Source organism: Lipophrys pholis (genome assembly GCF_963383615.2).
Source record: "Lipophrys pholis genome assembly, chromosome: 17".
In the NCBI taxonomy this organism is placed as follows: Eukaryota; Metazoa; Chordata; class Actinopteri; order Blenniiformes; family Blenniidae; genus Lipophrys; species Lipophrys pholis.
In genome coordinates this window covers 14,817,158-14,889,246 of record NC_137643.1, presented here as the reverse complement: position 1 = coordinate 14,889,246, position 72,089 = coordinate 14,817,158, and the positions used below count along the sequence as shown (strand labels likewise).

General features: G+C 42.9%; 1 protein-coding gene across 1 annotated transcript; it reads right to left on the bottom strand.

Moving 5' to 3' along the window:
* Window positions 1-46,786: 46,786 nt before the first annotated feature.
* Window positions 46,787-64,722, bottom strand: LOC308122960 (elongin-A-like; the record flags this gene model as incomplete). Its single annotated transcript, XM_080485143.1, has 10 exons — window positions 46,787-46,956; window positions 47,400-47,580; window positions 48,075-48,172; window positions 60,175-60,303; window positions 60,438-60,522; window positions 61,110-61,393; window positions 62,029-62,240; window positions 62,565-62,677; window positions 63,715-63,771; window positions 64,651-64,722. The coding sequence occupies 10 exons, from the start codon at window positions 64,720-64,722 to the stop codon at window positions 46,787-46,789; spliced, it is 1,401 nt and encodes a 466-aa protein (XP_080341269.1).
* Between the last annotated feature and the right edge of the window lie 7,367 nt (window positions 64,723-72,089).

Here is a 72,089-nt window from a genome sequence, read left to right as displayed (position 1 = left end):
GAAGCCCTTCCCACAGGCACATCAGCACTCGCGCCAAATGAGCAAAGTAAACACAGGTACACACGTACTGCGCTTCACTTTCACTCGCTGCCGGTTTGGCAATTATGGATATTCAATCGTGCAGTAAAGCTGTGCTGTCCATGCAGAAAGCGAAGCCGCAGAGGGAAAAAAAACAAAAAACGGTACTACTTCACCACAGTTGCCAAGAGAAGTACAAGAGGCTGAGAGGTTTATTCTAAAAATAACATTCAAAGTCTAAGGAGGGGAAGGATCTATAAAGGCCCACGTTACGAGGAGACAGGAGGCTGAAGGATATTGCCTAAAACGAGCAAAGTCATAGTGCTTCGGCTCAGTTCTCGCGCCCAGCCAAAAGATGACGGCAAAACGTTTTGTTCAGCAGGTCAGTCTCACTTTTCTATTTTTTTTTCCCTCTCATGGATATCAAACAGCGAGCAGAGATTGAAGAGGCGTGAAGACAAATGTTATTGAACAGTAGGAGGGGGCCAAAGAAAAAAAGAAACACAAAAGCAGAACCCAAACAGTGAGCTGTGAGAAAGAAAGGGAGGGCTTTATGTGGGGTGTTATGAGAGCGATGCATGCAGAGAGAGAGATGGGAGGAGAAGTGGAAGGAGAGCAACGGCAGAGCCGGGGAGGATTCATGAGTGGACGTCCGTCAAAGCGTTGTGCTTCTGCTGTGCACAGCAGCCAGACAAACTACAAGAAAAGGAGATGGGGAAGAACAGGCTGCCCATTAAAAAAAAAAAGGGGAAAAAAAAGAAGGAGGAGGCGGGAAAAAAAAAATGCTTCCTCCTTTTTCTCGCTGGGCCCACAGAGAGGCAATGATCAGACTCTGAGTTTTACATCAGCGGCTGATGGGCATCAGGGTCCCCCAACTCTCATCTGCCTTCTCGTCTGCTACAACACTCTTCATATCCCTCTCTCCACCTTTCCTCTGTTCTCGCTGTTCTGTCCCCCCCCGCAGGCTGCTCCTGTAATTGGCTGTCCTGCAGTGCTGAATCTTGTACTGTGTGCGGATGTGCCTCGACATGTGCGAGGCTTCTCAGACGCTCTGTGTCTACATACATGTATTATCCCACTTTTTACAGCGAGGTAGCATTCAAAATCGCCACAATTTTATGTTTCTGTGAGTTTGAAATTATTACATGGAGAGGGGGCTCTCTTCAGTCTCCCCCCCTCGCTCACTGACACTTTATACTCCATCCTCATGAGGAAGACATGATTCTTGCGAGACTAAATCCTTTAATGGCCAATCAAACTGACAAGTGACGTATAACATAAACCAATCAGGCCACAAATTAACTGCTGAAAAATATATTTAACTCTGAAATGGAAAGTGTCAATCATTCTCCCCTCAACTAAGTCGTCACACAGCTGCCCATATCTAAAGCATTTGGAAGACAGTCGGCTTCCTTTGTCAGTTGTGATTATTTCTGTGACCATACGCTTATTATCTGGGCAGAAGAGCAGCTGCAGATTACAGACGGTGGGCCGAATACAGCCTTAATAATGTAGGGAGCCTCACATCGTCCAAATTGCATCATTTGATGCCTCCAGCACACATCATTTAGACTGAAGTAGTCAAGCTAGGGTAGCCATGATGCTTGGATCTGTGAAACAAATTTAATAAAATTCAAGCTTTTACAGAACATCCACTCGTAGTGTAACCAATCACTGATGATACGTGCAAATATGCCTACGTATTGTTTGGCAAAAGGGATTTGTACGTTTAACAGCATGGTTTCAAGATGATATGAAAAGCTATTTGACTGATCCTGTTCCTTTTTGGGGGTAATCATGTCCTATATTTTCTGTGTAAAGACACAGGCAAAACAATGAGTACGACATCCTAATTCCCAGACACTGCAAGGAGCAGGAGTGGGTGAATCCATGATCCAAGCAACATCCTTCCATAAATGTTAAGAATATAGTTTTGTGTTGTGGTTTTCAACGTGTGTGGGACAAGTCTTCCGGACTTGACTAGTTTTACAAATTCCCACTTGCTACAACTGAGAGTTGAACGAAAGTCCCACCCAATGGGATTGAAAAAGAAAATACAGATTAAACCGATTATTTAAATAAAACATATTTCTAGAAAGTGTAATAAAGACAAAAATTTGTATGTGTATGTATGAAATAAAGACATGGGGAAAATGTCTGCTTTTGATTTGCAACAACAGTTATCTTTCCCTTTTAGAAACTCAATGAGCCAATCCACAAACCATAATTCAATCTGTAGAATTAACTATAGGATGCACAGCATGGGTCATACACAGGTATCAAAAGACTTTTATGGTTTTATGTATTTATTCCATGTAACTGTGTGCCCTTTAAAAAAAATAACTGCTTAGTGATTTGATTAACTGCTGTGTTAATTCAAACACAACCTATCTGGGTAGTGTTTTTTTTAACATTACAAGAATTAAACACTACATTGTCCAATTGTGCCACCACAACACATTAAACTCCTAATGACCGCATTTATAAATCAAATGCAAACAAGTGCTACTCATTTTGTTTGTTGAACTATTAAATTCATCCAAGGCAGACATGCTACATGAAAGAAACAGCCACATATTAAAAAAAAATGTAAAAAAACATTGTTAGAAAGTAGCCCGGCTGCCACATTTATCATCCTTAAAGTAAAATACCAACACACCGGGAAGCATTACTAAAGTAGCATAGTAGTGTTCAGACTCCCACCTAAAGCCGTTAAGTTAAGGCCAACGTTGTGAACCGAAAAGTTGCAAAGTCCTGGATATTCTCTGGTTGGGAGGAACGATATTTCTTATCGTATTACACCTTATCTGTCAGTTGCAAAACAACATAATGTGAGTGCATTTTTGGCTTCCAACTAAATCCAGCCACAATTCCCAGCCATTCATCATCACAGCCCGGTGAACTCCGAGTCAAAACATCAGCTGTGATCAGGGTTTGTTTACAGTTTACGAAACTCTGGGGATATATATCTTGTATATACCATATATCTTACGTTCGGGGGAAGTGTGGTGTTCAGTCTGGGCGTCATTTCTGCAGATTTGTTTGTTTGTTTTGTAAAGCTCCCATTAGCTTAATGGTCTTTTTCTAATTGGCGACCAATCCCATCTCGACATTTGTACTTTAGTGTTGTTGGGGGGGGGGGTGGATTTCGGTTTGTGTGTGTGTGTGTGTGTGTGTGTGTGTGTGTGTGTGTGTGTGTGTGTGTGTGTGTGTGTGTGTGTGTGTGTGTGTGTGTGTGCGCGCGCATGTTGCGCCCCCCCCTAACAATAATGAATAATATCAGCTGAATTTGGCCCTGATGAACCACTTCACTGTGCGATCCCTGAAAGAAAAGTAAGAAATAAGAAATTGGTTATTTGCTGATAATTCATTACTACAATTTGCCCATTCCGAAAGAGGCATAAAAATCCAAATCCGTCCCCAGGAGGTTGGATTGAACCGTTAAATGCCAGTTTCCAAATAAAGCTGAAAAACGCAGAGATCAGACAACCCAGGCAAACTAATATGAGGAGCTAATTACGTTGCCCCTCATCTATTTCCCTTGTAACTGTGTCTCGATTTTACTTCTGAAACCTTCTCGAGCATGAAGACATTAATATCAACACTCTGCGTGCTCTTTGCTTAAGTACTCCCTTTTTCTGCCACTTTAGCAAAGATTAAAAGGAGAGGTGAGCAAAACTCTCCCCACTCTCCTCACTCCCAGCACTCAATCTCACTTTGTGCCCATTCCCCCTTCGACTCCGCACCTTCCCAAACTCCTTTTTAATGCCCACGTCTTTGAGGACTGTCCTCAGCGTGGGCCCATAAGAAGAAGGAGGGCCCGTGTTTGCGTCCCCGCGTGCGTACGCAAAACCGATCCAAGAGCGAGGAGACAGAGTCCCATTGAGAGTGATGTCACATACTCCCATCCAGTGTCTGCACACAACAAATCACCCTCGCCCCATCTATAATACATATCCCCATGCTCCCCCAGGGGGCTTTATCAGCTAAATACCCTTCAGTTGGAGATCCTCGCCATAAGCCCGTGTGTAAATTTGCCGCGCAGCTCTGAGCGCATGTTGCACTGAGAGAACTGATAAACGCCACCATTAAAGCAGCTTTTTGGGGCCTTTTCTTTGTAATGAAGATGGAAGAGGTGCACTCCTGACAGTGTCAGTAGATAAACAAACCAGTGCGCGATTTGGGCTCAAAGCATCAGGAAGGTTAGAGTCGACGAAGGCAAAACAACAGACGCTACTTACCATTTTACCACATGTTGAAAACACTACAAAGGTAACTTTGCACCGCTACACTTGGATGGCTGCAAACCAACAGCTTGGCTGCGGAAGTCCTCCTGCTGGATGTGTATTCAGGAAGTGTCCCGTTCTCTCATGCGTGCGCCTCCACAAATCTAATCTTGTGCCTGCAGTTTCAGGTGAAAGCCTCCTTGCAGAGGAGAAGATATATATTTCATTAATTCACAGTAGTGACCTCCTGGGCTGCTTGCTGGTGTTCATCAGGCCTGCTGCTGAATCCTAATATCACTCTCCACAGCTACTTTAACTGTCAGTGCGAGGAGCGCGGGAGCGCGAGGCTGTATGGGGATATAGGGGTTGCAGGGTCATTTTAGTAATGCCTACTACTCTTACTTGTGTCAGTCTGAGTGTGCCTGTGTGTGTGCATTGGGAGCTCGAGCAAAGTGGTTTCAGTGTCTGGATGGTCCTTCAGTGCGGGGAGCCTCGGCTGAAGAAGACAATGGGATGAGCCAGTAAAAGGCACGGGGTTATTAAGAGCTGAGGTGAAAAGGCGGGGTCAAGATCAGGGCACAAAGGAACTGAAGAGGGAATCGTGGATCGGTTCATGCTACTGTGGACCGCAGTGAAAAAAGTCCTCTGTATTAAAGTGAGCAGCGTGAGGGGAAGTGTGTGTGTGTGTGTGTGTGTGTGTGTGTGTGTGTGTGTGTGTGTGTGTGTGTGTGTGTGTGGGGGGGGGGGGGGGGGGGGGGGGTTGGCTAGGTCATTCGAAGCATTGAATAAAAAGTGATAAAACTGCAACTTTTGTTTTAAAATTGAGAGTTTTCCCTGCTGGGCACTTGTCGCATAACTGTGAAGAAGTTTTTTGCAGCAAATACAGAAAAGGCCACGATCTCACACAATAAAAACGCTCTGGTCTGGATACCACTTCATGTCCTGGGTACACACTGAGCCTTTCAGGTGCTCATATGTTAAAAAGCACTTTTGATAAACCCAATGCAACGTTCCCCTCATGCTTGTGCCTAAAATAGTTCACGAGTCTACCTGCTGTGTGTTCTCCTGCCAATAATTTTGCATGCAGAATAAGCCAGTTACAGCAGTGCGCTTGCACAGGCTGGGGGAACTGAGAGCAACATGTTTACATGCCGTGTCGACTCACATTGGGCAAATGTTCCACGCACTATGTTTCAGTTTCTCCCACGACTAATGAAAACCTAACCGTAAAAGCAACATGTTCCTTTGAATGCATAAGCAGTTACACAACACTGCATTTTCACAGTTGAAGAAGCGATACGGCTACAACGGGTTATTGTTTGTGGGTTGACAGAGTGGAACAGAATACTACAGACTATAATAGAATAGGACAGATTAGAAAAGAAAAGGTATTGAACGTCACTGCTTCAAAGAATCAAGACGTTGATTAGCTGTTCACAGTTGGCTGTGTTCACAATGAACACAGCTTAACAAATCTGCAAGAGTTCATTCAAACAAGACAATGAAAACCGTAAAGTGTCCCGACGTTTGCGACGCCTCATTAATGTGACGTCTCATTACATTACCTGTGTGCAATCGACGCAACTTTTAGTGCTGTAGCTCATGTGACAAATGTACAAAACAAACAAATCTAAACCCAATCAAAGAAAATCAACCACGTAAGTACTGCTGTTTCTGTGATGACGGTCGTGCTCTAATGATTCTGCAACTCTTAACGCGACCACCAAGAGTACACTCAGCTTGGCACCAACTCAAGAGGAGCCACAGTCTGCAATTTTCCCAGTTTGTGGGCGGCACTTCTAACAGTGGACCGGGGAACTCCTGAATTGGCCTCCGCCTCCGTGGATGTCCTCTTTCTAATTTCAGACCAATGCGATTGTTTTTTGAAAAAAGCTATCTGTGCCCAGCAAATCTGAAAATGAAGCTTGATATCTTAAAGGCCAAAGACGAGCAGGCTGTCATCGTTTACAAAAACGAAATCATTAAAAACCAGAAAATTGCGTCGGTAAACATTTTTGTTAACCGAAATAAAAACAAAAGCTAAGCTTTATAAAATAAATATCTGAATGAAACTGTCCGAGTCCTTAAAAAACGAACTAAAAGTAAATCCAATTGTAAAGAATATGTCTTTAGTTATCATCTTTGTGAACTGACAGCACATTACGACACGTCATTAGACTGGTCCGTCTACAGTTGCCATCCGTCCATACGGCTGCAGACAGGCCAGTCTGCACACCTCCATCATGGCAGCGAGAGTCAGGAGAAAGCGCCAGAGTCCTAATTGGGATTATCTTGAGTCTGACTGTGTGTCAGATACACAGAAATAAACTAAACTAGCAAACAAGTATAACAATGCGATTCAAAATAAACTGAAATTGGAGACATTATAGAGAATAAAAGCTAATGAAAATTTCAGAATTATTACAACAATGACAAAGAGAAGGAATTACTTTCTTGTCACATGTAAAAGTGGTACACGGTGACATTTTGCCTTCTGATGTCGACACATCTGGCAGGGGTTCAGCACGCAGGAGTATTCGGGCTTTATTCATTGTCGTGGTGAATAAAGAGGAGGAATGTGGCAGCTTTCACTTCCCCCACAGAAATTTCCAAGCAGTACAAAGATTCTAACAATGGCCTTCTAATTACAATCTCTATAGACCTGCAGTATATTGTACAGCTGTCCAGGATTGTCTCGGCTGACAGAACCACTTCCCCCTGTCCAATTGTGAAAGGGTTCCTACTGAGTTTGAAGTTTTTCCCCAATTGTGTGCAGGCCTCTTGCGGGGCAGCCCGTCATTGGGGCGTGAATGTACAGTATACATTACCGTTCATGACCCGGCAGCAGTTCAGAGAATTCATTATTTTCTTTTATGAAAAAGCTAAAGAAAGATCTTTACGTATGAATGCAGTGACATTTATGCATGAGGCAGCAATAATGGCATTCTCAACTGAACATATAGATGGAAAGGATGAGATGTTACACACAGTTCATGCAGAAAAGTATGAAAGTTTGCTACTTGTAAGGCGTTTTTCATTCTCGCTATTCCTCTTGACACAGGGTTATGTTATGGTCGGGGGGTTTTTTCTAACCACTTTTCGATGAAAACTGCTTTGACACCCCACTGGTTGAACTACCTCTATATTTTTAACCTGGATTCTTTCAAACCTTGAACAATATCTCGAAAATCTGAACTGAGAAGGCTTCTTTTTTTTTCTTTTTTTTTTTTTGCTTAGTTTTGAGAAATACTCTATAAACCTCAATATTTACCTCAGATTTAATTACATTTTTTATCTTGGTGTGTTGCTCAACCTTTCACAAGCAGTGTGGAGGAAAATAAAACACCACACTGCAAATAAATGCGGAGCTGCACTACGACTCAGAAGGCAAGACTTCACCTTGAATCTCTCCACAAACTCTGGCCCCATTTGAGGTCAGAAAATGGCTTTGGCAGGCTTTTTACGACCCGCGGGCAGGTGCTATCACTGGGATGGATGTGCTAAAGGAGGGATGCAGAGATAGAGAGAGATAGGAGAACAAGTGTGAGCTGGTTTTCCGCCATCGGGCGAGATGAAATCAGCGTGGCGCTTGACAGCGGTGGGATGGGGTGTTGAGGAGCGGGAGTGGGGGAGGTCAGGGGGTCGAGGAGAACGGAGGAGGAGGAGGCAGGTGGGTCGAGCCGGCAGACTGCCCTGCTGACCACTGATAAGGATGGGCACCTGTGGGTGGTGCCACGGAGTAATTGTTTACTTTGAGGAACACTCTTCCACACACAAGATCAAGGAGAGCGAAGAAGACTTGGAATCAACGGAGAAGAGGAGTTCATGTTCTAAAGGTCAATCAATGAATTTAAAATTGTGAAGGCCTTCTTGTTTACGAAACGTGATATTAATGTGAAAATAGACAGTAATTAAAAAGATATCAGTGTCATCTGTGGCCTTTTCCTAAATTGCTGAAAGAAGGACCTTCTCAGTTCTTTAAGTAATGAGTCAGCCTTTCAAAGAAAAAGGCTTCATGTGAAATAATGTCTTATTAAATATCACTCACGGTGCGATGGCACTTTGACTACAATGAGATCAATGCCAGGGCTTCCTTTGCTCATTTACTCTGAAAATCTACAGCAGCAAGAGTTCACTGTTGACATGTTTTGAATCAAAGTTTCGATTTCAGATCCCAACACCTGAATGCAGCAGACTGAGCTGCGAGGTCAGTTCAAATACATTCTGCCGGGCAAAATTATTGACGATCATTAACAACAGGCTAATGATGTCAAGCGTCTGCAGATATTTATTTTCATGCCTGATAAAGGTGATGTAGAGGACATGATGTTCAGAGTTTTATTTATAACAGCCATTGCAGGCACACAAGGAATGGATCAGAACTGAATAACTTCTCAAATAGGCAGCTGCAAATACTAGCTGGAAATGCTACTTTTTGAAAACAACGCCACTGCACATTACGGCTGTCGTAAAACGTTCTTCTGCACAAGCGTGAGTACACGGACAACGATGGCGGCCTTCCAGAGTTGCATGACTTCCAGTAAATATTCTGGACTTGGTAGTTTATAGATGAGAATCACAGTGATAACAATCCAACCTCACCGTCTGTCGTACAATTCTATGTGTCCGTACAAAAATAAACAGCGCTAGAGTTTCGGTCGTTTCAGTCTAAACTGACTTGGTTTTCAAATCGTTGCCATTCAAATGTGAAACTTATTCTGAAACAAAAATGCAAAGACGATGTGTTTTCACTTGCAACGTTGTGTAAACAGGGCCTCAGTGAAGCCCATTCTTTTGACCTGAGTTTCATAAATATAGTGGAAAAATATAATTTGATGAAAGAAAAAACAAAACATCACGCAGAACCATCAGAGTGACAAATGTAAGGATTTTGAATATGTCTTTAATTACTTCTTTTTTTTTACTTTTGCTTTTGCTTAGCAAAGTAATAAAAAATATATATAATGTGAAAAACAGCATTTAATCAAAGATGACTATTTTGCGTTCGACAAAAAGTACGAGTTCACAAATTCACTCTATTGAAAGTTGGCCGCTTGATTCCTAAACATTTATTTGAAGTGTTGTGTTCAGTTATTCAATTGAATCGATCACCAGGAGGTTGGGGATGATTTCTATCCTCCCCTGCAGAGAATAATATTCAAAAGAAGTGGGAATGTGCGGAGCACACGGACCACCCTCATGTTTCTAAGAAGTCGTTGGAATGTACCATCGTACTGTTTCAAAGCACTGTGGGTTGACTGCTGTGGAATCTCATGGGTTCTTGAGAGCAAAGCCATATTTCTATGTAAGTACATTATGTAGTACTACAAAGGACTTTTTCTTGAATTTCGTGAAGTGCTGGGTCCCTTGTGGAAAGTAGATTTAAGAATCCTTAAGGTTAAAGCTCCAACAATGTGATGTCCAGGTAAAGGGGAAGATGCTTTTCAATGAAGTATAAAGAGGCTACAACGAGTTGATATTCAAAGGTGAATACTTTACAGTTAAGCCAAACCACGGCGACTCCCCGGGTCGTCTGCAGCTACGACTTCATATGAAAAGGTGTCCGTTTTTTTTTACATGTGCAATACTTTTGCAAGTTATTTCAATGTTAACAAAACAAAAACCACAATTGAGAGCAATTGACCAGTCTGAAAAGGCAATAGTAAATAGTTCTGCACATGCACGAGTTGATGGACAACAACAATGGCAGCCTCCAGAGTGTCATGACTCCCAGTCGACCAATCCAACTTGGTCGATCACCAATCATTAAAAAAAACCAAAAAACTGCAAAAGTCAGCCCCAATCCAATGAGGATACCTCTACCAATGAAGTAGGGTGAGCGCCGTTTCTTTCCTCGTACAGTTTTCACGTTACCTTGTTGGCATTTCCTGGATGAAATTAAAGCTGAAATGTGCTGTGCCACAGTGGTAGCCCGTGCCCAAGAGGGGGTTGAAGGTCCTTCCTGTTTTCTCAGGGTCTCGGTCTGGTGTCGGGTTGGAATGATAATAGGGGCCTGTCCACTTGAGAACGACGATTCATAAAATCGCATTGTTTTTTGGCCGATCATCCACCCGGCACAGTGTTTTAGGAGCCCAAGATGTCACTTAACAACAACAACGATGGACAACATGCTCCAGGTCGTGCTGCAGAAGCCACTGATGTTAGTCGGTTTAATAAGGCAATTTGTTGGATTTTTCGAATATCAGGAGGAATAATCCGAGCGTTCTCAGTGTCTTCTTCTCCGTTTTGTGTCTTCTGTGTCTTCTTCTGCATTTTCGGTGTACTTAGTGAGTTCCACCGCCACCTAAAGATCTGGCATATGCACTACATAATTTTGAGCCGTGTTCATAGTGACCTGGACATGATTTTTTTTAAGAACGACGGGGAGAATAAAAGATTGTTTCGGCTCCTGTGGACAGGTCCTAAGAGAGTCCAAGCTTTGGCCTGGCAAACAGGAAGGTGAAGGTCCTTCATGCTTTCACAGTAAATTGAATGGACTATAGTAAAGGCCAACAATGAACCATCACATGCTGATTTTGTAAGATGACATCTCTTCAAGTCCACCCAAACCCTGCTGTGGGGAGGGGAACTGCTGTCCGATGCCCCTGGAGCCCTGACTAGTGGCTGTCAGCTGCATGACAGTTAAGCTGCTTTGCACATGAAGAAAACACTAATTGCTTTAAGTGTTTTATGTTTCTAGTGGCAACTAGGCATTAAATTGTTTACTCTTACATGCATACTTATCAGTAGCTATCAAAAGGACTCAAAGGAAGGAAAACTGATGAACCTGCGAAGGGTCGTGTGACCAGATCCCGACTGACCAGATGTGTAACAAAGATTAGATTTGTGTGGGACAATATGGGATACCAATGCATGGAGATATATATCGAGTCCAAAATAACATTTCTATTCCGTCTCTCAGCTTATAACATTACTATGCTTTGCCGCCTGGTTGACTATGTAGCACATATCAGACTACGAAAAAGAAAACTCCAATTTATTTTATTCAAATGAATCTTTCCCCAAGTTCTCTCACATAAAAAAAAAAACCTTTCGTTTCACGTCGTATTCACCGCCGTGTGAAACGGCAAAATAACTCTGACAAACTCCGCGCAAAACTTTCTCAGACTTGGCTCGCACTGGGTTCAGCCAGGGATAGATAGTTTCCCAGTCTTTGTTGCAGCTGCATTTTCTTTTTTCAGCCCTTTCTCGGGTCGCTGTTTCCTCCTTTCCCTCCATTTTTTTTGCTGTTTTTCATTAGTTTGTTGTCGGCGCACATGCGTCCGAGGTATGTTCCGCGTCCCCGTTTGATAGACGTGATCACACAGCCCGGCCCGCCCGCGATGACAAGCGCTCACGTCTTTTTTCCACACAGACGTTTGCCAGATTAGAAAATATGCCTTTCAAAACTGAAGCCTGACTGTCAATATCAACGCGGGACACCATCTCAATTTGTGGGACGCGCGAAAAGTGACGGAAATGGGGGACGTGGTTCACCCTGGCGACGGGGTCGTGCGCAGTTTTGCAGTTTGTTGTGTGTACTGCAGTGGCCGGCAAATGGAGAGGCAATAGTAGGGAGTAGCAAAAAAACGACAGGGTAAACATTACTATATGTTACATCATAAAGTATTTTTGGTATAAATTTTGATAAGGCCACACACCAGGAAGAAATAGCAGTATCAACATAAGCATGCATAAGTAAATAAAAAAATAAAAAATAAAAATCACTCCAAGTGTGCTTGTGGGTTTTGCATTTTTTCATGAGTTTTCCTCATGAAAAAAATAGCGCCTGCCTGCATCATTTGAGTAAAATACTGATTCGGATTGAGACAACTTTACCAGCATTTCTCTTTTTATCCCTCGTTTACCAGAATGTCAGGCCCCAGAGAATTCAGACCTGCATTAACCTTTCTTCTTTTAAAACCATATTTTTCTATCTGCGCATAAGATGGGAAAGCAGAGACAGTAACACAGACAGAATAACAGAGCAGAGGACACCGAGGTGGGCGGGTGAGTGAGTAGAAAAAAGAGCCACTTTAACTGTTTGGGATTAGAAATGAAATATATTGCCCCCCCCCCCAAAAAAAAAAATGAAGCACATTATTGAATGGGCTCATGCATTCACAGATGAGAACTGCACAAGCAGCATGAAATATGTATCAACCCGAAGATACGGCTCGCCCTCAGAATAATAATCAACATGGTGGACGGCGCAGCGAGCAGCCGAGACAAAAACAAATCCCACCGCCACCCACAGTAAGCCCCGGTCGCACCGCAACCGATACCAGTCCCGTCCCCGGGGGAGAATCTTGAATTATTTTCCGGGGGCACCGAGTTCACGAGGGCTGGACAAAGTTGTCACTGTAACACCAACTGTGCCGGCGAGTCTCCAGCGGCTTTCATGCTAGTTTAGCTGTCAGGATCGCTGCGTTTCCGCAGAGCAAACACGATGACAAATGTTCCGGGGTAGATTTGCTCGGCGATGTCAAAGGTTCTGTTCTGCTCGTCGCCGCGCTGGCTTGGTTCCGGCGCTTTTTTTACACATCAGCATCCAATCTTTGTAAATATTGCCACCTCGTGATAGAATAATTACCGAGGGTATATTTGTGCTCATTTCTCAGGTATGTGCATCATCCCAGGAGAGAGAGAGAGAGAGAGAGAGAGAGAGAGAGATAGAGAGAGAGAGAGAGAGAGAGAAAAATACTATTTGTGCACATTGCTTTTTAAAGCTGCTTTTACCAGCCACCTTATACACGGCCACATGCAGCTGAAAACGCCACTGAATATCAATTGCTGGTATTTTATCAACATCCTAATTCAGCATGAAAAGAGCTTTATTTTTCTTTTCAGGAAACACCTGATAAACCAAAGTGCATGCAGAAATGATTAAACATAGAAAAGTAGAGCTTGCAGTATTGGAAATATGGACACGGCCAAAGTTTGCCCATATTTCACAGGCTATGATGAGCCACCGTTGATGTGTGACTGTTAAAAGAAAATAGAGCAAACGGTTAAGTCGTCTGCTTGGTGGATGTCATCGAGATAATGTCTTCTGGCAGCTGTAGAAATTATGAATTGTCCATCTGGTGCAAAGTCATTTGAGGCAAAATGGGTAAAACTGATGTTGTTAATGTTTTTTGGGAGAACAGTTATCTCATAATTTGCTAAAAGCTATAGGCTTTCATATCCTCATTCACTCCCCTAATCACTATATGGATTTAACAGTAAATAATTACAAAATAAGTGGAACCACAGCATCAATTTGAGCGGAATTTACCGGAGCTATGAAGCCACACAAAACTTTAGATCTAAAAACTTCCTCATTAGTTGTTTGCTTTTTAATTATTGTGACCACTTCTGATGAGAGCAACGAGTCCAGTGTTGCCATGTCACTTGTCATAAGTGACTTTGGGCTTATTTTTCTCGATATATTTGTGAATTATATCCTGCCCATTTTCTATTTGAGGCAGATTTAAATGGAAATAGGAAGATGACAAGAAGCTTTTTTCCCTACTTTTTATTGAGTAATGCAATAAAAAGTTTAAAGTGTACCATGTACTATGAGAAAACTTTATAATTTTTTTTTTTTTTTTAACAATATTTGGACCTTTTTCACTTACAGATTTATATTTCATTCCAGAAGCCACTTTTTATTACTGAAGATTATCTGTAATTGATCCCGTTTTTGCCTCGTAGTTACTGTTTTTTATAACAGGATCTCCCGTAGACTGATATGCATCTGAATGACTGTGCTTAACATGTTTTATTATTTTTCTCAGACAAAAAATATCAACGTCAAAGCGGGAGAATATCGGCTTAAAACCCTGGAAATAAAAGGAAAAAAGATGTGAGCATAAAACAACAATACTGTGCAACTATCGAAGGGTTATTTGGCACATAATGGACTTTCTACAAGAGTCTACATTTGATTTGCAAATGTTCAATTCGCATCTGTTCAATAAATGTTAAACGCTTTAAGAGTTGAACTCTCAGCAAGTCTGTTCTTTATTTCTGCACTTATTGTTTTATAGTTGATATTTGTATTGCATTTTTTTTAGAGAAGTTTGTTTTGGCATGTGTTCAGAAGCGTAGACGTCTCCCTTGAGAGATCTGGCAACGCTAACAGAGAATCAGCCATCTATTACCACGACTAACTGCAGCGAAAACGTTCACAAAGTACACCATAAATCATAAAACCACAATACACAAAGACTGGCGATCAGAGATGTATATCAATGAGGCTAATGCAGCAAATCATCATATAATCCTATATCCAGAATAGTTTTGTTTTGTTTGATATCTGTATGTACATATTGAACATATTAAATCATTTCATACTTTATCCATACATTTTATATTTCTATTATCGGGAATTCCATGACGACTATGGACTCGTTTTCGAAAGCGGAAACGTTTTGTGGCGATTTGGGTGACAATAGTGGCCAGGGAGCCACCAGAAGCACGATGGGAGATTTCAATAACGCTCAATCGCCATGTAAATGCAGGAAATGCAACAAGTAAATGTTTCGGAGAGAAAAAGACAAAAACAATGTATTTTCACTTGAAATGTCATGCAACATCACCAGTCCCTGTTGAAATATTTAATTATACATTTAAGAAACAGAGAAAGCTGTACGTTATCGGTCTCCGCTGTGGTCTCCACCAAATCTGTCTCCTCCCCTCTCCGACACTCTGCCAGCCACACACCCAGTCACAACGATGGAGGCTATTTTGGTGTACAGTGGGTTGTGGGTCCAATGTCGGCACCATGTCAGTCTCCTCTTGGCCTCCACCCTCAGATTGTACCACTTTTTCCCCACCTCGAGGCGCTCACACTATTTACAGTGTTTGTAACATGCTGCTGATCACTTGTTTTATTTTTTTTTCTTGTTAGTGAAGCCACTAATGTGACCACCAAATAATATTCTCCGGACCTCCACAGACACTTTTAAAGTCACAAGTTAAACTCAAATTCCTGTTTTTGGACAGTGGGAACCCACAGGTACAGACAGGGAATAAAAATAGAAATAAATCTCAGACGGACCAGCCCACCATCCTTGAGTCACACAGTTAATATCCTGATGGTGAGGTAAGCTAACCACCACCCCACTCCGAGGCCCTCATCCCATAATGTGTCTATAAAATGTACCCTTGACTGGCGTTTTACCATTTTCCATTAATACAGCGTTAAAGCAAAGTGCTCATGTGTGCATGAGCGCTGAGCCAAGGTTGTCAAAATCCTGATGATTCACTACTTCTTTAATATCATGCAGCCATACATTTAAGAACTGATCCAAATAAATCACAGCACCAAAATGAAATCTTTAAAAAAAAAAAAAAAAAAAAAAAGGTCATTCTTTGACTGGCCGCTCAACTGCGAGTGTGCCACCTGTGAATCCATACGGAGGGCATCTGGAGCCGTGGCGTGCCGTGAGCACCAGGGTTGAGTAGGCAGGACATTGCATAACGAGACCATCAATGTCGACACTAATGACAGACACATATTGTGATAGGTAAAGCTGAAGATTGACAAATGAGAGTGTGCTTTTCCCTTCATAACACCTGCAATCAACTGAGACGTGTATTTTGACACACCAAACAGGAACACCAACATACAAATATGAAACCAAACTAAATTAGATCAACCTACTAACTACATTAACCAAGCAACAAAAACACAACACAACAGAGTCATTACCAACACTAACAAGCCTAATAACCCCAAACACAGACATATGAAACACCGCCAAGATATATGACACGGCAGCACATCCGCTGTTTATGTTGAAAACACGGAAACACAGAGAAAATGACAACTCGGACAGAGGAGCTGTCTGTGGTGCTGAAACCACTTTCGCGGCGCGTTCGCACCCGGAATTCACATGAGAGTACAAACTATTTTCTGACCTTTCCTTTGCTGAAGGTCTGGTAGTCAGGTGTTGGTCCGCCATCTTTTAAAAGTTGGTGTTTATCCTCAAAAGAAAGTCGCAAAAATGTCTTTATCGTCTCTATCGCCGTCATCCTGCCTGTTAACCTGCCAACTAGCGAGAGAGCATAGCAGCGCTGTATCAATTCACTAATGCACTGTGGACGTACGTATAGCATTTAGCATAGCACGGTTACCTCCAAAAGTCGCGTAGCGATCTGCCTTTTTACATAAATGATTTTCATGCATTGGATATGACCAGCAAAGGTCGGGGGGGGGGGGGGGGGGGGCGCCTCGGGAGAGGGTGTGGCCTTCAAAAGGGGATGTGGCCTTCGGGGGAGGGTGTGGCCTTCAAGAGGGGGTGTGGCTTCAGGAGATGGTGTGGCCTTCACAGTAAGACAGCACAGGAGTGAGAGACTTGTGTAGCCTCTCTGCCATACCAAGAAATGGCAGTGTTGAGTCATTTGGGCTATGAAAAGCACAAAATGCTGACACTTTCAAACTTATAGGTACTGTAAGCTACTGGAAATTATAAAATACATTTTAATTATATCATAATTGAAGAAGAATCAAAATGAATATTTCATTCATTTCAATTCAGCCTTGGGGAGGCACTGCCTACCCCTGCCTGCCCTGACTGCACGTCACTGATCCGGAACACTGTGGAACAATGTGGAAGTGCTCAGAGGTTGAAACACTGTCCTGTGTGTAAAACAGAGAAAAAGCCTTGACGTCTGAGCCCGGGCCATCAAGTGTAACTCTCCCCCTCACCCGAGCGTCCCTCATGACACACAGCAACTGCCCACTCGCTGCTCTACCCATAATATTTTCAACAAGTCGCGCGGCAAATGGAGCATCCAAAAGAAAAGGAGAAGTGGAACATGGATGGAGAGGAAAAGACACAGACAGATAAATGCTGCAAAATTAGCCTGTTGGGCTGACACGTTTGCTCCTTCGAGAGCAGGGAAGACAAAAGCGTCCAGGACACACATACTTACACTGACGTTCCTTTTGTTCGTTGACATTGAAAGCATGTTCGTGTGTATGTGTGGGTGTGTGTGTGAGTTTTGCAAAAGCCACTACATTAATAGACAAGTGACGCATCAGAGAGTAAAGTTAAAATATAAAAGAATTGTGAGCGAATAAGGTAGAAAGAGACTTCAACATGATAACTGTGTTAGTTATTATTAAGCATGTGTTGTGTTCACTGGCTGTCAATGCCGGCAGAGCCTACGGATGATTATTTGATCTTTTAGTGAATATCTTTTAAGATAATCCCGTTTGGAGAGTGTTGGGATCTGTTTGAAGATAGGCTCCACTTATAAGGGCTTCACATGCTTTGTTTCGCGCAAAGTACTGGTTTTTGGTGGAATGTTGGATTTTTCACTTTGTTCCCATATTCAATGTTAACCAAAACCCAAAACACAGAAATATTTTAAAAAGAATGTGCTGGTGTGTAAATTGCACATAGGTATGGGTGCTCATGGGTCCTGGCTTCTCCAATAGTCAGCTGGGCTCAACCTATACGTATAAAGCCGCATAGAAGGTGAATATACATCTTTTCATCAGAAGCTACGAAGTTAAGTTGTCTAAGCCAAAGAAAGTCAAGGGGAAGTACAGGGATGAAACCACTCTTTCCAATGGAGTTCAAATGCTTCTCGCACTTGTGTGACTCGCTGATAAAGTGAGAGTTGCGCCTTCTTTATATTGTGACGAGCGAAGTGGATGAATAATCAACACTGTAAGATATTCAAGTACAACATCTGTTATTTACATCTGATCTTCAAACTCTATCTTCCTGTCGACGTGATTGAGACAGTCACAACATAGCTGTCGTCAGTTCTTCACATTTCAAAACGCCGACAGCTCTCTCCAGCCTCAGATTTGAGGCATCTTGATCCAGAAATGATGCCCAGCGACTTAGATAATATTCGTCTTTAGTATTTTTCAGACATGCTGAATGGCTCATGTGCCGCATGTTGGCTGTCACTTCGTTTTCCACCTTCAAAAGACGGGTTGTTTGGGAGACGTCGCTGACAGTGGCACTGGCTAATGCACTGCAGCGTTCACTGATCTGCGATGCCATTTGGACAGAGGCCTCTCTTTGATGGGTTAATTCTTTGCTCTTATCATTTCGACTGTCAAATCACACTGGGGCTGTGAAGTTAATGTAAAAAAAAGCTTTGCTTTTTGCTTCTTTTTTGCCTCACATCCTCATGAGATGAATAGTTAAGAACATGACAGCACTGAAATTACACAGTTCCTTTTTTGTTCAGCTTTCGTTCTTTCTTTCTTTATTTTTAGAGTGACATATTAGTCAGTTGTTTTTTTTTGTTGTTTTTTTACTGGACTTCAGCTTCCGACTTTGCTAATATCCATGAATAATCACTAGAGTTTTGACATTTCATTTACAGGTACATCTATGCGCTTTCGAGAATCTCTTTGAAAATTCAGACTTTGACATTAAAGAGATGAGAGTTTCTGCTTTTGCAGATAAGCAGGCAAACTAATGCGGAGTTTAATTAGCCTCAAACCAGCACTTTTCTTCCGCAAATGTTTTCAACACAAGTTTTTATCAGCTCCATAATGATTTGAGGATGTAATGCACAAGATTCTTGTGCACTTGGACTTAGATTACCTTACGTCTGTAAATCAAAATACTGAGTGCATTGGCAAATGTTAAAACACGCCGGCATACTGTGGTGGTCTATACAGGATGTACACTGCATTTATCTTTAGTCACCTGGGATTGGCTCAAGCTCCCACAGCCCTGAATAGGATGAAGATGTGAAAGACGAACACAGTGAAGCGACAAGTGAAGAGTTTTGCAGCATGGGAACACTGAAGTTTGACTTATGTGTGTCCTTTGTTTTCCTATCATGGGAGGGACGTCATCCTGCAGCCTTCAGCGTGCATGTTTTCATCATCTGAGGCCCCAGTCAAATGAAAAAAAATCGTTTTGTGTAGTCACGCCACTCAGCAGGATGCCATTGTTGTTATTGTCCATCATCTGGTACATGTACCAGTCTGCATGGAGCTGGAATCAGAGCGTAATCAAAAAGTTTCCATGGAAACAGAGCATTTTTTAAAAGTTATATTCCCCTCCACCCTTTTTCACGGAGATGGAGGCAAGGCGTCTTCAAAAACTTCCACCTTGGGAGCAGTTATCAAGAAGTTGAACTTGACACCCAAAACGCAATGAATGTTTGGTGTTTTCGCTTGAAAACGTTGCATAAATGGGGCCTCATTGTCACAATATCGAGTTAATGGGAACGTAGATTTTAGAGTGTCTCAAGCTCCCACTGCTACAGCTTGCTGCATTTGTCTGCAAATTTTAATAAAAACAGCACCACACAGTGGACAAATAAGGGACAGCAGATGATTTTAAAGAAGAAACTGTTCAACAGGCCCAGTTGGAACGTCTGGGTTGGAAAGAGTCCGTGGGGAGTAAACAAGATCAATGAGCGGAAACGTGTGCAAGTGTTAAACAATCATTGTTCTTTCCATTAAGTGCAGTTACTGCATGTGTCACATACGTTGACTGAACAGACTGTAGCTTGGATCGTGGCGTTGTCACTGAGGCATCTTAATGAGGTTATTTTCAGAACAGAGCTGTTCATTAAATGAATTATTGTAATTTCACTCACTACCCAAAAAAAAAACAAAAAAAAACATTGTTGACTTTCAACACTGCATTGCAATTAAAGGCTAATTTAAAATCACCTGACACAACTCAAGTGTTAAATGACAGTTGTTTATTACACCGGAGATTTGTACCAGCAGTAAGGATCAGGATTGACTCAAACACCCCACCCCAAGGGTTTCTCTCGGGTCACATTACCAAAAACAGCTGGAACGTGGGCGACTCATAAGCTTTGCATTACTGTTGTAAATGACCCGTGTCTCACCTGGTTGTGTTTCACCAAACATAACTCCCGGCCATTATCTGCTCTTTGATTGTTTTACAGCCTGGGCGGCACAAAGACCATCTTAAACCGCATCGTATTTCCATTTAACACCACGTCGTCTCCATTATTACCTGTAAAAAGTGGACTCATTCAGAGGGTCTTGCTCCATTGTCTGTAATCATGACATTTTGTACAATCACTCTGCTAGCGTTTCGCACATTTATTTATTAAAAAAAAAAAAAAAAAAAAGTGTAGTGCTTTCCCTTTTAAATTGTATGGGCTGCAATACTTAGTGTTGAGTGGCCGTTGTGAGACATCATCATTAACATTTGAGAGTGGATTACCTGTAATGTGCAGCAGCTTTCCCACAGTATTTAATGATTCATTGCCACATTTAGCATGGCACTCAGTCCACTAATTAGACCACATCAGGCGTCCTTTTTCATCTTTTCCTGCACCGACAGGAAGCTACACGTTCGGATTTCCCCTTATGTTGCAACCTTTAACAGTTACAAATATAAAAAGAAAAAAAGAAAAAAAGAATATAAACTGAAGTGTGTGAGCTTTGGTATGTTTTGCGAAAACTTTCTGCCCACAGTAGCTCATTAACTGGCAGCTACAACTCAAGATCAGGTACAAAAGTTTCCAGTGATTCAGCTCCGGGTGAACCGGCTCTTGCTTTTTCTTTTTCTAAATAAGATAACGAGCATCAACTTTTTATAAAGATCATTTCCCTCTTTCTTTTTTTAAAAAAAGCAACTTTTAAAAGGAAACTTTGAATGCAACACCTCCAGATTGTCTTTCTAGTTTTTCCCAAAAAATGATTGATGCAAACGATTTTTGGCGAGCAGGAGTTTTGCTCCTTTCGCGGTGTTCTGACGTCAAAGTGCATGGGGAAGTGGTTAAGGTTCTCATCATGGAGCACAGAAATCACCCGTTCGATTTCAGGTTTTCATGGCCTTTTTGTTTGTCATCTGCATGTTCTTCCTGCACGTGTGCGCGTGTATGTGTGTGTGTGTGTGTGTGTGTGTGTGTATTAGGACAAGAATTGAAGTCCCAATGGAGCAATACATTTTATTTTGTTAAAATCAAAAGTTTTAAGTGGATGTTAAAGTTTTAGTCAAATGGTAGTTAGGGCAGAGTTCCCACTGAATCTGTAGAATATTAATGTAAGTCAACGTATTGTCCTCGTAAAGCGGTGTGTGTGCATGTGCGCCCTGTAATTGAAAGGTGAACGGTTGACCCGGCAAAATTTTGTACAGCTGGACAGACTTATACAAAGTATACAGCAATCTACATCCCAGAAAAGCCTGAAAGCTCCATCAAAAAACTTTTCCGGTGACATTGTCTACTTTTATAGCTTTTTCCCTGCAAATGGGATTTATGTTGGCTTGACTTGGTACATTTAGCACTGTAATTTGAAATGTCTGCAAAACTAACTGGAAGTGATGTATTCCCTGCAAAACTGCGTGCCTATCTGTGTGACTCACTGCGTCTGCACTGTGTTGTACACAAACTGCAATGCTTCCCTCTGTGCTGCAATCAATCCCTTTAATTACTCTGTCGCCGCTGCAACCCAAGCCTTCATCAAAGCCCAAAGCATTGCAATCCTTGGTTGCGCGAACGCAAGAGAGGAGGGGAGAAAAGCGACGAGAGCAAATAGAGAGGATGAGTTTCGGAGTCTGCTGAAAGATATTTCAGCGACATTTTTACCTGCCACTGGTAACTGGTGGCGAGCGTTTTTTTTATTTTTTTTCATTCCCGTCAGTGCGGCTCGTTGGAAATCTGTAATATTTAATTGAATGTGCAAATTTGACCATTCGATCGCGTCACCCATTTAAATCAGTTGAATGCATTAGCATCGCATTAGCTATTAATAGTCAAAAAACGTCACTTTGAAATCAGTTTGCGTCGATTTTACGGGCACAGGAGAGGGAGTTAATGTCACACGACAGAGTTTAGAAAGATACAGTTCTCCTGTTACTGCGGGCCAATAATTTGGTGCAATCAGCAAATCATTTCTCGGAGTTGCACTCAGGCAAAATGACCCATCAGTGCCAGACTCGGCCGTAATACACAGTCACACTGGGCACAGGATCTCTGAAGTGGCTGTTAAGATTAAGCGGGACACTAAAAAGGAACAAACTAATAAAGCAATTCTATTTTGGGGGGAGATTCTTGAGTGTATTTTCAAAATGAAATTCAATATGGAAATGCACTGATGTCCACGTCAACACCATGTGCCTCTGGCTGCGCAACGGGGCTGTAAGGTTACTTAGTGAACGGGGGGAAAAAAAAGAAGTGGAAGAAAAATTTTAAAGTGTAATTGAATGTGATGTAAATTCACAAACAAAAAAGAAAAAATCTGGCATGACTACTACACACAACACACACACACACCACACACACTAGCAGCATAATACAGAACAAAAACTAGGATAGGATTAAATTAAGTAGCACCTTCCTCTTCATTTCAATCTCAATATCAACTTGCTTCATCTGCTTTATGCCCTAATCGTGTACATACTTGAGAGATTTATGGATTTCTGCAGACATATTGCTCTTGAATCCCTTAAAGAGACTCCAGTGGGTGAAAGTAAAAGTCACCGCTGGTCTGTGCTCTATTCGCCTGTGTTTTTAGCAAGAAACCAATGAACGGCAGCTAAACATTATCCAACATGGATACGTAGGAACTCGGGGTACTACAGCCAAGTACAAGCAACTTCATTGCGTTTTAATATCATTCTGCATTAATCTCATTGCCGTTGGTGACAGTACCACGGACAGTTCACATATATAATGTCTTTGACTGACCTAATTACCATTAACCTGCTTTTATCGGGATCATTCGTGGTAATGCAACCAGGATGAGATAAACTGACATGGTACTTGATATGTGTGCATTAGTTTCACGTGTCGACATGATTTGCACTGCGACTTCTGCAACTGAGGTGAATACACAAATTGATCGTGAGAAAGCGTCGACCACGTGGATTTGCACACACAACTTTTGCAACTTTTTCAAATAAACTTTTAACATCTGCAGGCAGGTGTGTGTAAATTAACCTGCTCCGTTTCAGGCATCCCTCTACGGGAATCTGCTGCCACTTCATTCCACTGCTGTGCGTCTATCTGCACTTTGTGCTAAAACTCTTCTCTTTGTTTTGAAGTGTGTGTGTGTGTGGGGGGGGGGGGCTCTGTTTTCTGTACTCCGGTTGACTTGCTGAGAGTGCAGTACTCCACTCCCCTCCAGGCTCTGTTCAGAGGCTGGCCCGGGGGTGTTACTTTGCTTTTCATCACTCTCAACCTTTAGAACGTGCCCATAGGAGGTGACAACGCCACGGCTGGGAACTGGTGTTGTTGTACTTCTTCAACCTCTGCTGCACTTTGTTCTTTGTGTCCTGGCAGCTCATTCTTTTGTTGTTCTGGTCTAATGAGATCAGTCAGAAGAGACCACGGGAGAAAATATGATTTGCACCAAGAGAGGTGTGCGAGGCTGTGTTTTGATGTAGCACAGGAAGCACGAATCCGCACTGAACAGGATTAAACTGGTGTGTCTGTGTGACGGCACAGAGGGCAGATTGCGGCTCTGTAATTGACGCCACTTCACTGGGTGATTGACTGCTAAAAAACTGCTTGATGGCAAAAAAAAGTTTGAATATTAAACATTTCTCTGGGATCCGTCAGCAATGTGGGCCACATTATTGTCTCAGTGATGAGCAGTTGGTGATAAAAGGGCTTTGCTCAGGAACTCACAATGGTGCACTGTCATCAGTGGGATCTGAACCAGTGAACTGTTAAATAACTGTTTAAATATCCAACTTTAAATACTCCTGCCAATGTGGGCTCGTTCGTAAATGTAAATATGTGCTCGGTGAACAGTAGTGGCGGCTGATTAGATGCGCTTTGACTGACATTTGAAGAAGAAGCATGTGAACTAACAGGAATTTGTGCAGCGGTGTGAGAATTCATGTTATGCGCTGCCACTAAAAGCCTTCGTCAGTATCAGCGACGTTACTGGCGAATGAGTTCTGTTGGTGAGGATCGAGCTCGCTGCCCAGTCTAAACAGGGAAAATGCTCCGAAAACACAACATTTTAAAACGGTGTATTCAGGTTGAACACATTTCACTGATTTCTTCAAGCCTCCTGATGAACTGCATTATTGTCCTCACACTGAGTACGACTACAACCAATTGGCTTGATTATGGCTCGCACGGCGAGCACCAGCAGCCATTGTTGTTCCGGTCAGGATAATATCTAACAGCAATATCCATCTTTCCCCTCCGCAGCCCGCATGCCATTTTGTTCTTGGATTTGATTAAAGTCAAAAAGCTCTTTTTTTTCGAGAGGACACCTGCTTTAAGGACTGTGGGGAACTGCAATTTGACGACTACACAACCCCGACCGACACCGTTCAATATTAAACTAGTATCAAGACTATTCCACACCTGCGGACCTTTACAAACAACACTAACTTGTTTTTTTTTTTTTTTTTTAAACCTGTTATAAGATACTTGTATGAGGGGAGGGGAAATGGCAATAAGCTCACAAAGTCCGTCATCAAGCACATTGACATTATACGTCGTACAGGCATTATGAAAAGTGCTGCAACTTCCCAAACAGTCAATGAAATGTGCTGTGATTGACATGTGACATGCAAGTGTGGTCGTGGGTTGCCAATCATAAGTGAAGGACTTTTAATTTTACGAACCTGAATGTGCAATAAAACTGAAGAAAAGTAAAGAAATGTTGAAAGAAAAAAGTTACAAAGGGCCAGAAGTTGAATAATACAAGTCAGAATTGTAAAAAACTGATAAGAGCAAAACACTGATACGAGCGCCTGCAATGCTATTTTCAGGGACTCCTAAACTTCATTTTTCTTCATAGATGGCGAAACACTTTTTTTATCTGACATCTAAAGTTAAAGATTACTTTCCAAAGTTCTGACTTTTTAATTAACATAAGACAAATAATGCTGTTGGAAGGTTTTTTTTTTTGGTTTTTTTTTTACTGTCTCCCTCCATTTCTCTCTGTCCTTGGGCAACTCTCCTAAAAGGCAAAAAAAATGTCTATCTCTCTCATGTATAAAAAAAAATAAAAAATTGTCAATTCTTATTCTTCTAAAATGAACATTGTTTTCAATCTTTAAAAGGACACAATGCTAAGTTTAAGTCATGCCTCTCTTGCACATTGGGTGATGGTGCGGAGCCACTTTGGTGATTCATACATTAATGACTTTGGGTTTCTGTGGCTCGTCGATATAAAAACTCATCTCAGTTTCCCGGATACACCTCACACAAACAAAAATTACGGTGTTTGTCACATCTGATTTCTGTCCCCTCCTCACCCACTGTGTTGCTACTCTTTTTGGAGCGTGACGTTTTCCTAAAAATAAAAGCCATAGGCACTTCCCCCAGGTCGTCGAGTACCTTTGATTGAGCCTCAATGTATATTCAGCTCTGTGTTCGACCATTCGGATCGCGTAAAAGTTCCGTATAAGTCAAAGGGTGGATACTGGTCTGCATGTGTGGGTTTTTTCCGAACACCTCAATGTTTAATTGAGTACAACTGCAAGCTTTCATTTCTCATATTTCGAGTGCAAGCCTGATGAATAAATTGTTTTCTTGGTTTGAAATAATTTGGTAACTAATTGTGAAAAATTCGCATTTGCTCTATTTCACTGCTCATTAATACAAGGCACACTTAGTTTGAAGGGCACTTCACAGTGTGGGAAATATTTAATCGGTTTCAAGGGTTTGTTGCTTGATTGGAGTGTTATGTATCCGTGACTGACACACTACAAAGTGTAAAAAAATGATTTGTATGATTTTTCGGTACATTTAAGAAAAGAAATTTTAAATTAAATTTTACACGGGCGCATTATTGGTAAAAGATGTTTCGTTGTATCAACTGTTTAATTCTTCATGTCTGGTGTGGTTCTTGGTAGCTTACAGTTACTCTACCAGAACAATTATTTTAAATATATTTCCTATTAGGGATGTGCGATATGACAATGTTAGATTGTGAAGGATTACAATGCGTTGATGTTCTGACCAGTTAGTTTAGTTTAGTTTATAACAGTTGGTATTTTTATTTTTCCAATTTCAAACAAGCCTCAAGTGTCATTTGAATTATTTGGTCTTTTATTTTGTATTTTAAGAATCGCGAATTTCGCGATACACAATGCTTCGGAAATATTCGGGGGAGTTTCTGTGACGCCAAGACGTCAACAAACCCGGGTGGGTGCTCCGCGAAATTAAAATGCGGGATATACGTGTTTGTACGAGTGCAATGGCGAACTTCCTTCAACAACTATAACGGGGTCCTCGGTTTTTCATTTTTCTCGTGTGGATTCTGCTGGAGCAACTTGAATACTTGAGAAACCATGTTTGTGCTTGTTCTGAGAAAATAGATAAATGTATTTTCTAACTTTGGATTATGTGGTAGGTACAAGAAAACATCCCCCTTCAAGAACGTTATTTGTGCGCGGACGATTCACTTGTGTGCGCTCATCAAAAGATCACCTGCACCGTCGGAGAACGATGGAATATTCCTGTTTGATTTGTGGGGTCAATGTCTGCCGAATATTATCCATCCTTAATGAGGCCACGGTATATCTATCCTGTTATTAACCTATCAGTCAGAAAGCAAGCGTGGCTCAAACTAAATCCTCACCATGTCAGCGCCAATCAATCCTGTGCCATCACTCCGTTCTTTGTGAAAATCACTTGTGCGTCCGTGTCCACCGAAACCCTCCTTTAATTTGCCGCAGCTTCTCTCTCAGTTTGCGCCACCGTTTGTTTTCGTTGGCAGAAGACGCGCGTGAGTAAATTACATTTCCCTTTTACATTTGTAATTTAGCCTTTCTTACGGGGGGGGGGCGCATCTTCCATGTTCCTCAGCAACAGAGCCGACTGTTTCCCCCCTTCACCGAGCCAATACAAAGTGTTACATCAACTCTAATGACGGAGCACCTGCTGAAAAGAAAGCCCAGCCAATTGGGGAATTTTGCACCATTTGCCAGTGCGTGTACCTCCGACGTCGGTCCCAATGTGCCCACTTCCTAAATGTGCACCAGACTGCAGGTATTATTCCACAGCTACCTTGTTCCTCCCAAATGTAACTCGATGATGTGCAGCAAGACCTCCACTGATCTTGTGTTTCTTCATCACGGCCTTCATTTTCTCAGTTTTTTGTTTTGTTCTCCCTGCTGGATTGTTGGTTGGTCTCTGCCTCCTCTACGCCTGTTCACCGGTAGTGAGCAGCTGAGCCAGAGCAAGCAGAAAATTTGCGAGAAATGGACTCCTGGCGTTGGGAATGTTTTCACATCATTTCCATGCGGACATCTGGCGGCCAATCAAGAAGCTGAATTGAAGAAGGGGGAAGCTCAGGTGTCTGAAAGAGTTTAATAATGAAGAAACAAAATCAGCACTTGATGCGAGATGCAAAAATGGAAAGGAATGCAAAGATGCGACCGCGAGTGCGAGTGCCGACGCGCTTGTTTGTGACTCCCCGACGTCATGCCAATCCAACCCTTTGTGTTGTACTCTCCCGTCTCTCTACTGTAACCCCCTCGAGTGCACAGGCCTCCAACTGAGTGCTCTCTGACCCAGAAGTGCCACCGGAACGAGACTCGTGTTTAGCGTCTGCGGTGTATAATGCACTTTGATCATATCCGATCAGATCTTGTGACATGTCGCAGCTCTTTTCTCTTTTGCCTGTTAGGGACTTGAATAATGAAGGAACAATCTCTTAAAGGTGCTTTTAGGTTCTGCGTTTCCACTGTTTTATTTTTCAGTGAGAGACACGTCTTCATCTTTCTGCTACGCCAAGTTTATTTGAAGCCGGCAAGGCTTGAGGGGTTTCCAATCTGGGAAAAACCTACAAGGTGGTGTTACATCAGGAACAGAAGCTTGATCTTTAGATGTTGGATGTGATGGAATATGGTTTGGGTTTTGTTTTTTTTGTTTTCCCTGCATTATCATGTCATTGTAGTTGTTTTCTGTGACCTCTTTAACCACAAACAACCACATTTGCCAATCATAATTTACTCTGACATTCATGCTAAAAAATATATGACCCTTAAAGAGAGGAGGATGATTCCCCATAGGGCTGCATAATAAATCAAAGTTTGATAAGGATAACCATTTTGCCGGCCATGCCTAAATTAACATGATTACAGGAGATATTCCCATTTAAAATACGGGCTATTCTGTTTATCAAATTAAGCACGTTCCTAACTCAACGGTCCACCAGCCCCTAGAGGGCGATCATTGAGCTGCCTGACCTACATCCCGTCTGCACCCAGCACTGGCGGCCTCAAACCAGTCTACAGTGGAACAGCGTCGGCGAAACCGAGCAATCAGAGCTGAGGCTTGCATTTTAAAGGATAGATGGCGCTAATAGAGCTCCATTTTGTGAAAACCTCAGACTCAACCACTTTTTGTTTTACACTCCTGTTGAGTCTCTTTCAATAAGATCGAACACAATTTTGCAGTTGCCTATGGTGAAAGGTAAGGTACATAACTGAGAGACAGAGGTTTCTCCAATAGGCATGAATACGTAAGTCGCATTGGGTGCTGGACGTAATTGCGAAAAGAAAAAAACTTTCATATCTTTCTAAAACTCATTTGTAATCTATGATGGAATACTTGTTTTCAGTTCGGTGAAATCTAATGTAAACTTTGCATTGTGCAAAAACCCAGCTGATAAAGAACCTTGTTCATTTTAAAAGATGAAAAAAATTGTTGCTTTTACAAAATGAAAACAACATTGGAATAGAAATCAAAGTACAAAGTTATTTTTGTTCAGTGTTTTTTTTTTTTTTTAAATTAGATCATACTTAAATGATCACAATTTCGATACTGATCAAAACACCTGTGATTGTTTTCGACTTGCAATCATGCAGTTGCAGTTACCCAATCTATCATTTGTTTAATTCCCTATTATATCCCTGTCCTCCTCTGATATGAGCGCCCACTGGAAAAAAAGTTCTCGAGTCTTAAGCTCACGCCAAGAGGAATATACTCAGGCGAAGAAAGTCACAATCTTCATGTTTAAATACCTGCCACACGGATATCTTGGTTTTAACCTGCTATAGGTCAAATCTATTTCCAAACTTATAGGCTCTTTAATTATGTGTGCAGAGAATACAGTCAGGCCGGATTATTTCTGTAGTCATCTACTGTGTGGGTGACGCAGGCTCAGACAGTCGGAGACTCGGAGATATGAGGAGATTTGCAGATCATAGCAGAGCAAAGAAAGATCTGGGCAAGCAATATTGAACCTGCATGGCTGAAATGCCAAAGGCTTGTAACTTCTCAGTATAACATTTTCTCTTTGAGTAAAATAACTTGTGTTCTAGATCCTTAAAGCATTTGGATCTGCTTGAAATAAAAGAGTATTCCAGAAACTGGCTCACGGTTTCTAACTTCATGTTACATTAGTGGACGCTTGATTACGTGTAAATGCAGTTCAAATCATGCAAGTGATTAAAAAGTAAAGTAAAAGCATTAGATTGAGTCCAGGTCAAAGGTTTTTCTTCTATGCAGCCTGCATGCTTTATCTGTGGTTGTAAAGGTTGTTTCCAGTTCATTTTGTTTCCTCCCAGAGCCTAAAAACGTGCACGTGAGTTAGTAGTTCTCCTCAATGTAATCAGTGATTCTGAATTGTACATAGGTGTCAGGAGTGTGTTTTTTCTCATTTGCCGTTAAACGGACTGGCGACAGTGTACCCCCTGTCTTCACTAATTATCAGAAGATGGATGGAAGTGTCAAGAAATGTGAGTGTTGAGGGAAATATTAGCGACTTATTTTAAAAGATATTTGTCAACACAAGTTTAGCTGTGATCCTTGACCAGCAGCAGTTCCTGGTCTTAAAGGCAAACGTTTAAAAATGACAAGTATTGTGACTACAAAATAATTTCATGGTTCATGGAAAAGCGAGAGTAAAATCCTTAACAAAATAAAGTCCAACGTTCCCTGTGGCTTCCCAGGATCAGTAAACTGGATAAGGAACCAATAACTGAAACACGGCATCTTCAACCACAGCGCAGGGTTAGAACAACAGCCTTCTGGGAAACCTTATTGGCATTGACGATTGTCGACACTCGTGGATGTGTTAAATTTCCACATCCGGGAACTATCGTTTCATTAATTGCACTAATGGGACAGAAAGCACCCTCTAGTGGCAGGAGCAATTACACCAGGATCAATGAAGAAAGCGAGGTAACTAAGTGTGAAACACTACAAAGACTGCATTAGGCTTGCTGGTTGGGGGTGTTTGAAAGGACATAGCCACAAATCTTTAGCCAGCCGACTGCTGTTTCTTACACAGAGGGAACATGTTTAGTGACGACTGCTATGCAACTCCTTTGGAGCAATATGGATTATTTGACTTAACACAGCGTGACCTCATCCTGAACCCAGGAGTAGGTGGATGAAACTAAGCTGTGACAAAACACGAGAGTACCACTACGCTTATTTTTGGGGACTTAATGGTGTGCAGAAGTAAGAGCAAATAAATTATGAAGCGGAGTTCCATAACTTACATTTTCTACACCAGAAATTGCACCCTTCAAAAAATGTGTCACGGGTAGGGAAAATAAAACAAATCCCACCGGTGGAGATGGCAGATTTTTCTCTCTCTTTTTTCTATGCTGCTGAACCCATCTGTGAATTTGTTGCCATTGTGCTTTTCTTCATCCAGTAACAGTTCGTCTGCTTTTCACAAGTACCTCGCAGGTTTCTCAGACACTCCAAACTCTCATTGTGCTGCTCTTTATAGTTTCCTGCTCCATTTTTTTATATTCTTAGTTTGTGCAGCTTCTTTTGCTTGTCCTGTCAGTCTGATACGAAATCATGGAGGTATTTCGGCGGTATGCAATCAGCATTCTGTTGTAATACAGTTCCAACTCGTGCTCAGAGGCGGTACACACACGAGTTTGCTTCTTAATAAAAGTTGCATTAACCTGCCAAACGACTGAAACAGTGCGACGTCGGGCCCATTTATACGTTTCAAACGAAAACGCACATCTCTGCGATTTTGTTTCGAAAAACTTTCACGTTTACACGGAAAATCTAACGACAACGTAGTTTTCATGTATGGCCAGTAGTGGGTGCTATTTGTTTTTGTCATGAGTCCACATCCATTGTTACAGGCATGCACAGTACCAGCGCATGCACAGTACCAGCATTTTGAAAAAAGTTGTGTTTTCCCACCTTTCAAAAAAACTGGGTGGGATCTTTTTTTTTTTTTTTTTTTTTTTTTTTTTTTTTAAACTCCACCTTGGGAGACATTCTCCAAGCACCGTTGGACCGTTAAGTCAAAGCATCACATGTCGTTCCATCTCACCACTGCAAAGTGAAATTGACCCTGATATACAGAACAAAGGTAAAAACAGAATATGAACATTTACAGATGCCAGATTTAGTCTCAAACAATAAATAAAATGATGCAGACATGAATGCATTCAGAAACACACCTCCAAGTTTTAGCAAACTATTCAAGTAGCACATCGGTGCAGTGGCACGCACACACACACACACACACACACACACACACACACACACACACACACACACACACACACACACACACACACACACACACACACACACACACACACACACACACACACACACACACACACACACACACACACACACACACACACACACACACACACAATTAAAGACAACCCATGGCCTAATCTTTATTCCGGTAATTGTGCCCGGCTGAATAATGCCTCCAATCAGCTGACAACACCATTGTTGCTAAGAGACAGCGCGACTCCAGAAGAAACATGGACACTTGGCGTCATTAGCACACAGATTCTTCTTCATTTACCTAAACTGCTGATTGGATTGTCTCTGCTTTTCTTTTACTTCACTTCCATTTGGCTCAAACTCCCTCCGGAAGCTGTTACGCAACGTGGAGTGTACCAACTTGACCATGAAAGAGGCCACAGATTAAAAAGAGAAAAAGTGACTATATTACATTATGTGTTTACTTTTTTATATATATATATATATATATATTTATATATATATATATATATATATATATATATATATATTTATATATATATATATATATATATATTTTTCCAATAACCACAAGTCAATGGCAGTCATTAACATCAAGCATTCTCTGCGAGTGAGAATAAGTCTGCATTCCTATTTTACTTTTCCTTGGGAAAGAAAAATACAACTATGTAACATTGACAAATCTAATTCAAGGTGAGTTTTAAGCAAGAATTTCCTTAACTTTACCACAGTCGGTCTCCTAACTGCCGGGAAATAGTCCACAAAGTGTAGTGTGATTAAGCTCCAGCTACTGAAGCACTGGAAGCCAGTGCAATCTGAGCCTCAGTTGATGGTTATATTCTATGATAAATTTGTTAAGGGTGGTCCCATTTTCTTCCTCTTGAGCCCAGACTGTGGTTCATTAGAACGGTCCATCTGCTGTTATGAAAACTGGGCAAGGCGCGGTTCAGTTAAGTTTGTAAAGGGAAAAAGATTGACATTTTTGTTTGTTGTTTTGTGCCCGCTGATGAAAATCATTTTTCTCATCTCTGTGACTGTTCATGTGTCTATAAGCAGCATCGCTCACACATCCAGCCTGCCTGTAACATTTTAGGGCCCATTGTGGAAATGGCATTTGGCAAGTAACGGTAAATTACAGTTTTTACAGGGTTCGCTCTTACAAAACATTGTCTACGGAAGAGTATTAGGGCCACTGTAGAAAACTAATTTGGAGGTAAAAAAAAAAAAAAAAAAAACAACGCATGCGCTTCAGAAAAAGACTAAAATCAAAGTTGAGATTTTTTATTTTTTTTCATTTAGGATTTCCTTGTTTAATAATAATAAATTTTCTAAGCACCCCGGGGTTCCGTGCCTTTGTCCTTCGTACTCGACGAACGTCCGCGACGGAACAATGCTGCAGGCTGCAACGTCTCTTATAGTCCTAATCCTGATAACTGACTGTGTTTAAGAGCTAAAGTCTGTTCTGAAGCATCATTTCACCACTTCATTACACCGCCTGCCACATGGATGGGCGGACGTTTCCACTTTGTATAAAAACCTCTGGTTTCGAGATTCATACAAACATATACACAGACGTACGTGCCACACACAGAAATACTGAAAACAATAAAACACTGAACTGCATGTCATGCGATACAACCACGCAGGCATGCCTACAAAAAAAAAAAAAAAAAAAAAAAAAGAGTACCATGTAATTATTAAAGCTCCGTTAAAGTGTCTTTATACACGTATCCGTGCAGACGTGGCGTTTTGTTGTTGTTGTTGAACAACAGATAAACAATTAGGACGGATTATATGATGACATAAATATTTACAATTGTATAATTGCTCCTTTTTTTCCGGTTTCTTTGGTGCACACGTTTGTTTTGCTTTTACTTTTCACGTGTTCAGAATAAATACATTAACTGAAAATAAATATGCATGTGCCAAATTGCATCATAGTCTGTAAAGCATGATAACGATTTCAAGTAAAAATGAAAAACATCTGTCGTATTTTGGGAGGGGGGGGGGGGGGGGGGGGGGTGTTCACACCACAACTTAAAAAAAAGAAAATCGGCGTCTCGGTGGGAATGAAAACGCTGTGGCTGCGCATGCACACCATGGCTGCAGTGACTAATTCCTCTGCGTATGTGAGGGTAGATTGACGATAACAACAATGGCGGCCTCTAGAGTGGCATGACTTCCTCTCTGCAAGCGTGTTTGTGGTTTCATTACAAAAAAAAAAAACAACAGCGCCAACTGGTGACCTCACAAGCTACAGCTACATTGTTGTCAGTCCAGTCCTTGTAAACAAACATCGTTTTCAAAATGTTGCCGCGTAAATGGGAAACTTTGGGAAAACCGGGCCTCAACGTGTGACTGAAGGCACTGCAGTTCATTTATGTGGAACTATGAACAAAAAAGGGCTAAAACTTTATGGCCGTTAGTGTTTACATGCATTTATTACCGTCTGATTAGAAGCTTTGTAGATAAAAGAACAACCAATTATTGAAATCCTCAAAAACAGCATATGTAATGAACCACCATGGAACACTTTGCAGCATTGCTTGGAACTGTATCCCAAAAATCTTATTATGTAATATCTGGCTCATGAGAGGACAGCTGATTTATCTGTTGATATCTGAATTCGTTTTTAATGTTGGGAATAAACTTGCATTTTTGGTGCTCATGTGTCAAATTTTCTCCAAAGAGGCTCATGAAAGACATTTTGAGTCTGTGATCTTTCTTTTACAGGGAATAATAATTCAGTCTGAGACATGTTTTTGCTCATAACTATCCAGTTTTATCATTTTTGCCTTGAGCAGCGTTTGACTTGAAAAATAAATCAGAAAAACCCTCACCACCACATGGCAGCAGCTATAATCTTGTCGTAGCCCACTGTCTCAATGAGCCTGGCCTCCTTTTCAGTGTCTTTCAGTCTCCTTTAAAAAAAAAAAGCTATTTTCCCTTGGACTACTTGTGCTTGAGATCTTTAAGTGGGCAATCACCCATGGTACGAATATAACACCATCACTGCCTCTCTTTCAGGAGCGTCTCATGGTGGAAGACGTGTCTGCTGACCTCCTCTCCACCCCGACAGAGATCAAATACGATTCAGAAGGGAAACTGTCTTGCGAGGAAAACTCCCCACAAAGCCTGATCCGGGTTTTCGCTGACCATTCAGACTGCAGGTCTTACCACTCTTACCTCTTCCGGTGAGACTGAGACACGGCATGAGGCCAGTCGAGAAGGAATAAAGGATTATAGACAAAGCAAGCTGGGCTTCACGAATCGAGAACTGTCGAGTCAGACACCGCAGGTATTATTTTGGCCTTATCAGAAGAAGAGCTCTGGGCCTGTGCACCTTTTGAGAAAACCTCTTTCCAGTCAAAGCTGGAAGATTCAACCATCTTTTTTGTGCAGAATTCAGTTATTTTCTTAAACACTCCTCGTCTATAAAAAATCATCCAAAGCTTGCTAAGAAATTTTTTATTTATTTTTTTGTCCACTTTGTACTCCGTCCAGCGACTCTTCCACCTGTATGGACCATAAACCGACAATTGATTGAGAAAGTCATTACATGGATGAAGAGTCCATTAGCCTGGTGTAGTTAACATGTTATGAGACATGCAACAGCAAATAGGTCAACTGGTTTATTATTCAAGCAAGCACTAAGCTCACCTGAACTGGGGGGAGAAAGATTGGAGATTCATTTAATTATCTATTTCTACTTAAACATTTAAACCACGAGCAGTTCTCACCACTTCCCTTCACTTATCAGTGATCAGTGGTCACAATGTTATGGCTCATCAACTCACATGGTCACTGGATAAATTTAAATCACTGTGGTTCTTAAACGTAGGTTAAGATGTCTTAAACATAACAACTTTGAGTGTGTTATCAAATCAAACTTTGCTTCACATACTAGAAAAAGAAAAAGAAAAACACACACATCCCGACGCACACACACACACCCACGTAACACACACGAAAGTAAGTAAAATAATCAACTAATCAAAAATAAATAGGAGCTTATAAAATGACTTGATAAATGAAGCTAAAACACTGACTACATTAAATAAAATACAAATTAAAAAGTAAAATAATCAACTAATAAAAAAGCTAAATTAAAAAAAGTGGCTTTTAAAAACACTGAGGTCGACTCAACTTTTACACTCTTCGTAATTTGCTCACACATATGAGGGTGAGCGGTGTCCTCAAATGACGAACAGAAAACACAATTTTTAATGTTTTAAAAATCCAAATGCAATTTTTATAACTATGCCAAGTAAATGAGCATGATTTTGTTCATATCTTATTGGGGACTCGTGTGTGTGTGTGTGTGGTCCCGGCTTTGCACAACATGTACAGTGGTTATGACCGCATGAGGTGCGACCTGCAGAATGCTGCCGAATCAAAATTTATTACATGAATCGATTGTCACATATTGTAACCACCGCTACCGGTTCAGACCTATGGATTAAATGTGTTGGCTCCTCGCGGGAATGCAGTGGTTTGTAGTAAGCTGATCTGGCAACGTCACGCTGGGTTTTGCATGGCGATTGCTCAGCTCACTGCACAGGTGAATCAGCGGGGGAGGAAGCTCATTTTGCCAGGTTTCATGGCCGCCAGTCCACGTCCTGCAGGCACACTTTGTGCAATGCACAACATATTGACGAGGGAAAACCTACTGGTGCGTGAGCATGGATCTGACCGCGGCTCTTCTGGTAACAGATTCGATCAAGGTTTACAGCTATTGCAGGCAATGTACTGCTCAGTATTTCCCGTGCTGCAGAAAATACAAAAAGGAATCATTGAATGAAATTAAAAAAATGAAGGGAATATAAAAGGTTGAATAACTCATCTCGAAATGTTTCTTAAATCTGCGTAAAATAAATTCTAAAACAACAAATGGGTCACAGAACCTGTGTTCACCCGTCTGGCCTTTCTGCGTGGAGCTTGCCTGTTCTCTACCGTGTGTGCGTGGGTTTCCTCCAGGTATGTGGATTTACTTCCACACTCCCAGTTAAACATGCATGCGAGGTGCGTTGGTGACTCTAAATTGTTTGACGATGGACGGATGGTTTTGTTAAAGAAACGTTGCCATCTGCCTGGTCGGGCAGAGCAGAGTGCTATGTCTTGATTTGGCGAGAAGACGTTGTGCGGTAAATTCCAAAAAGTCAACACCAATGGATCAGATCACACCAACACTTAAGTGATTTAAAGAACCAGTTAAAAGCACAAAACCTCTCTAATTATGATGTGATCTTACACGACACTCTCCACATTACAGAAAGAAAATCACTACTGATTAGTGCTCGAGATGCTGACAAATAGAACGGCTGTTTTCTTCCCCGGCAGAGGCACGAGATGGTACGTAATTAAAACATGCAAATGGACGCTGGTCACATGTTTGGCTGCTGGTTGTTGATTACCATACACAAGATGATTACCAGACACCTGTGTGGCGAATTAAACATCCACGACGATCATATAGATTGAAACAGTTGCCCACTACGTGTGCGCGTGCATGTACATGTATAAACCACTGCTCAGCACAGGATCTTGCACCATCTGTTGTGCAAGCCGCGCGCATCAAACCATGACTGTTGCCCAGCACAAAGTGGAATTTCCACAGCAAACATTTTCTCATACGTCTTTTCATCACGCCGACATGAATTCTTATGGACGCTAAAAATGTCACAAACCTTGTCAGATTAAGACGGTTCCATCAACACATGTCTTGCGTGGGCTCAGACTGCCATCATCGCTTCAGAGAATCGCCCCTTCAGACGTGGCTTTGATGAAAGGAAAACAGTCACTGCGTCCCCCCCGTCCCCAACAAGTGTGATGACAAAGTGAAGAAACGCAGTGGCGACTGAATGATAATTACTCTCTAAATAGCAATTAATGACACACTTGGCATATATGATGTTATGTTCCAGATTCACAATGACATTTTTCAAGACGTGCCCAGATACGCGCAGGTCATGGTCACCAGTTTTCAATTTTCAAGGCTCATATCCAGTCACAAAAGGCAACAGATGTGCTAACAAGATAGATTTGAGTTACAAAGTCGCTCTCATAACTCTTAAGTATATTGTGCAATGGTCTCGCTTGGAGACGGTCTTCAGAACTGTAACGAAACAAAAATAGAACAAACTCTGTCATGTAAACTGGGTCCAAGTTTGACTGTATGATGTTTTTCACCACAGAAAAACTGGACGTGAGATATACATTTGTAATGTTATTGTGCGTCAGTGGTTATAAGTGTGGGAGGACGAGCGCCCCCACCTCTTCACAGAGCTGAAACCACTGGGGCATTGGGGAGTTGAATGCCGCCTTTCCTCATTTCTGTCACATTTATATTAAAAGTAAGGGCTGTAGAGATGAATAGGCAATAAAAAGCATAACTCTCCTCATACTAGTTACAGGATTTTAATTATATATATATCGTATAAGTTCCTATATATAGTCGGATATTGTTTCATTCATGGGGTTTTTTTTAAACATCAAATCTGTTAATGCAATTATTCCTACTTTTACCCTCCAATTCTAACAAGTCAGTGGTCAGAGATCCGTGACATAGGCTGTCCGTGAGCCCTTCGCACTGCACAACATGAAACCACTGATTTTAAGCCACTATCAAAGATATTAAGAAATGAATGGGACCAAAACTCAGTCATACGTGACTAATAGGCAAGATTATTCATGACTTCACCGATTGTCACTTTGCCCTTTGTTAGTGGGCCCTGTTACAGCCAGATACCCACATTTCTATAAAATAATATGGATGGTGGAGGAAATGACACCTATACTGTACGACCCGAGGAAATGCCAAAACAATTACCGATATTAAGAATGAGCAGGGCTGAGCTGAATGTCAAATGATGAACCTGCAGGTTGGATGCAGAGGTTTGCATCTATTAAACACAAAGATCTTGGCACTGGCTATCAAGTAAACAAGGGCGACAAAGCTTTGGAGGCAAAATCCGACTTTTAAAAAAAATCAAGTGAGAAGCTGGGTTTCTGCCAACAAGAGAAATGTACTTAGATGTACGGCGCTCAACATAAACCACAGAGGCAGCCATATGTTGACTCATTCTCAATTTGGAAATTGGCACGAAATGAAATATAGTGTACATTTTGTTATTTGTGGTGTGAAAAGGTTAAAAGCCGCTTCATTTAAAAAGTACCTTTGCCTGGTTTTCAGCTTGATTCTAGTGCTTTCTATCCGTCTCTTGATCCGTTTCAAATAATGTCGAGTCAGTGCAGCGCATATATCTGAAAGTCCCATTTAAGTTAGGAGGTATACATAAGAAAGAACCAACAAGACAGTAAAAGTTGGAATCCAGAAAAAAACCACATAAAAATAAAGCTTGTATATTATATATTATTTGGATATATGTGCACACTCATTGGCGTGTAAAGAACATTGAGTGGGATTGACTATTAAAAATGTCAATCACGTTAACACATTCCTTCTACTTTGAAGTTTTTTTTTTTACATGAATATAAGTATCCCACATCTCACGACTTTTTAAGGAGTAACTATGTTCAAAGTGAAATTGCTGAGACAAACCACCACCCTCATGAAATATTAACAGAATTACATGAACTGGACTTCCAGCAATGGCCGCCGCCTATAACTCCAACTGGACTGTTGTGCTGCGGACACGAAAGCAAAGTTAGATTTTACAGCGCGTCGTGTAAAATTAAACGGAAACAATCTCAAGGCGTGATTTACGATGAAACCGTTATGAGCTTCCACGCTCACACCGGGCCAATAAATGCAAAGTGCACGTCTGTGCTGAGTGTGCATGTGGAGTTTATTGTTTCTGACAGGTGCCCCATGATGCAGAGATGAGTAACAGCGTCTCTAATCACATGTGCGAGGCTCAGAATTGATATTTTCGTTGCCCCTGATCTCAGGGACACGCTGCAGCGGGCCACTTGCTATTGATTGTGTGATGAAAGCGCGACGCTGTCTTAGCAATGCAACCCCCGGTTAAATAAATAAATAATATGCAGAAGAAAAGCGAGGAGGGAGAAAGAAAGAAAGAAAGAAAAAAAAAAGAAAAAAGCCCTTGTTTTTGATCATTGCCGTAATGTATTCACTCACGTTCACATGCTCAAGTGCCATGTCTTTCCTGCTCGGCTTGACTAACACTTTTTTTGAGAAGTGCTTGCTTTTATTACCATATTAGTCTACATTATGATGAAAGAGCGCGTGTGACTATGGCGGCGTATGCACGCTTTCTCCGCTGCAGACCGCCTGTTGCAATCTCATCGTAATACAGGAAATGCATGCTGCCTCACACCCCCAATAAAACTCTGTCTCACACACACACACACACACACACACACACACAAACACACATACGGGCATCTGTCCAAGCACCTGTAGAGGTTTTCAAGCTCTGCCAGCTGCCCAGCCAACCCGAGCACTCAGCTCCAGTGCTTGTCATAATCAGCATTGCCTCCTCACGGAGACACGCTTAAAGCCGGTCTGATGCGTGTGTGTGTGTGTGTCTGTGTGTGGAGAAAGCCTGTTTCGTTATACAGCGCTCCTTTGAGGTAGAAGCCATAATTAATTGCTCGTTTAAAAACCAGGGATTGAATGCTGCATCCCTTATGGAAGTTAAGCACAAACATTTAAGAGGCTTTTGTAGAATGAGGGGAAAAACTGAAGAGCGGTTTCCGTCCCCCGTCTCAGGGCGGGAGTCGTGGGATCCGTTTGCATTTAGTGGCGCACTCATAATATCCGTGGTCCTGCTCGGTTATCACAAAGACACACACACACACACACACACACACACACACACACACACACACACACACACGGACAGTATGAGACTCTGTTCATATTCGCTATCTGTCACTGCTCCTTCGTCCTCCAGCCCACCCACACCCTCGCTATCTGCCCTTTCTTTATTATTCCTTGTTGGGTCCTCCTCTCATTTCTGTCTGGAAACCTTTTCATCTATCGGAGCTCCTCCTCCTATTCTGTGGCACGTCACACCTCTATCTGAAACTACCCTATTACATATTGTAGGGAACACATTCACACCTGTTTATAAAGTTAACTTATAAGGAAATGTGGCAAATCAAAAAATAGTAGACCCATCGTTGGTAACTGAACTTAATGGAATTGGATTTCCATTCTTCCCAGAAAACTGTTGTTTCCGCTTCACAGTTATTCACAAAATAACTTCAGATTCAAGCCATTAAAATCTAGCTCACAGCAAAACTTCTACCATTTTCTTTCATTAGCTTTTGGCAGTTCAGGAGGGGGGGAAACATGTCTGAACGGTGAAAGAATAAAAGCAGAACCCGAGTAAAAGTGTCTAAAAGAATAACAAAGATAGCTCTACGTGTCCACTACAATGTGGAAAAAATGACTGTATCTTTAAACAAACATGTGACATGAACAACATGCAGGAACTGTTGTGCCAATAGTGCAATACTTTATCAAAATAAATCCAGGACCATAATTGTCAGTACATCGTCCAGCACAGTAATATGATGCATCTTGGCACTTTAATAATGTTCAAAGTGTTTTTATACCTCCTACTGTGTGTTTTTGTACTTTCTATTATTTTTGTTTTTAGACACTTTTAAAGCCTTTGGCACGAGACTTTTGCAAAATAACTGATTTCATGTATTCCATTATGATTTATATGTTTGAATGACAATAACAAAGATTCAGCTGTAGTCACTTATCTCAGAACAGTTTGACATCATGTGAGATATGTGGGAATGTAATAGTTGTTTTTGCAGTAACTGGCCATAACACGTGATCCGATCTAAAACACACATGAAGAACATGCATGAATGAGCAGACCAATGACAGTTGAAACAAAAAAGTTCTGTTTGGATCTGTCTGTTGGATCTGCGAGTGGCTAAACTGTGGACGATAAAAGGTGGATGGAAGCGTGTGAGGTTGGAAAGAATAAGAGCGCCGTTGGATGAAGGAAGCCATTTCTTTGGCAGCAGTAACAACCAGTTAGTTCCAGGATCGGTTGACCCGACCTGCCTAATGCTCTGGGGGGATTTCACACCATTCCCCACTTAAGGAACGGCTCCAGCTCAACCATATTACTGGGGTGTCTGGTGAGAATGGCTCTCTTGAAGTCACTCCACCGCATCTCTGTTGGATTCAAGTCCGGGCAACTCCCAAAAATAAAAAGGTCCATTTTCTGCTTTTGAAGCCACTCTGTTGTCGCTTTACTTTGATGTTTAGGGCCGTTGTCCTGCTGCATCACCCAATTTCTACTCAGCTGGCAGACAGATAGCCTGACAATAGTTCATAGGATATATTAATAAACTTCAAAATTCAATCTCCACTAAATGTTGGCGAGCTGTTCATGCCTGGAGTATCCGTGAATCAGCCCCAAACACTTCACCCCCAAACTCCCCTGTACTTTACTGCACGTCGGATCACATTTCATGGCCAACTATTGCAGATAACTAGGAAATCCCCAAGGTGTACGCTTCATATGCAAACACGTCTGCCAATAACTTACCAGAGTGGCAGCGAGCAAAGGGCTTCCCACAGAGACCGAATAGTAATTCGCAGGCCCAAACACGGGTGTTTCCCTTTGATAGTTACCGACATAATTAAGCAGAGAAAAGTGATATAATGCACTGAAACGTTGACTGAAAGATTCCAATTACGCCGTTTGCTCCCTTCGTTATTTGACAAATCAGCTGACGGCGCTGTCAGGGCATCTCTTTCCATCGCTCGGCCTGAAAATGGAGGCGATGCCGTCAGTGTACCTACCAATTTAAACTGACACCAAGATCATGGCCCTGCAGGGTAGCATACCAGCCTTAGATGAATAAATAGTCTTCTCTCAGTCTTGTTATGCACCTTTTACACGCTAAATGTTTAGCTGATTCTAAACGTTACTGACATACGGGTGTAAAGCGTATTTACAACAGCTGGAAGCACGTAATGGTCCGACCAGACTGTGTCATGTTGTATTTTATTAAAAAAAAAAAAAAAAAAGTTTCTCTATGGTGACATGTTTTGAGTTTCAATTAAAAAATAAAGAATTAAAGGAATCTAATGGCGGCGCTCACTGGCATTTTTCATATACCGGTCTCATATCTGTATAGGGATTTGTTTTTTTTCCAGTGGCTATTAAGTAAACTCTTTTACATTCTTGAGTCAATAAAAAGCCATAAAATAATGATATACTCCTATCATCTAACACGTTTAGCTAAATGATTATCCTCATTTAGAGCTGTGGTTTTTAGAGAACATGGCAGGCCTTCCTGACGGGGTACATGAGGGTCTCAGGAGATTTTTGTAAGTTGTAAATTGAGATGATCTAGATTTATTTAAGAATTCTTAGCTCATAAGCAAATATATCCGGGGATACCTAACCTATCTCCTCGTTGTGATCTCAGAAGATCCACATATACTTTACTACTTGAGCTCTCCACTGCAAACGCTCAAACTTGCCTTGGTTTCCAACAGCGTCCTTCAACTTTTCCACACAATTCAGAGAGTCATTCTTTGTCACGGCCATGGTGTATTCCCTCACTGCCCGTCTATTATCTCACTCCCACCGCCACCAGCAGTTCTCCACCCACTCAGCCTTCCTCTTGACCTCCTCCATCCACCACTGCGTCACCAAGCTGTCTCGCAAAGCCAGCTTCCTGCAGGGCTCGCCTCATGACTGAGGAAGGGAGTTTGGCCAAGCGCACTGGCCCAGGACCAGAGCGGCGATCCTGGGCGGCCCGTGCTCAGATTAGCCCCTCCTCGGAGAGACACTGGAGCTCCCCTATTCCCGGGGCTCCAGCTGGAAGAGCAGAGATTAGAGTGAGAGGGAGGAGCAGATTGAGACACGAGAGATTCCAAGACCCGTTTTTAGACCGCCTGTGAAATTGGATAACAGATTAATCGCAAATGTCCTCCTCACACTTTATATTAAGTAGAACTAATAGCATTAATCGAGTAAATTGCCACATACTTCAGTGGCGCTTTAAGGGGGCTGTTGGAAACTTGGCGTGTCCCTCCTGCCACCAAATAACACACTTGTGGTGTATCGGAGCCACATTCGCTTGGCTTGGAGTTGTGGAACTGTTGCCACTCATTTGAAACGGGACAAAACCTATTTTCAGCCACAACACATCAGGTGACTGCATTAAGAGGCCATCTTCAGCCCGTGTCAGCACATTACCCGACAAGTCTGCTCAAGAGCAGAAGGAAGAAGATCAAGCATAAATGTACTTAAACAGTAAAACAAGCCATTGTTTATTGTCTAATGACGCAATGGAAGCTTGCAAACATTTTTTGGACATTGTAGGACCTTGACCAGCTCCTAAAAAACAAGAAAAAGGACAAAAACTATTAGATGCTAACTGAAGAGGTGGACACATGTCCAGATAAATAATATATGGTCTATGTCTGCAAGACCATTAAAATCAAAATGAATGTTCATATTCTTGCCATAGCAGCAGCTTTAGAATCTTATTTCACTGAGCAAAAGTTGTGAAAACTTGGGGTGGAGTGTGTAGCATTTTTTGTTAAATGAGACTCATTCTAACCTCAGGAATAAGCTGTGTTGGGTAAATCAAAGACTTACATGTCATCTCAAAGACAATTTAGTGATGCGCTGGGCTCAAAGTCGCGTCTGGAGTCAAAAAGCAAAGAAAAAAAACAATAAGAAGAAACATAGGAAAATACAATAGTGTACAATAGTGCCTCCTTTGGAGGCCAAGGCCTTTCTGCTCGGTCCATAACTAGTGAAGGAAGTGAGGGATCTCCTTTTGGTTTGCTTTGCAGAGCTGCCTCTCCCATCCACCTTGTATGTGATATTGTAACTAAAATTTGTAATGAAAAAGAAGGAGACTCCAAGGCAGGAAAGCTCCTGCAATAAGCCAGGAGCTAATGGGGCTCTCGATAAAATGGAAATGGAACGGGAATAAACCACATTACAACAATCTTGCCTTTTTTTGATTGAGAGAGGCCCCCAGTGATGAAACATTATAGTTCTTTTAAACGACTAATTAATAGAGAGCACTTATTAAGACTCTTTTATTAACACACCTGGAAACCAATACAAGCAGATGCTTCATTAGTCCCTTCTTGAAAATGAATGTGTTTTGGGGCCGGTTTATCGGAAATGACAGTTAGTCTGAGTTTAGGGAAAACAAAAGGTTTCAGGTATATTTTCAAACAACACATTAATCCATCTTTGAAGGCATTTAAGAATGCTTTAATTGAAACCTGAAAAAAAGAAATGCTAAATAAATTGTGTGCTTTTTTTTAAGCTCTGAGATTTTCAGTCGTTAATAAATATGAGCACATCTAAACGTTTCTAAACAGTAACAAACCTTCTCAGCACATTTCTCTTTGTGTGCATTTAAAAAAAACAATTACTATCCTGGAGAAAGTTAAAAATGACCTGCAGCTTTTCAGCCAAATTCCTCCATTCAAACTGTAAATTAGAAGAGACGTAACCGAGTTAATAAGAGACACCGCTTGTTGTCTTTGTGTCAACAACTCAATCTCCTCAAGAAATCCCCTTTTATTGAAGATTATCTAAAGAATTTCAAATGATACAGTTCAGGGTCCATTGTTAGTTTGTTGGCATAAACATATTTTGACAGTTTTACAGTTTAATAATATATTTAATAAATATATTTAGTTTGTTTTGGGTTGTTTTTTTTAAATGAGGGCAGTTCACCCTGGTGCCCTCTACTAGCCAGCTGCTATTGATTTGAACGGTTCAAATCGGTTAAAGCTGTAACGCAGCAGCAAAGAATAATAATAATAATAATAATAATAATAATAATAATAATAATAATAATAATAATAATGATAACAAAACATTTGGATCACTAATATGTGACTGGCTTCAGCATTCGCACAGTAAACCCAGATCAGTCTAACAAATGACAAATAAGATGAAGACATGTATATCTCTAGTGATCTCCAGGACATCCCTCCACACTGTGACATTTGTATATTCCACACAACATTTGACCCTCTTGTAGCTCCCCATTGCTCTGGACTGATCTGCTGCAGTTTGCAGACCTTGGCTCATTGCAAGCATTAATAGATATTGCTCTGTTTATAATTTTGTTGTTTATTAATTTCAGGCATTTAACACTTGGAATGTCCCGATCAGATCAGTAGGTATCGGATCGAGGCCGATATTGGTGATTTGTGAGTGATCGGGAATCGGCAAATCCAGCCGATCACCCCGCCGATCTAAAAAAAAAAGCCAAAACAAACCTTTTTCACGTCAGCTGCCGTAAAGCGAGCCCCGTTTGCGACCTGCCGTATGCTGAGGTTTAGCAGCCTAAAGTCATTGAGTGGCTAAAATGTGAGCAGTCTGGAGGTATTTTAAGGTTGACAACGAAACTAGTCCAGCGGCCAGTTGTACTATTTGCTTCGCCACAGTCCCGAGAGGTGGAGCACCAGAGCTTCGTTTAACACAACTAATTTGATAAGACATCTAAAAAGTAAACATGCGGCGGAGTACGCCCAGCACAGACGTTCATCCGTGGAAATAAGATGACGTAATCGCCCCCCCCCCCCACCACGGTCCACAACGTCACATAATAACCACAACAATCACGAATTACAAGCTCCGGTCGAGCTGCAAAAGCTAGATGCAGGTGGAGCGGGGCCATAGACCTATAAAACTAGAGTTATAAATAGAGGTTTATGTGCAGATGTCTACTTCTACATTTCTATGTGGTCTGTCTTCTTCTGCTTTTTTGTTGTGTTTGGTGAGTCACAGCGCCCCTAAAGGTAATTGAGAACTGGGTTCTTCTGATTGGTTTTACTGAAGTAAAACCATTTTTTATTTTTTTTTATTTGCCACAAAATCCAGGTGAAGTTGTTTAGGTTAACATAAATAAGAGATACAAGACTGCAGAGTGTAATTGTTTTTTTGTTGTTATAACTGAATAAAGTTTAAATAAGTTCTTAAGTCGCCTTCTGTTTGGAGCTTTCTTCTGATGACAAACGGCTGAATTCACCAGAAAAAATCTGAAGCTGGCCTGATTCTGTAGAGCACCACGAGGAGAAGACAAAGTTTTTATGTCTTTCCTGAGCTTCGGATGATTAAGCTTCTCCCTGCAGACCAAACACTTGTTAGGTTTAACAATGAGGCTGCACCCCGTGTGCCTTGCTGATAAACTACTGAGGATACGTTTCTTCACCCGCTACAGAGGAAGTAAAGCACAATGACATCTTGTGGATTTACTGACTTGATGGGAGCAGCAGCTGCGACGGACGAGGCCGGTGAGTTGCTGGTGGTGCCAAACTTCTTCTGCAGGAGGAGAACGTCAGGCGGCGGCTTGGCGTCGATCAGCTTCACCTGCCGTACTGTGGGAGTAAACGTACTCATTGAAACACTGAATATCCAGAGTAAGAAGGTAATGTGGCGAAGCAGAGCTCAGATATGCATTGTTAAACCAGGTCTCCATCCAGCTTTTGTCCTGACCTTTGGAATTTGACTGAATGTTTAGATTTTGGCTCGCTTCTTATTTTTCATGTTTCATACATTAGCCGTTATTCCGTTGCACCTGTTCAGCAGTATATTCCTAACCCTCTCACAGCTGACAGGATTGGGGATGATAAGTTAATAGTTACACCAACTAACAGCAGGAATCAATACTATTTTTTGTCACAAGTTGCATAAGAGTAAACAAGAGAAAATTGTGTTTTGTATTTTTGTTTTTTAAAGCACCTACGTCAAACTGAAAAACGAAAAAATAAATCAGCAGTTTGAATTTCGCAGAGCATCAATCAGTAAATGACCCGCTTGCCTTTGTGCTTGGTGGCCTGTCCATAAGCGATGCGAGACGTGAGCGCCTTCAGTCGCTGCTGACGCTCGCCGTGTACCCGCCAATAACACTCCCTCCAGGACTCGTTCTCCAGAGGAGTCTCATGCTTGAAGTCACGAATGCAGTGACACAGCCAGAGCTCGTCAAAGTCCTCCGGGAAACCCTGAACGAGGAGAGCGAGGAGGAGAGCCATCAGAACCGCCACCTTTGTGTCATGAGCAGGACCTCCTGAAATTTAAACCTGAATCTGTGTCAGTGAACTGGGTCGATGAGGGGGTCGTTTTCACTGACGGACAGACGCGATGATTGAGCCAGAGGTATACATCATTTGTCACCGTGTACTTTTCACAAGTAGCAAATGTTCTTCAGTGCAATCCCATCAAAAACATGTGCATCAACGTAGCTTCATTCAGCAGTTTCTATCAGGATTTATTGGCGATAACGATGCAAATTAAGTAGTTTAACTCTGTTTGGACTACAGTTTTATCCAAACTACCTGCATCTATTGTCAAAACATGTAACCAGCCCAGCTGGATACACTTTCCTTTCAATCAGACCAATGAACAAACCTTTAAAATAATGGTGTAGAAAAGCTACAGAGAATAATTTTTTTGTTGTTGTTGGGGGGGGGGGTTAAAACATTGGGAAACAAGTTACCGGGTTGCTCTGCTGGACGCGGTGCAGTTGCTCAGGGGTGCATTGCGCCAGGACAGGCTTCAAGACGTCAAAGGGCACATCGCCCATCTCATCGATGGCTGAAACAGAACATGTACCGGAAATGTTGGTGCAGCATTTTGCATTGGGTGATGACAGGCTTGTAAGGGAATACAGACACACTTCAGGTGTTCTCACACCTGCACACATTACTCCAGTTGAGTTTGGAGACAAGGGCGCAGTGTAGGTTTGAACACTATGCTAGTATTTTGATGTGTGCACTGTTGGAGCCAAAATCCTTTGTTCACTCACCCTCATGAGGAAGGGGGGGGGGGCGAGGAGGGGGGTGAGCCACGTTTCTTTGAGAACAAAGAAACCATGTGCTCAACCCTGGAAAATTCGCCATTGATCACATGACCCCCCCCTGGGGGGCCCCCGGGTCCCCCCTCCTCTAGCTGCGGCACTGCAGCTCGACGGCAGGGGGACCCAAAATCCCGTCATCACCGGGTCACCGGCCCGGTGACGCGCAAGCCAACCCCGCGTGGATTGGCTGAACCACGGCCAACGCCGCGGGGAGCCCGGAAGACATCATAACGGTATAAATTCAGGCCCGGGAAGAGATCCAGCCTCTTCCAAAACGAAATCGCGTCAACCCAGACGCACCTTTTCGTAAGGAGACAAAGCGCCTCGTGTTAACGCACCTGGACCGGGCCTGAATTTTCTTCACCTCGCTGGACGAGCTCAAGAAAAGCGGGAATTCCCTTTATTTTTGGTTTCCCCTTCTTTTTTTCTTCCTTTTTTTTGTTTGCATCCTCCGGACCCCGAGCGCGCGCTGCAACCGCACGCTCGTCTGCAGACCGACCTGAGCATCGCTTCTTCACTCCCCCCCTCATCGCAAGAAGCTGCTGATCGCCCCTCGGATCACACTACGGGTTTCCCCTCCGTAGTCCACGTCAGGTCTCTATTTTCTGGGACGCCAGAGAACCGCCCGCGGCCACAAATCGACGGATTTCACCTGGCCACGGAAGCACGTTTCCCCCTCGTCCAACCAAGTAAGGCTTAGAGTCTGGGCAGGAATTAGAATAACGTGATATTATTATTGCTGTGTGTTTATTGTTGGTACTTGTAACTTTGGGACGCCGATCCCTGTTTCTGAGTACTTTTGTGTCTACGCGTGGACGGCCATCCACGCGAATCATCGCACGCACGCGCGAGCCTCCTCATCCTCAGCTCACGCTTCTGCTCCCAGAGTCCATATCTGCCTGAACAGCCGTTTTTGGACTCTGTACGTGTAAGCTGAGGCGGTCGCGTCAGTGTACACAGTCAGACACCCCCTCCTCTCTCCTCTCTCCTCTCTCTCTCTCCTCTTCTCCTCTGTTTCCCTGTTCACTAACCAGCGCACGGTACGGCCGCCGCTGCCTCCAAGCGCCTCCTTTCAGTGCGTCCCTGGGACCGTGTGTAGTTCACTGCGGCTCGGATTTCTCGGCCACAAGGAATCCGGCGCGCTCCCGACGGCTACGGCCCGTGCGGAGCTCAGTGACGTCACGCTATCCCAGGCAGAGCACGCCGAGCGCCTCTGGTGACCGGGTGGGTAATCACATCGATTTCCTCGCCGGGTCGCCGAGCCGTTTGGCGCCCTCTGGTAGTCGCGTGGGTAATTGCAACCGCTCGTACCGCCATCTGGTGGTTGCATTAAGTCATCACAACTGCCCCGCGCGCCGACGCGCACCTAGTGGCCAGATCGGGTGATTACACCGGACCGCCGACGTCTACCTCCCTCTGGTGGACGTTCGTGGTCATTACCCTCTCACCAAGTCACGCCCCTTTCGCTCCACAAACCCGCACACGCACACACACACATCGCTCCCCACACTCGAACACACACACACCCACTCACACACATCGCTCCCCCACACTCGAACACACACACACACACACACACTCACACACACACACACACACTTTATTAGCTGGCTTTGTTTTGTATTGTGTTGTTTTATGAGATCTTGCTTGATGTTTATTGATTAGATGTGATTCATAGATTGATGATTTAGGAATAGACGTTTGTTAATAAACACTTAATAGTTGAATTGAACGATTCTTGGTGGTTTTTGTGTGCTTTTCAGCGACAACTGCTGGTTGTAACAGTCAGTGCTCGGATTTACAGCCTTCCTTTCCTGCTTCAGTTAAATTGCGATTATCATTTCAATCAGAAATAATAATTTAAACATTTTAATTGAACTTTCTTTTTTAAGACTGATGTTTCGTTTAAGACCCTAACTTCAGCTGGTGCCCCGACTTTGATTAAGTAACGGTAATATTCAATTGATTAATAGTTTGAATGGTTTAAATCAATTTCAATGATTTTAACGCTTTGGGTAATTTAACACACCTAGGAGGCGTTGGCGAATGAATGCAGGTTTTCCACGGGAATAACCCGCATTGCTTTTAAATAATTTTAAGTGTTTCATCGCATTTTCTGTGGTTAATTACCCGCACTATTATTGATTGATCTGTTACCCAGTTAACCTAATCACAACTTGAATTGTCTCTAAGCTATTGTTCATTTATTTTTGTTGCAGATAGATAATGTGTATGCTTTATTAATTAATAAATTAGTCAATTTATTCAATTAATACTCAAGAGTGCTTTTAATCATTTTTAAGTGGTTTTCGTGCATCTCAGCATCCAATTATCCAGTATTATTAATTCATAAAGCGCAAGTTTATCCAATTAATAATCCTAACTGCATTTAATTCAATTTCAATGGTTTAGCTCATTCAAATAACTCATTGTATTTAATTAGTAAACCCCGACTTTACTTAATTAATTCCAACTCCTCCTTGATTACTCCCGATTGTTATTAGATAAATAACCAAACTTGTTTGATTAACAATCCATTCTAAATTACTTGCAGATCACCTTCGGTGGTCCACTCCACCGAAGTAATTCAGCCTCCCCTCAGTTATTGACTTACAAATCGCAGGTTTGTTTCATTGATAACTTGAATCATAGGTTGCTCTCCGTAATTTAATCATCACTCGTAATCAAGTACCGTTGTTCATTGATAGGTCAATAGCCATTTGTGACGCCTTCGCAGCTTGAGCTTTTCCCCGGTTACTCCAGCGAGTCGCCTCCTGTGGGTCCACAGGCGCTTCGGTAGGTCACGCCACTGACCCGCAGTTGTCAACAAAGGAGTGACCCGTCACGCCTGTTGACCGGTCGTGCCACTGGTGGACCGCCTTCGCGATTGGACCCCGTGGAGGTTCCTCCCGTCAGGCGACCCTTTTTAGCTCAAAGCTGTTGGCCGATAACTGACTATTTACTCCAATCAACCTTTATAGCTTTGCATAACTTACACTTGGTACATTACCTTAGTAATCTATTACTCCAGTAATCCATTACTTTGGTGGCCTACCGCTAGTGATCAGTAATTGTCAACCCGTAAATAACAATTTACTTCTGTTTGGCGATTCGTTTATATGTAAATTACCTCTGACAGGGTAGAACCTTCCGGTAGCCTACCACTAGGGTAATTTGCATATTCTGATCACACGCTGACCCCAACATAATGGTGCCCCGTGTGAGGCTGTTGTAAACCAGCATTGTTACGAATAACTGCACAAAATAATCCTGAATCGTTCACTTAAGGTGTAGCCGTTAACTTTATTCTCCCAGAATTGGTTTTCAAGATACACTTTTTCAGCACTGTCGAACAAAGTCACTTGTGGTGTGAAATCAGTTGTGAAGTGGTTAGTGCCTTGCTTTCCCTGCATTCTACGCATGATTAACACGCTGTGTTAAGATTTCTGACTACGATTAATAGACACTAACAATATTGCTCGCCAAGGTGTTAGACGCATCTGACTAACTTGGATAGGGTGCAGCTCGAGCAATTAACGAAACCGAGAGGTTTGTAAGACACAGGTACAGCCGTTACCTGTGCAGTAGCAAAGCTAATTTGCCGTTAACCACAGCTAACGTTGTTGACTTCGGGCGTAAATCTCAACCACTCAATGGAGGGTAAGAGTTCCCGGGCACAGGGAGCCGAGGCTCCGCCGGTGCTAACTGAGCCGGCCATACGAGACGTGGTGTCCCACCTCGTCCGTCTCTCCTTGGAGGAGAAAGCAAATCTCGAACGCTACAGCGTTGAGATTTGCGAAGAAAAGATCCGAGAGCTGGTAAGTTTTGTCAACAACCCAGGGGACAAGCCGGCACGTACAGTGCCGGACGTCCTGGGCCAGATCAGCCTGCTCTACCAGCGTAGAGCAGAGCTACAGTCAAAGGAGGCGGAGGAGCGTACGGATCGGCTGCGTCTGGACAACCAGAGGCTATCCAAGGACAACGCTCGCCTCCGACAGGAGCTGGACGCCTCCAAGGACGAGGATCAGCCTTCAGAGCCCGAGAAGCAACGGGCTCTGCCTCCTCATAAGGAGACGAAGGTCGATGAGTGCACACTAGAGAGTGAGCCTCAGATCCAGGAGTTAAAGGAAAACCTAGAAGAAGCTCAGTCGCTAATCGCGATGGGCATGGAGAGGGAAGAAAATCTCCGACACCAGCTTTACACTGCCACCCTAGGTGCGCAACGTGACCCTAATTGGGGTCGTCGTAATCTGGCTTCGCCAGAGAGGTCTGGCACTATCGACTCCTCATGCGCCACAACGCAGAGGTATGACGCCTCATATAGCTTAGATGGTGATTCTTTTCAGCCCACGCGCAGCCGCAGCACGGTGCGCTTCGACGACTCCGCCACTCCTTCCCATCTGCAGCCCCCACGCGACGCTAGCAGTCGGGAGCAGGGGTCCAGGAGGGTGCCTCTACACCCCAGTAGACCTCCCTTGTATGGCCCTAGCGGCCCCGACCCGCGTCAGACAGCAGTCCACGGGGAACTGTCGTCAGAGGACTCTGACGGCCCCAGTCCCGTGAGGGGGTGGGATGTCCGGACCCGCCAGCTCGAATCCCTCGCAAAGGACATCGAACGCTTTGACCCGAGCAACAAGGACGCGAGTATCGAGGACTACCTCCGTGAGGTTGAACGCTGCCTCCTCGACATCGCACGTCCTTCCATGCGGGAGAAGCTAAAGCTTCTCTGGAAAACAACGTCCAGAACAGTCCATGTTTTCATGGAATCCCTGCCGCCAGACACCCGAGACCGGTACTCCACCCTCTGCCAGGCTCTCCGGGAAGAGTATTCATTGTACAATGACCCTGCTTCGGCAACGTTTGGTGCATTCGCGATCACCCAACGGAAGTCTGAACCTCCAAAGGAGTATTACAGGCGCCTACGAGTGGCCTACTTCCAAGGCCGCAATGCACCGGGGTTGGAGGAAGATCACGCCTTCAAGTCTCTGTTTGTCAACAACCTCCACGACAGTGGGAGGTTCGATGTGGCTCTATTTTGCAGGACCGCCAAACCCACCATGAAGGAACTGCGCCAGCACGCGCAGATGGTGTGGGAATTGCGTCAATGCCCGGGTAAGAAGCCTGACATTGACCAGAGGGTCCTGGAAATGGAGCCAAGGGAAAACACGGATTTGAGGCTTGAGGGCGATGAGTTGCCGACACCCAGAACGAATGCTGGAGGAGGGTCTGGTACACCCTCTCCGTCTGAGCAGAAAGGCGCACAACCAAATCAAAAGGGGGGACAACAGAATCAAAAGGGTGGAGAATGGGCCAGGTCAGAACAAAACTTCCAACCGAAGAAAGGGCCCGACCCGAATTCAAAGTGGAAAATGAAAGGTTCGGAAAGGGACCACGGTCGCTACAGAGCTGACCAGTTAAAGACTGAGCTACAGCAGTGGGTTCAAACCTGCATCAAAGAGGCTGTACAGAACTTGGACCTGTCCAACCAAAGGGGGCGCCACCCCCCCTCAAGGGGACGGGGACGTAGGCCCCCTCCCTCCTGACTAGAGCGGCGGCCCCGACCCACCACAAACAAGGTTTACCTTGTCGGGTGGGGGGGAGAAACAGGTGAGGCGGGAGAACGTTCAAGAACGACAGCTTCCCAGTCCACCGATTTGCCGTTCCTGACTTTCTTAGGCAATCTCGTGCACCGAGAGAACGCCAACCGCATCTACACATCCGTGGTGGTGGGAGGATGTGTAAACGCCCTCGCGCTGTTAGATTCCGGGTCCGAAATAAGCCTAATGTGTTCAGCCACCTTCGCCGAGCTTGCGAGAGCTCTGCTGTCTCTTGGAAAGCCACTGCAGGTCGAAGCTTGCAGCATTAACATCAGAAGCTTCACTCAGGACACTTCACCCATCACCCAACGCGTCTGGGTGGATGTCACTTTCCAAGAGATGTCTTTGGTGCATCCCATCTATGTCACCACGCTGGACACAGAACCATTACTCATTGGCCAAGATCTCCTTAACCGATTAGCCCCACTGATCGATTGCCGTCGCGGGTACCTTTGGGCCCAAGTACGCAACCCGACTCGAATCGGTCCAGACATGGACCCTCCCTCTTCTGACAGCATGAACGCTGCCATCGAGTCCAGAAGTTCTAATCCCATGTGTACGCCTTCCAAAGAATCTGGCTCAAACACCCCTCTCGTCATGCTCCCTGACGGCCAGCAGTCGCGGCAGTCTAGGAGCTATCAGTCTCTGAGAGAGCACCCATCATTCCTATGCGCACTGGCGAACGATGGATCTCCACTATACAATCCCCACATCGTGGGGGGGGTACACCTGAATGGGACCTTGGTCCCAGAGACACTCTTGGCTCTGTGGTCAGAGAAATCTGCCATTGATGCCGATCTTCTAAAGGATCTGTGCCAACACAACGCACTCCTTGTCCAAGTGCAGCACAGCCATCGCCTGCTTGCTGCAGGGTCGCCGCAGACACTCGACAAGGTGTTGTACACGTTCCCCACCCGCATGATCACCATTGCTCGTCACGAAGCCCTCGCACAGGAGGCAATCTGTGGTTCAACCCTCAGCGACGGTAAGCGACCCAAGCGGTTCCTCGGTGCACTGCTCTCCGCAGCAGCAGGCATCGGCTCGCTGTTCTCGATTGGCCTCTCCGCAGCCAACTCGGTCAGCCTGAAGGCCCTTCAGAGACATGTCGGGGAACTCGAAGAAGAAATGCCGGAAATCCAACAGAGACTCCTAATACAGAGTGAACAGTTACAAGGCTTGACCAAAACGGTTCAGGGAACCATACTCACTGTAAACTTGCATTCTGCTTTAATCAATAACACCTTGCATGCCTTAACAACCTTGTCAAGTATCGTCAGTGAGGACATAACGTATGTGCGAATAGTCAGGGATCTTATGCAAGATCTCCTTAGAGAAGTCAGTTCCTCCGTGAGTAGCCTCAGTACCGGGAAGATCCCCACGTACTTAGTTCCACTAACACTGGTTGAACAGATTCTCAAGACCACTACCACCACTGTTGTACAACCTTCACAGGTACATCTGGCATATAGTCTCGGCAGTGCTATTCCGATCTCTGTGAACCCACAGAACCTAGAGTTAGGATTTATCCTAAACCTACCAATCATTGAAAAGCAGAATGTGTACCGTTAAAAACCGTATTGAATGTGGGATTCTGGGAGGGTAACACACACGTACACCTCCGAACGCCACCCACACTCGCCTACCACGACGACAACCCCTCACTCTACCTGGTCCCCAATCTCAGCATGTGCACAAACACCAAAGACATTCACTGGATCTGTCCCAGCAACCCTTTCATTAGAGATGTCACCAACTATCTATGTGGGCTGAGGGCAGACGCCCCGGAGCAGAAATGTCAAGGTAGTTTGTCCATCAAAGATGAAGGAACCGAGACCAGAGTAGAGAGAGCAGGTAGTCGATGGCTCGTCAACACACCTCATTCTGAAGCGACCATGTCCTACGACCGCCATGATATAGCCACCAAGCTCACCCTGCCCAATCAAACAATATTCCTCAATGTCCCACCAGGGGCTACAGTACACATTGACGACATAATCCTCCATCATCTCGATGCCGACCGACACGAGGTGGAGATTGAGATGATGGATGCATTCGTCGGGCACAATTTCACAATTGATGCCACCCTCCAAAGCCAGCTTCTGGCTGAGGGAACCAAATTGATTAAATTCAATTTAAAGCCCACAGGGCTCTCAGCCACTTTCCCTAGGCGGGCAGGTGGACACCCATACCAAGACCATCCCATCAGCATGGCAGCGCTCGGAATGTTGCTCAGTGGCTGGATCATCACGGCCGTAGTGGCGTACGCGATGTACAAGTACATCCAGAAACTACAGGCCCGACTGGATTCCCTGACCCTGGTCTCGCCACGTTTTGTGGGCCCATCCACAAACACACAATAGGCCAGCCCTCACCCAACCAAGAGGTGAAGGCACGGCCTACTAACCCTTTTCCTAACCACCCGTTCCCTTCCTATTTCTCACTCTCCTGTCCCTTTCCTACCTCTTTCATGTTCACTGGTGACGACCCTTAAGAAATGAAATGTATGTGTGCTTAGATAGTTAGAATAGAAATAGTAAGTCTGCCCAGACTAGCCTTAGCCTGCCCAGACTAGCCCAGCCTGCTCAGGAAATAACCTCACATGTGAACTGGTGGACAGAGAAGGACAGTATGTTTCACAGGACATGGGGACGTTCACAGATTCTATGGATTGTTCGGCCCAGGTTTGCTCCAAAGACTGTGACCTGCATCCCACTCTTCGGAACAAAGGGGGGATGTTGGAGCCAAAATCCTTTGTTCACTCACCCTCATGAGGAAGGGGGGGGGGGCGAGGAGGGGGGTGAGCCACGTTTCTTTGAGAACAAAGAAACCATGTGCTCAACCCTGGAAAATTCGCCATTGATCACATGACCCCCCCCTGGGGGGCCCCCGGGTCCCCCCTCCTCTAGCTGCGGCACTGCAGCTCGACGGCAGGGGGACCCAAAATCCCGTCATCACCGGGTCACCGGCCCGGTGACGCGCAAGCCAACCCCGCGTGGATTGGCTGAACCACGGCCAACGCCGCGGGGAGCCCGGAAGACATCATAACGGTATAAATTCAGGCCCGGGAAGAGATCCAGCCTCTTCCAAAACGAAATCGCGTCAACCCAGACGCACCTTTTCGTAAGGAGACAAAGCGCCTCGTGTTAACGCACCTGGACCGGGCCTGAATTTTCTTCACCTCGCTGGACGAGCTCAAGAAAAGCGGGAATTCCCTTTATTTTTGGTTTCCCCTTCTTTTTTTCTTCCTTTTTTTTGTTTGCATCCTCCGGACCCCGAGCGCGCGCTGCAACCGCACGCTCGTCTGCAGACCGACCTGAGCATCGCTTCTTCACTCCCCCCCTCATCGCAAGAAGCTGCTGATCGCCCCTCGGATCACACTACGGGTTTCCCCTCCGTAGTCCACGTCAGGTCTCTATTTTCTGGGACGCCAGAGAACCGCCCGCGGCCACAAATCGACGGATTTCACCTGGCCACGGAAGCACGTTTCCCCCTCGTCCAACCAAGTAAGGCTTAGAGTCTGGGCAGGAATTAGAATAACGTGATATTATTATTGCTGTGTGTTTATTGTTGGTACTTGTAACTTTGGGACGCCGATCCCTGTTTCTGAGTACTTTTGTGTCTACGCGTGGACGGCCATCCACGCGAATCATCGCACGCACGCGCGAGCCTCCTCATCCTCAGCTCACGCTTCTGCTCCCAGAGTCCATATCTGCCTGAACAGCCGTTTTTGGACTCTGTACGTGTAAGCTGAGGCGGTCGCGTCAGTGTACACAGTCAGACACCCCCTCCTCTCTCCTCTCTCCTCTCTCTCTCTCCTCTTCTCCTCTGTTTCCCTGTTCACTAACCAGCGCACGGTACGGCCGCCGCTGCCTCCAAGCGCCTCCTTTCAGTGCGTCCCTGGGACCGTGTGTAGTTCACTGCGGCTCGGATTTCTCGGCCACAAGGAATCCGGCGCGCTCCCGACGGCTACGGCCCGTGCGGAGCTCAGTGACGTCACGCTATCCCAGGCAGAGCACGCCGAGCGCCTCTGGTGACCGGGTGGGTAATCACATCGATTTCCTCGCCGGGTCGCCGAGCCGTTTGGCGCCCTCTGGTAGTCGCGTGGGTAATTGCAACCGCTCGTACCGCCATCTGGTGGTTGCATTAAGTCATCACAACTGCCCCGCGCGCCGACGCGCACCTAGTGGCCAGATCGGGTGATTACACCGGACCGCCGACGTCTACCTCCCTCTGGTGGACGTTCGTGGTCATTACCCTCTCACCAAGTCACGCCCCTTTCGCTCCACAAACCCGCACACGCACACACACACATCGCTCCCCACACTCGAACACACACACACCCACTCACACACATCGCTCCCCCACACTCGAACACACACACACACACACACACTCACACACACACACACACACTTTATTAGCTGGCTTTGTTTTGTATTGTGTTGTTTTATGAGATCTTGCTTGATGTTTATTGATTAGATGTGATTCATAGATTGATGATTTAGGAATAGACGTTTGTTAATAAACACTTAATAGTTGAATTGAACGATTCTTGGTGGTTTTTGTGTGCTTTTCAGCGACAACTGCTGGTTGTAACAGTCAGTGCTCGGATTTACAGCCTTCCTTTCCTGCTTCAGTTAAATTGCGATTATCATTTCAATCAGAAATAATAATTTAAACATTTTAATTGAACTTTCTTTTTTAAGACTGATGTTTCGTTTAAGACCCTAACTTCAGCTGGTGCCCCGACTTTGATTAAGTAACGGTAATATTCAATTGATTAATAGTTTGAATGGTTTAAATCAATTTCAATGATTTTAACGCTTTGGGTAATTTAACACACCTAGGAGGCGTTGGCGAATGAATGCAGGTTTTCCACGGGAATAACCCGCATTGCTTTTAAATAATTTTAAGTGTTTCATCGCATTTTCTGTGGTTAATTACCCGCACTATTATTGATTGATCTGTTACCCAGTTAACCTAATCACAACTTGAATTGTCTCTAAGCTATTGTTCATTTATTTTTGTTGCAGATAGATAATTTGTATGCTTTATTAATTAATAAATTAGTCAATTTATTCAATTAATACTCAAGAGTGCTTTTAATCATTTTTAAGTGGTTTTCGTGCATCTCAGCATCCAATTATCCAGTATTATTAATTCATAAAGCGCAAGTTTATCCAATTAATAATCCTAACTGCATTTAATTCAATTTCAATGGTTTAGCTCATTCAAATAACTCATTGTATTTAATTAGTAAACCCCGACTTTACTTAATTAATTCCAACTCCTCCTTGATTACTCCCGATTGTTATTAGATAAATAACCAAACTTGTTTGATTAACAATCCATTCTAAATTACTTGCAGATCACCTTCGGTGGTCCACTCCACCGAAGTAATTCAGCCTCCCCTCAGTTATTGACTTACAAATCGCAGGTTTGTTTCATTGATAACTTGAATCATAGGTTGCTCTCCGTAATTTAATCATCACTCGTAATCAAGTACCGTTGTTCATTGATAGGTCAATAGCCATTTGTGACGCCTTCGCAGCTTGAGCTTTTCCCCGGTTACTCCAGCGAGTCGCCTCCTGTGGGTCCACAGGCGCTTCGGTAGGTCACGCCACTGACCCGCAGTTGTCAACAAAGGAGTGACCCGTCACGCCTGTTGACCGGTCGTGCCACTGGTGGACCGCCTTCGCGATTGGACCCCGTGGAGGTTCCTCCCGTCAGGCGACCCTTTTTAGCTCAAAGCTGTTGGCCGATAACTGACTATTTACTCCAATCAACCTTTATAGCTTTGCATAACTTACACTTGGTACATTACCTTAGTAATCTATTACTCCAGTAATCCATTACTTTGGTGGCCTACCGCTAGTGATCAGTAATTGTCAACCCGTAAATAACAATTTACTTCTGTTTGGCGATTCGTTTATATGTAAATTACCTCTGACAGGGTAGAACCTTCCGGTAGCCTACCACTAGGGTAATTTGCATATTCTGATCACACGCTGACCCCAACAGCACCAAAAAAAAAGATGACAGCTGACCGCTACAGCGCCACTTGTGGGAAGGCTCTGAAACTTCGCCGCAGCGCTGTGCTTTCACAGTTCGGCCACAGAGATTAATGAAGCAGCTCCACTCACAGTCGATGTCGTTCTTGAGCGTACGGATCCACTTCTCGCGCAGTGTCGTCGTCTGGGACACTTTTGGTTTTGAGCCTGAGTACATCCTCGTCTTGGTGTTGACTCGCTCCCCTTTGAAGCAGTTTTCCTCTTTTTGTGCAGAAACTGAATGAGAAAAAACAAAAGAGCATCATATCACATTGAGCTCCGCTCTTTATGCCATGAATTTCAAAGTTTGGTATCAGTTTAACATGACATCTTGTACTCTGACGTGAGCGCCTCACCTATGCATCTCCGAGGGGGCCGCGGCTTGACAGTGATTGTGAGCTCAAGCCTGGAAGTGGGCTTCATTAGAAGAGCTTCAAGAATCTGCAAAGAACAAAGCACATAAAAAAAGAACTTAAAACATCTCACAATGACCTAAAGCACTACAGTTGGTAGTTCGATTTTAAAAAGTAAAACAACAAATTGCCTAAATAAATCTAATAAATAAATCTAACAGTATATCTGAAATATGTATCAATGACCAATATCGATCGCTCTAGAAAATAATACACGTGCATGTGGAAACAAGTATTAAGTCACATTAGGAAATTATCAGGAAATCCTGAAAGTCAGTTTGTGTGCTCAAAGTGCAAGTCCTCCACTAACACAAACAAGATGATCACGAACTGTGAGATCGTCCTTAAAATCTGACCATGATTAAGGTTCAAGGACTACAATCTCAGCACATCACCTTGGACGTGGAAGTATGAAGGTGATTAATTACCTTTAATGAACAGAGAACTTAAGAACGACGTACAATAACAATAGCGAGTTAAAAAAACAAACAAATTAAAAAGTGAAAAAGATCCCTTTGGGTCCTGAAATCAAAGTATTTTTGAAACTGATCACTCAGAGTGTCAACTTTCTCACAAAACTAAACTTTAGATTCAAAACAGTTTGGGATGTCTCACAGCTGCTGATGAGTTGGGGTCCAGGCGTGGCCTTTTGGAGCTCTGACCACCATTCGCCTTGCTGGCTTTGCGAGCCTTGGCGGAAGAGGAGGAGGAGGAGGAGGAGGAGGAGGAAGACTCCGAGGGCAAACTGTGCCATGAAGATGACGGAGGATGTGTCCGTTCTTTCTTCTTCTTTACTGGAGCCGGGGCATCATATGTCAGGCAGGACTCAAAGGACATGGTGGGCGTCTCAAAGACGTCTTCCTCCTCTGACCCTGAGTCCTCCCGCGCTCGTTTTAACCCTGAAGGCACAAAATGGTAAGAAGAAGTCAGCGTCTAAACCAAATGACTGAATGTCTACATTGTTCCTGTGGATGTCCACAGGTATGCATGGAAATGTCTCCCTGAGCAGCGGTGATCGAAACACCTATGTTTTTTTTTTTTTTGTTGTTTTTTTTAAAGTCTGACACAAATACAACAAAGCCAGTTTGGTTATTTAATCCAATACAGAGCTATAAAGTGAAAGAGCTGAATGCAGCACAAAGATCAACATTTGTTCTGAAATTACTTGATTGATTTTGGGGATATTTTTGATTTGTGGGTTTGAAATGAGGCTCTGATCTTTATACCGACTGCTCCTCTACTTGGCTGCTGCTTTTTGTGAGGATTAATTCAATTGTTATTCAACCGAGGAACTACAAATGCTTTCGACGGTCTTTGCGAGTAGAGTTTCGGAAAAATCCTCTCCTGGCAGGTAATTTGAAACTGATGAAACCAGAAAGAAAGTTTGTCTGGAAGCAGAATCGGGAAACGGACAAAGATTCAGGAACTTGGATCAGGATACAGTTGTTTTTTTGTTTGTTTTTTTACCACAAATACCATTGTTTTGCTTAATTGGGAACTTGGGTAAAAGTGTTCAAATGAAGGTGAAACTCGCCTCTTTTCTTCCTCTCGTCCCTCTTGCTGTCCTGTGGGGTTGATTTCCTGCTGCGCTTGGCAGGTTTATCAACCGGACTGCGCTCCCTCTTGCGCTTCTTCCCGTCATCTCCTCCCTGATCAGCACTGATCTGACGCCGCTCTTCATGTTTGTCTTTGAGGGGGTTCCCAGCAGAATCCTTGTGGGAGGCCTCTTTTGTGTGTCTGTTAGACCTGAGAATGAAAAAACAAGAGTTAAAAATCCCTTTGTTGACCTTAAAGCTGCAGGTCATGGTCTTCAGCAGCGGATGCTTGGTTGTCGTGGACACTGCTAATCACAAAGAGTACGAACTGCATCGATCACTAAAATAGGCCTTAGACACATCAGAGCACCGAACAGAAACTGGAGCTTTACGTTAATGAATTACACACTGAAAGGTTAGGATCCTCAAATCAGGTACAGACTGTACATCATACTGAAAATTGAGAGATGAAACATGGGAACACTCTCTCACTCATATCATTTACACGTTGAGACATGGAGAATGCAGGAGGTACCTGTCTGCAGACTGAGGAAGCAGCTTCGTCCATTTAGCCACAAGGCTTTTTGCGATGTCTCCGACTCCCTCATGTTTTCTAAAAGAATTCACCGTTTTTCGGACCCCAGTTTTCTACAAGAGAAGAAAAAAAAAAAAAAAGGAGTAAAATGAAAATGAGAATTAATTCAAGTGTAACCTCAAATAGAAGTAAAGCAGCTGCAATCAACTTAAAAATAATAGGTAAACTAAACAAACTGAACAAAGCAAAGATATAACAAAATAAGTGGAGGCTTGAAAAAAAAAAAGTATTGAGCTTCAGCTAAAGGGAAAAAAAAAAGAAGCTACTATTAAAGAGTAAACTATCAAAACACAAAAAGCATGTGCCATGCAAACCAAAACAAATCAAATTGAATGTCAAAAACCACCAGTTGTTTTAAAAATGACCAAAATGTGACGCCACAACCGTAAAGAGAAACCAAAGGGGAATTTCATCAACCGTAAACAGGAGCAGAATAACCACAGCTTGATATACAAACAATCCAAACCTGGACAGTGTGACAACAACAAGCAAACAACAAAGCAACAGCATCCGAGTGTGTGACTGCTCGGTGTGTTTCAGCCGAGTGGCCTTGCTCCTCAGTAGAATGGGCGAGGGCTTTATACGCGTCTCATGCATGTTTCTAGGACCTTGTGTCATAATCAATTCATAACAAAGACGTTGACTAAAATCTCCAATCTGTGACATCTGACTAGATTCCTGCGCTGCAAAACAAAAGAGACTTTATCTGCAATATAAATCTAGTGCCGCTATCAACTGTGTGAACGCACTGACATCAAGCACAAACTGCATGGGGAGTGTGTGACATTTAATCTGCACATGGTCACTGTACAGCTGCTGTGGTACCGCTGGCAGCTTCCGCTCAGGAGTCTGACTGGTCAGACATGTTGAGACTGCTAATAACTGCTGACTGAGGAAGACAGATGTTTCTAAAGAAATACTCCTGTGCCTTCCACTACTCAGCAATTGTGAGTTCAATAAATTGCTCACAAGTTTCCTTCTTGTGTCACCACTTCAACGTCACAATGACGTGGATTGTCCCCCTTTCTCTCTCTTTTCTTTTAGAAGGAAGTTATTCCAGTTTTACAAGTTGTGATTAACACTTTCTTACCGCCAGAAGGTCCACGGTCATGGAGAGCTTCCCAAGTCTTCTGAAAGTCTTCAGCAGCTCCAAACACAAAGAGAAATAGTTCATAAAATAAAACACATTAAAAAAAATGCTCGGTATTGATTTTCTTTGTGGATTTGTCTGCAGTTTGATTGATTGGAAACGATTATTTTCTAATTTAAATGTTCCACAGCGCTATGACTAACATACTGGATGTTCTAATCAAACATGCCATATGAATACACTATGGACGAAAGAAGGGAACACACTGGACAGGTCAACAATCCATCACAGGGCTAAAATGCATATTTTTGGACTGTGTGAAGAAAGTGGAGTTGCCGGGGGACAAAAAATGTATGCATGCACAACTGGACTTGGTCATATGTCTTGAAAGACATTCAGCCACTTAGTGGCTTCACCGATTCATGCTGAACTGATATCTTGTCAAAATAAATACTATTATCTTAATAGAATTTAACTGTGTGAAGAAATAAGGATGGGATATAGGTAATGCAGTGGCTAAAACATTTGTGTTTTAAGGTCAGAAGTTTTTGGGTGGAGTTTTTATTCAGTCCACGAGTTTCCTTTTATCCCACAATCCAAAGACTGTTGTGTTATTTACTGATCTAAATTGCCTATCAGTGTGCTTAGTTGTCCACGACTGTGTGTTTGCCCTGTGATAGGTTGGTGGATCTGTTCAGCTTGAGCTCTGTGATCAGCTGGGATCAAACCTGGACAGATTAAAGATGAATGGGCGCACAAGAATAGGATACAACCTTTAAAACTTTAAGACAGTGATTCCTTCAATTGTTTTCCTTTATGTATGCAATGAGTTCTTGTTATTGTTTTTGTTTTTTTTTGGAAAACTGCGGAAGTCCAGAAATAACATATTCATATTTTCACAAAATGGTCCCATCCGCTTGCTTTGGTTTTTTTTACCTTTCGGGGCTCTGGATTCTTCCTGAGCCGGGAATGAAGTCTTTGTACGGTTTCCAGTAGTCTGTCCGTCATATTTACTGGTGACAACCCTGTCGCCTGGAAGTGATTCACCGGAGAGCGAACAGATGACAAAAGTTCCGCTTGATCCGTGATGAGTCCAAATGGGCAAAAATAAATGAATCAAAAATATTCTAGCTTGTAGTAAGAAGAATTTTAATTTCTCGCGCTTCAATACAGAGTAAATATGATCTCTCGTGACTGGCTGTCATATAAACTCTGTTTGGCAAGCAAATGTTGCATTGGCAAGGTATCTGAGTATTTATAGCACTCAAAGAGATCAAAGGAGCTGAGGGGAGGGCAAAGCAAAAAAAACACACTATGTTTGGCTTTGATCTCCTCGATGATCTCAGGGTTTAATGGAATGTTTGAATTACCCAAACTTTATTAGGTGTTTACTTGTTGACAAACCACAATCTACGAAAGAACTCCGTCTTGTGTCTTTTTTTGTCAAAAGACAACAAGTAGACTACAAGATGGAGTTTTTTTTCGAAACAACGACAGCAAATACACGAACAAGTACAGAACTATACTGAGAAAAGTGTCCCTCCGCCTATTCGCAAGGCCAAAAGACAACGGCCAATTCAAAATGCAGGAAAATGTAGAGGACTCCAACAAATCTGCCGGAGAAATTGAGGAGTCTGATGTTGCTTATGATTCAAGGGGTGAATCACTTTCTTTCAGTTGGGCCTGGAGGGGTCGGCCCTGGTTGTCCAGAGTGGAGTCTGTCAGGCCCTGAGAACAGTTGGTTGTACATGGCTGGTGCTTACCGACTTACTATGGGTACTATGTTAAAAGTATAAAAGTTGGCTTGTTTCATGTTCTTTCTTAATACCAATGTAAATAAAGTTACACACTTTTGTGTATGTGTTTTATGTAAAATTTTATCTTGGAACACTTTGATTCAGTGATTTCAATATGAGGTGCTGGAGTTGGCTCCAGCGCTCCGTGACCCTAAAGTAAATAAACAGTGGAGAAGATAGAAGACTGAACATTTTGACTGAAACAAATCTTACATTGAAGCTCTCTATCAAAGCTGATTTAATTTATTCTCAGTTAGTTGCAAAAAAAAAAAGGCACATATTTGAAGATGAGTGATTACATTAATTTGGCATAGTGAGAAAAACTGCTTTCAGCAATATTGCTCACTCCACATTCCTGCAGATGAAACATTTGAAATACAATAGGGTCCTGGCCTCCAGGCCAGGCCTCCTTTGGAGGCCTTGGCCTTTCTGCTCGGTCCCTAATAACAATAGATATACATAATTTACACACTGGACACAGTTACAATTATAAACTCATACAAAAAGTCCACTGGACAAAAGAGGCATGATGTGAATTTTACATCATGCTGCTTTAATGCTAAATTTACTATGTGGAGCAAGGCATAAGCAGAAAGGCTTAGAAAGGATCATTTCAAGAAAGCAGTGTGTGAATTGAATGTGTTGGATTGTGCACAACATTGGACTCCTGACCCCGTTCCCAGTTTTTTTGTTCTTTGTGCTGAAACAAATCAACATCCTCATTTGTTTGGAAGATGTTTGTTTCATTATTTTATTTCATTTTTTTGCTGTCATCCCAGAATTTAATCCCTGCAGTCTGGTATCTCCGTGCTAAGTCCAAGAACACCTACTGACTCAAATATATCAGGCTCTTACATAAACCGTTTTGTCAGTGGTAAAAGGTGGCAGAAAAAGCAAAAGCTGCTACCATGAGATACCCCGTTTTATTTTGGCCTGCTATTTATTTTTTATTTTATTAAAATTTTTTGAAAACTGTGCCTCGCTTCTACACTGAGATACGAGTTGCATCAGTCCGAGACATGTAATAGACGCCCATCAGCTCAGGCAACTATTCAAATCGTCAATCTTGTGTCAGCCCCAAAACACACGCTTGCATCACACATCTCACCTCCCACAGAAGAAGCGTCTTCTTCTCTTACACATTAGCTATTAAGAAGTGTCACAAACATAAAGGGGAAAGAAAAAAAAAAAAAAAAACGCCTCCTCATCTCCTATGGATACTAATCACAGGCTTCAACAGTAAAACTGGATTGTGTTTGGGTGTTTGTGTGCGCAAGGTATCCCAGCTCTATTTACGAAACACTCGCTGATTCCTGAAGGTCCACAGGCCAGATCGATACAGATTCTGCGGTGTGGTGAATCAATAGGCAGAAACAAAGGTTAACCTGCCTCAGATAGCATGATAGCTCTTTCTGTGTATCTAGCACCCCTCGACCTTTAGTATGGCATCATTCACTACAGCCCACCGTGGCATGCTCCTCTTTAACCATTAACAAAAGCCCATCAGCTAAATCACAGTAACAGTCTCACCTACCCTCTGACACGCACACTTAAGCATTCTTCTTTCAAAACTTGGCACCAGCTCGAGCGAATGTTTTATCATTATTGCACCGCCAGAGCTATGTGACTATAATGTTGATTGCTGGTAATATCTGCGATGTGAGAATTAAATTACTGCAGCAGTTCACCCGTGATAAGAGTGCCAGACAAATGGCTAAACCTAAAAGTCTGAATTCACTTGATGGATCTCAGAATGTGGGGGATTTTTCCGCGCCACCCATCAAATGCTGCGATTATAACAGAAAAATATACTTTCAGCACAAGCATCTGAGTGGAGGAAGAGGGGAAGCAAAGTAACTAGTGTTCTTGACTGTACTGTGACATTCTTTTGCTCTTAAGCTTCTTCAAGTGCTGCACTTCTAATAACTCGGCAAGATCCTTGACGTTCGTTAGATATTTATAAAGGCTCAGCATTAGGAGGTGCACAGTGTGTCGCCTTGACCAAAGAATCTCAGGCTAATGCCAACTGTGCCTCCTACACAATGAGGCTATTATTTCTAATTCTTGTATAATTTAGATTAAATACATTTTTGTCGTTATGTAAACCCACTGCAGCCTATAGTATGATCATTCTAGTGCCTTTAATTCTATAAATGTAAAGTCTGGTAATACATTTTCATGTGAAAATATCGACTTTCTGAATATGTAAAGTGATACTCTTACAAATGTTCTTGCCATTAGTTAATTTTCTGTTCGAAAACCCAACCAATTGGTAAAGTTGTCTTTTTACAGTATATTTCTCCAGAAGTTCCAAAACAAATAGTTTTTTTCCAGAATGACAGCAAGGAGGGTTATAGAACCGCATCCACAATCATGCAGACGCCACACAGAAGGGCCTCGGCCTGCATTTGAACTCAGACCTCCTTGGTGTAAAGCGAGAGTGCTAATCACTGTGCCACCATGCAGCCTCTTTTAGAAACACAAAACACTGATGAAAATGAAAAATCTAGCTTTTTATGTATTAAGACCCACTACAAACACCTGACTAAAGATTGTTCCTGCCAATCGATACCAACGATCTTTAATTACAAACTGCTATGTACAGATTGTGAAGCTGGTGAGATTATGTGAATGCTGCTACAGTGAAAAGGTAGAGAGTACTCTACCGGAGACGAGAAGCTTGCGCGACAGCGGGAACTTCTCTGCACCTTGTTGACAAGTGAAATGGGGCTTTTGTTGACAAGATCTACCCCAACCATCACCTGTATAAAAAGATGGATGATGTGACAACTGCCCACTTTCCCTGGTGGCTCGTTGCAGTATTGGTTAGAAATGCAGCTTCCTCCACGGTCGGAGAAGGGAATAATGAAAATCAAGGAGTTCAAACATATTTTGGCCAATAGACGTTTTTGTTTTTTTCCCCCACTCTGCACCACTTCCTTTCTAAATGCTGAATAAAAATTTACTTTTGTATATAGTACATTTTTAGCAGTCTCAACACACTTTATCAGTTACATCCACCCAATCACCTCCCCAGTGGCTGCCAGACAAGGTGGAGCAAACCAGCAGCTTTGGGATTCAGCTTTGAGTCACAATGTGAAAACGAAAGAGGCGGTGATGGGGTTCAAACCACCAACCATGGGATTACATTACTGCTTGCATGGGCTGGGTGAATAATGAAATAAAATCGTGATGTGAGACAATGCAATTTGCGAGTCGCAAAAAGCTTTGACTTGAAAATCCCACGCCCACGGTCAGACATGTTCACCTGCCTTTTAGCTCTTTGCATTTATGTTTTCCACTACGACTTGCACAAAATGTAGTTACGACAAATTAAAAAAACAAACTTCATCTCATTTTTGCATTAGTAAAGATCATGTAATTACTGTGACAGTCTCTTAGCAAGAAACTCAAAGGCCACACTGGAATGTATTGTACCAGAGTGAAATGCCAATATCTCAGAAAATGTGCAGTTGGACATATAACCCTACTATAGTTTATTGCATAAACAGATCTATACCAACAAGTTACTACTTGTGAATCATTGCATTAGGTGTGTGTGTGTGTGTGTGTGTGTGTGTGTGTGTGTGTGTGTGTGTGTGTGTGTGTGTGTGTGTGTGTGTGTGTGTGTGTGTGTGTGTGTGTGTGTGTGTGTGTGTGTGTGTTTTCTGTTACTACTGTACAGAATCTGGTTTTAGATGATGGAAACACTCATAATTGGGATGTTTTGGCTTCGCTTTCATATAGTGGGAGGATAAAGACACGTAGAATCCATATGCACATACGGTGTATGGTGAGAGGCAACCGTTGTAGGTCTGTCAGAGACTAATATATCCGGGAAAGAAACGTGCTAAACCTTTGCCTTTGAAGCATCTGAGAGATTGAAAACTGAGTTTTAACAGATTGCTAATATCTTGTGTGTGGCATGTAGTCCATGAAAACAATCTTTAAGGTAAATGAATCATTTTGGCAGAGATAGAAATGCTGCATTTCCACAAAACAAAACACATAAATGCATTTTAGGTCAATGACAAAGTACAGCAGCTGGAATGGAAACATGTCATCGATGAGGATTAAGGAAACTCAACAGAAGAAAAATGCAATGGCTACAGAGGGTTTTTTTCCGACATCTTGCTGAAATTTGCACTTTAATTAAAGTTGGATTTATATTGAGATTGTAGTCAATTCCGGTAGTGATTGTTTGTTTTTTTGAAACTATATAAATGTTCATCACGTATACTCTGCGCCGCAACAAAAACAAAACTTTGAAGTTTCAATTCAATTGAAAGGTTATTATGGCACTATTCTATCAGTCCAGTCCACTCAAGATAAAATTGGGCTGTATGTGGCTCCTCAACTAATATGTGTCAAGTACCGCTTCATAAAACAGGCTATTCTTACTTGGCCTATGACTACATTTCGATTTTTCATGCAGAAATGTCCCTTTTAGATGTTTCATTGTCTCTAATCAAGGTTTTACTTTTAGGCAGTCGTCCAGCATGCAGACACACTTATGGAAACAGATCACCACCCACAGCTGGAGCTAAATAAACACTGACACTGCTATCAGAAATGCTGTCAGATGGGGCGACGTGTGGAAAAGCAGACTCTGCTTCAGGAAGTCAGCTTGATTTACCTCCATCTGTGACTCTTGCTGAATGTTGTGCCGATGAGCGGGCGCGCGTCCATTCCCTTCTAATGCAGATGTCAGAAGGTTTGCAGGGGTAAATGCAGGAACACTAACCTCCAAAACTAAAAGTACTTTAATCTGTCAGATATTTGTCTGTCTCTTCCGTCAGAGCTGCTTTAAAAAATAAAAAAACACTGAGAAAATATTGGCATCTATTAATGAAACAATGTTTTGCTCGATCATCAGCCTGCATGAGTGTGTGAGTGCAAATCCTTCACATAACTCAGAAGATGGACAGTTTCAGAATTTGTGTAAGTGAAAATAATTGCCATATCTTCACCTGAGGCTGTTGCAAAATCACTTTAACTTCAGTGGAAAGATTAGAAGAGGAAAGACAAAAAATAAAGGAATTGATTGTGTCAGTGTCTGTGAGCCAGTAGGTGCAGGTTGTCAAGGCAAGAAAAAGAAAAAAGAAAAATTGACATTTAAGGAAGTGTGCTGTGTTTCGGGCTTGAGGTTTCACTGCTGCAATGGATGGTTCGGAGAAGGTTTGGGTTTACATTGGCTTACAGCCTTTACAAAGAATTGTCACGCTCTACACGGAAACCTTCCGTTGACTTTTAACGAGCCGATTATTTGGAAGAGACAACATGGTAGAAGGTGGAGGACAAGAATGGAGGTGAGAACAAGTCATTTTTCAGTGACGGCGCTGGCATATTTTGGGACCTCTCGTTTTTTTTCTACTGTAACACCCACAATATGCGCGCACCACACCATACACGTAACAGTCACGCACATACAGTAAAAGCTCCTTGATTAAAACATTATTATCTAATGACAAAATAAAGACCGCATCGAGATAACCAGGAGTCAGAATTCGGATCCCAACCACCAAATAAGCAATAATCATGCGCTCACCATTGGATGTCATAAGAAAATGATACGTTGGTTTTTGTGGTTGAGAACGAAGACATCAATGATCTGGTCAATATTTATTTTTTTGCAAAAAGCGCTGCATGTTTCATCACTATAAGTGAGTTACGCAGTCATCTGGAAAAATGTGCTCTCATTAACAGGAAGTGTTAAGTTCAAAGGTTAAAGCATGCTCTGCACCAACTGGCTGAATCAGCCCACAAAGCTTTTTATGGGAGAAAAAAAAGCAGAAATCAATACGTTTTGTTGGTGTGTTTATGAATTAACCAGGCAACAAAATATAATATTCACACATAAAAAAAATCTAAATGAACCACTTAAAAAAAACGAATCATATTTTTTGGGCGTGCTATGGCTATCCCAACGCCTCCAACCTAGTGCCGCTTTTGAGTTGGGGTGAGAGAGGTTGAATGAATGTAGGGTGGAGAGAGAGAGAGAGAGAGAGAGAGAGAGAGAGAGAGAGAGAGAGAGAGAGAGAGTGTACAACAAAATGAGAGAAAAATAGAGAATGAGAAAGCGAGAGAGCACGAGAAGCCGGGCAGGAGAGACAGCAAGAGAGAATGAGAACAAATGAGAGAGGGAAAATCGGAGGGAATGAGAGAGGGGAGGAGAGATTAAGACCGTGTGTGGGAGGAAAAAAGCAGAACCAGCCATGCGATCAGAAAAAATGACAGATGACATTTGGAACTCACTTTGTTCCATACAGCAATCCTTACTGTAAATTACCAAACTAATAACCCACATCTACACCTTTCTTCTCCTTTTCCTCTCAGCAGGGAGCACATGACGGTACAGCCCTTTTCCAGCATAACCTATCCATAAAAGTCAGTTACGTATTCAAGGACAAATGCCACGTGTGACCTTGGGATGCACTCGGTGCTTCTGAGGGGAAATTAAATCAATAGTCTCCGGGCTAATGGAGTCAGTGAGAAGATCAGAGAAGTGGCGTTAATACAGCCGGCCTTTTGTCTGACACCTTTTATCTCGACTAGCGTCGATGGCAGTTTACTGTGGGT